We start from the raw sequence: 69,870 nt of genomic DNA, 5'->3' as shown, positions 1-69,870 counted from the left end.
AGATGAGGAGGAGGATGGGGGGGGGAGATTGAGGAGGGAGGATGGGGGGGGGAGATGAGGAGGAGGATGGGGGGGGAGATGAGGAGGAGGATGGGGGGGGAGATGAGGAGGAGGATGGGGAGGGGGGAGATGAGGAGGAGGATGGGGGGGGGGAGATGAGGAGGAGGATGGGGGGGGAGATGAGAGGAGGATGATGAGGAGGATGATGAGGATGAGGATGATGAGGATGATGAGGATGAGGATGATGAGGATGAGGATGATGAGGATGAGGAGGAGGATGAGGAGGATGAGGAGGAGGATGAGGAGGAGGAGGAGGAGGAGGATGAGGAGGAGGAGGAGGATGGAAGTTGGGAGATGAGGAGGGGGGATGGAAGTTGGGGAGATGAGGAGGATGAGGGGATGGAAGTTGGGGAGATGAGAAGGATGAGGAAAAGGAAGTGGGGAGGTGAGGAGGATGAGGGGGATGGAAGTTGGGGAGGTGAGGAGGATGAGGGGGATGGAAGTTGGGGGAGGTGAGGAGGATGAGGGGGATGGAAGTTGGGGAGGTGAGGAGGATGGGGGGGGATGGAAGTTGGGGGAGGTGAGGAGGAGGATGGGGGGGATGGAAGTTGGGGAGATGAGGAGGAGGATGGGGGGGATGGAAGTTGGGGAGTGAGGGAGGGAGGATGGGGGGGATGGAAGTTGGGGAGATGAGGAGGGGATGGGGGGGATGGAAGTTGGGGAGGTGAGGAGGAGGATGGGGGGGATGGAAGTTGGGGAGGTGAGGAGGAGGAGGGGGGGGAAGGAAGTTGGGGAGGTGAGGAGGAGGAGGGGGGGGAAGGAAGTTGGGGAGATGAGGAGGATGGGGGATGGAAGTTGGGGAGGAGGAGTAGGAGGATGGGGGGGTGGAAGTTGGGGAGGAGGAGGAGGAGGATGGGGGGGGTGGAAGTTGGGGAGATGAGGAGGAGGATGAGTTGGGGAGATGGAAGTTGGGGAGATGAGGAGGAGGATGGGGGGATGGAAGTTGGGAGGTGAGGAGGATGGGGGGGATGGAGTTGGGGGAGATGAGGAGGAGGATGGGGGGGATGAAGTTGGGGGAGATGAGGAGGAGGGGATGGAAGTTGGGGAGGTGAGGAGGATGGGGGGGATGGAAGTTGGGGAAATGAGGAAGAGGGGGGATGGAAGTTGGGGAGGTGAGGAGGATGGAAGTTGGGGAGATGAGGAAGGGGGGGTGAAGTTGGGGGAGATGAGGGGGGATGGAAGTTGGGGGAGATGAGGAGGATGGGGGGGATGGAAGTTGGGGGAGATGAAAGTTGGGGGAGATGAGGAGGATGGGGGGGATGGAAGTTGGGGGAGATGAGGAGGATGAGGATGGGGGGGATGGAAGTTGGGGAGATGAGGAGGAGGATGGGGGGGGGGTTGGAAGTTGGGGAGATGAGGAGGAGGGATGGGGGGGGGTTGGAAGTTGGGGGAGGTGAGGAGGAGGATGGGGGGGGGGGGGTGGAAATTGGGGAGATGAGGAGGAGGATGGGGGGGATGGAAGTTGGGGAGATGAGGAGGATGGGGGGGTGGAAGTTGGGTAGGTGAGGAGGAGGATGGGGGGGATGGAAGTCGGGGGGGTGAGGAGGAGGAGGATGGTGGGGATGGGAAGTTGGGGAGATGAGGAGGAGGATGGTGGGGATGGAAGTTGGGGAGATGAGGAGGAGGATGGGGGGGATGGAAGTTGGGGAGATGAGGAGGAGGATGGGGGGGATGGAAGTTGGGGAGGTGAGGAGGATGGGGAGATGGATGGAAGTTGGGGAGATGAGGAGGATGGGGGGATGGAAGATGGGGGAGATGATGAGGGATGGGGGGGATGGGAAGTTGGGGAGATGAGGAGAATGGGGGGGGAATGGAAGTTGGGGAGGTGAGGAGGATGGGCGGGATGGAAGTTGGGAGATGAGGAGGATGGGGGGGATGGAAAGTTGGGGGAGATGAGGAGGATGGGGGGGATGGAAGTTGGGGGAGATGAGGAGGATGGGGGGGGATGGAAGTTGGGGAGATGAGGAGGATGGGGGGGATGGAAGTTGGGGAGATTAGGAGGATGGGGGGAAGGGGAGAAGTTGGGGAGGTGAGGAGGATGGGGGGGGGATGGAAGTTGGGGGAGATGAGGAGGAGGAGGGGGGATGGAAGTTGGGGAGATAAGGGGGGGAGGGAAGTTGGGGGAGATGAGGAGGATGGGGGGGTGGAAGTTGGGGAGATGAAGGAGGAGGGGGGGATGGAAGTTGGGGGGATGGAAGTTAGGGGAGATGAGGAGGAGGAGGGGGGGGGGGGGAAGTTGAGGGAGGTGAGGAGGAGGGGGGGATGGAGTTGGGAGATGAGGAGGGAGGGGGTGGAAGTTGGGGGGGGATGGAAGTTGGGGAGATGAGGAAGAGGGGGGATGGAAGTTGGGGAGGTGAGGAGGATGAAAGTTGGGGAGATGAGGAAGGGGGGGTGAGGAGGATGGGGGGGTTGGGGAGGGGAGGAGGGGGGGATGGAAGTTGGGGGAGATGAGGAGGAAGAGGGGGATGGAAGTTGGGGGAGGTGAGGAAGGGGGGGTGAGGAGGATGGGGGGGGGGGGTTGGGGAAGGTGAGGAGGGGGGGATGGAAGTTGGGGGAGATGAGGAGGATGAGGGGGATGGAATTGGGGAGATGAGGAGGTATGGGGGGGGGTGGAAGTTGGGGAGATGAGGAGGAGGATGGGGGGGATGGAAGTTGGGGAGGTGAGGAGGATGATGGGGGGGATGGAAGTTGGGGAGGTGAGGAGGAGGATGGGGGGGATGGAAGTTGGGGAGGTGAGGAGGAGGATGGGGGGGGGATGGAAGTTGGGGAGATGAGGAGGAGGATGGGGGGATGGAAGTTGGGAGGTGAGGAGGAGGGGGGATGGAAGTTGGGGAGATGAGGGGGGATGGGGGGATGGAAGTTGGGGAGGAGGAGGAGGATGGGGGGATGGAAGTTGGGGAGGAGGAGGAGGATGGGGGGGTGGAAGTTGGGGAAGAGGAGGAGGAGGATGGGGGGGTGGAAGTTGGGGGAGATGAGGAGGATGGGGGGGATGGAAGTTGGGGAGGTGAGGATGGGGGGGATGGAAGTTGGGGAGGTGAGGAGGATGGGGGGGATGGAAGTTGGGGAGGTGAGGAGGATGGGGGGGGATGGAAGTTGGGGAGGTGAGGAGGAGGAGGGGGGGATGGAAGTTGGGGAGATGAGGAGGAGGATGGGGGGGATGGAAGTTGGGAGATGAGGAGAGGAATGGGGGGGATGGAAGTTGGGGAGGTGAGGAGGAGGATGGGGGGGATGGAAGTTGGGGAGATGAGGAGGAGGATGGGGGGGGATGGAAGTTGGGGGAGGTGAGGAGGAGGATGGGGGGGATGGAAGTTGGGGAGATGAGAAGGAGGATGGGGGGGATGGAAGTTGGGGAGGTGAGGAGGAGGATGGGGGGATGGAAGTTGGGGAGGTGAGGAGGAGGATGGGGGGGATGGAAGTTGGGGAGATGAGGAGGAGGATGGGGGGGATGGAAGTTGGGGAGGTGAGGAGGAGGATGGGTGGGGATGGAAGTTGGGGAGGTGAGGAGGAGGATGGGGGATGGAAGTTGGGGAGATGAGGAGGAGGATGGGGGGGGATGGAAGTTGGGGAGGTGAGGAGGATGGGGGGGATGGAAGTTGGGGAGGAGGAGGAGGAGGATGGGGGGGTGGAAGTTGGGAGGAGGAGGAGGATGGGGGGGTGGAAGTTGGGGAGATGAGGAGGATGGGGGGATGGAAGTTGGGAGGTGAGGAGGATGGGAGGGGATGGAAGTTGGGGAGGTGAGGAGGATGGGGAGGGGATGGAAGTTGGGGAGGTGAGGAGGAGGATGGGGGGGATGGAAGTTGGGGAGATGAGGAGGAGGATGGGGGGATGGAAGTTGGGGAGGTGAGGAGGAGGATGGGGGATGGGAAGTTGGGGAGGAGGAGGAGGAGGAGGAGGAGGAGGATGAGGGGGTGTGGAAGTTGGGGAGGAGGGAGGAGGAGGAGGATGGGGGGGTGGGAAGTTGGGGAGATGAGGATGGGGGGATGGAAGTTGGGGAGGTGAGGAGGATGGGGGATGGAAGTTGGGGAGGAGGAGGAGGAGGAGGAGGATGGGGGGGTGGAAGTTGGGGAGGAGGAGGAGGAGGAGGATGGAAGTTGGGAGGTGAGGAGGATGGGAGGGGATGGAAGTTGGGGAGGTGAGGAGGATGGGGGGGATGGAAGTTGGGAGGTGAGGAGGAGGATGGGGGGGATGGAAGTTGGGGAGATGAGGAGGAGGATGGGGGGGGGGGATGAAGTTGGGGAGATGAGGAGGAGAATGGGGGGGATGGAAGTTGGGGAGGTGAGGAGGAGGATGGGGGGGATGGAAGTTGGGGAGATGAGGAGGAGGATGGGGGGGATGGAAGTTGGGGAGGTGAGGAGGAGGATGGGGGGGGATGGAAGTTGGGGAGATGAGGAGGAAGGGGGAGGTGAGGAGGAGGATGGGGGGATGGAAGTTGGGGAGGTGAGGAGGAGGATGGGGGGGATGGAAGTTGGGGAGGTGAGGAGGAGGATGGGGGGGATGGAAGTTGGGGAGGTGAGGAGGAGGATGGGGGGATGGAAGTTGGGGAGGTGAGGAGGGAGGATGGGGGGATGGAAGTTGGGGAGGTGAGGAGGAGGATGGTGGGGGATGGAAGTTGGGGAGGTGAGGAGGAGGATGGGGGGATGGAAGTTGGGGAGGTGAGGAGGAGGATGGGGGGATGGAAGTTGGGGAGGTGAGGAGGATGGGGGGGATGGAAGTTGGGGAGATGAGGAGGAGGATGGGGGGGGGATGGAAGTTGGGGAGGTGAGGAGGAGGATGGGGGGATGGAAGTTGGGGAGGTGAGGAGGAGGAATGGGGGGATGGAGGTTGGGGAGGAGGAGGAGGGAGGAGGAGGAGGAGGATGGGGGGTGGAGTTGGGGAGGAGGAGGAGGAGGATGGGGGGGTGGAAGTTGGGGAGATTGGATGGGGGGGGATGGAAGTTGGGGAGGTGAGGAGGATGGGGGGATGGAAGTTGGGGAGGAGGAGGAGGAGGATGGGGGGGTGGAAGTTGGGGAGGAGGAGGAGGAGGAGGATGGGGGGTGGAAGTTGGGAGATGAGGAGGATGGGGGGGATGGAAGTTGGGGAGGTGAGGAGGATGGGAGGGGATGAAGTTGGGGAGATGAGGGAGGAGGATGGGGGGGTGGAAGTTGGGGAGGTGAGGAGGAGGATGGGGGATGGAAGTTGGGGGATGAGGAGGAGGATGGGGGGGATGGAAGTTGGGGAGATGAGGAGGATGGGGGGGATGAAGTTGGGGAGGTGAGGAGGAGGATGGGGGGATGGAAGTTGGGGAGATGAGGAGGATGGGGGGGATGGAAGTTGGGGAGGTGAGGAGGATTGGGGGGATGGAAGTTGGGGAGGAGGATGGGGGGGTGGAAGTTGGGAGGAGGAGGAGGAGGAGGAGGATGGGGGGTGGAAGTTGGGGAGATGAGGAGGATGGGGGGGATGGAAGTTGGGGAGGTGAGGAGGGATGGGAGGGGATGGAAGTTGGGGAGATGAGGAGGAGGATGGGGGGGTGGAAGTGGGGAGGTGAGGAGGAGGATGGGGGGATGGAAGTTGGGGAGATGAGGAGGAGGATGGGGGGATGGAAGTTGGGAGATGAGGAGGATGGGGGGGATGGAAGTTGGGGAGGTGAGGAGGAGGATGGGGGGGATGGAAGTTGGGGAGGTGAGGAGGAGGATGGGGGGGATGGAAGTTGGGGAGGTGAGGAGGAGGATTGGGGGGGATGGAAGTTGGGGAGGTGAGGAGGAGGATGGGGGGGATGGAAGTTGGGGAGGTGAGGAGGAGGATGGGGGGATGGAAGTTGGGGAGGTGAGGAGGATGGGGGGGATGGAAGTTGGGGAGGTGAGGAGGATGGGGGGTGGATGGAAGTTGGGAGGTGAGGAGGAGGATGGGGGGGTGGAAGTTGGGGAGGTGAGGAGGAGGATGGGGGGGTGGAGTTGGGGAGGTGAGGAGGAGGATGGGGGGGTGGAAGTTGGGAGCTGAGGAGGAGGATGGGGGGGTGGAAGTTGGGGAGATGAGGAGGATGGGGGGGATGGAAGTTGGGGAGGTGAGGAGGAGGATGGGGGGATGGAAGTTGGGGAGATGAGGAGGGATGGGGGGGATTGGAAGTTGGGGAGTGAGGAGGAGGATGGGGGGATGGAAGTTGGGGAGCTGAGGAGGAGGATGGGGGGATGGAAGTTGGGGAGATGAGGAGGAGGATGGGGGGGATGGAAGTTGGGGAGGTGAGGAGGAGGATGGGGGGATGGAAGTTGGGGAGGTGAGGAAGGAGGATGGGGGGATGGAAGTTGGGGAGGTGAGGAGGAGGATGGGGGATGGAAGTTGGGGAGATGAGGAGGATGGGGGGGATGGAAGTTGGGGAGGTGAGGAGGATGGGGGGGATGGAAGTTGGGGAGGTGAGGAGGATGGGGGGGATGGAAGTTGGGGAGGAGAGGAGGATGGGGGGGATGGAAGTTGGGGAGGTGAGGAGGAGGATGGGGGGGTGGAAGTTGGGGAGGTGAGGAGGAGGATGGGGGGTGGAAGTTGGGGAGGTGAGGAGGATGGGGAGGGATGGAAGTTGGGGAGGTGAGGAGGAGGATGGGGGGGTGGAAGTTGGGGAGGTGAGGAGGAGGATGGGGGGTGGAAGTTGGGAGATGAGGAGGAGGATGGGGGGGTGGAAGTTGGGGAGGTGAGGAGGATGGGGGGATGGAAGTTGGGGAGGTGAGGAGGATGGGGGGGATGGAAGTTGGGGGAGGTGAGGGAGGATGGGGGGGATGGAAGTTGGGGAGATGAGGAGGATGGGGGGGATGGAAGTTGGGGAGGTGAGGAGGATGGGGGGTGGAAGTTGGGGAGGTGAGGAGGATGGGGGGGATGAAGTTGGGGAGGTGAGGGAGGATGGGGGGGATGGAAGTTGGGGAGATGAGGAGGATGGGGGGGATGGAAGTTGGGGAGGTGAGGAGGATGGGGGGTGGAAGTTGGGGAGGTGAGGAGGAGGATGGGGGGGTGGAAGTTGGGGAGATGAGGAGGAGGATGGGGGGGTGGAAGTTGGGGAGGTGAGGAGGATGGGGGGGATGGAAGTTGGGGAGGTGAGGAGGAGGATGGGGGGATGGAAGTTGGGGAGATGAGGAGGAGGATGGGGGGATGGAAGTTGGGGAGATGAGGAGGATGGGGGGGATGGAAGTTGGGGAGGTGAGGAGGATGGGGGGGGATGGAAGTTGGGGAGATGAGGAGGATGGGGGGTGGAAGTTGGGGAGGTGAGGAGGAGGATGGGGGGGTGGAAGTTGGGGAGATGAGGAGGAGGATGGGGGGGTGGGAAGTTGGGGAGATGAGGAGGAGGATGGGGGGGTGGAAGTTGGGGAGGTGAGGAGGATGGGGGGGATGGAAGTTGGGGAGGTGAGGAGGAGGATGGGGGGATGGAAGTTGGGGAGGTGAGGAGGAGGATGGGGGGATGGAAGTTGGGGAGGTGAGGAGGATGGGGGGGATGGAAGTTGGGGAGGTGAGGAGGAGGATGGGGGGATGGAAGTTGGGGAGATGAGGAGGAGGATGGGGGGATGGAAGTTGGGGAGATGAGGAGGATGGGGGGGATGGAAGTTGGGGAGGTGAGGAGGAGGATGGGGGGGATGGAAGTTGGGGAGGTGAGGAGGATGGGGGGGATGGAAGTTGGGGAGGTGAGGGAGGATGGGGGGGATGGAAGTTGGGGAGGTGAGGAGGATGGGGGGGGGATGGAAGTTGGGGAGATGAGGAGGGATGGGGGGGATGAAGTTGGGGAGGTGAGGAGGATGGGGGGGTGGAAGTTGGGGAGGTGAGGAGGATGGGGGGGATGGAAGTTGGGGAGGTGAGGAGGATGGGGGGGGATGGAAGTTGGGGAGATGAGGAGGATGGGGGGGATGGAAGTTGGGGAGGTGAGGAGGATGGGGGGTGGAAGTTGGGGAGGTGAGGAGGGAGGATGGGGGGGTGGAAGTTGGGGAGATGAGGAGGAGGATGGGGGGGTGGAAGTTGGGAGGTGAGGAGGAGGATGGGGGGATGGAAGTTGGGGAGATGAGGAGGAGGGATGGGGGATGGAAGTTGGGGAGATGAGGAGGATGGGGGGGATGGAAGTTGGGGAGGTGAGGAGGATGGGGGGGGGATGGAAGTTGGGGGAGATGAGGAGGATGGGGGGGTGGAAGTTGGGGAGGTGAGGAGGAGGATGGGGGGTGGAAGTTGGGGGATGAGGAGGAGGATGGGGGGGGTGGAAGTTGGGGAGATGAGGAGGAGGATGGGGGGGTGGAAGTTGGGGAGGTGAGGAGGATGGGGGGGATGGAAGTTGGGGAGGTGAGGAGGAGGATGGGGGGATGGAAGTTGGGGAGGTGAGGAGGAGGATGGGGGGGATGGAAGTTGGGGAGGTGAGGAGGATGGGGGGGATGGAAGTTGGGGAGGTGAGGAGGAGGATGGGGGGATGGAAGTTGGGGAGATGAGGAGGAGGATGGGGGGATGGAAGTTGGGGAGATGAGGAGGATGGGGGGGATGGAAGTTGGGGAGGTGAGGAGGAGGATGGGGGGGATGGAAGTTGGGAGGTGAGGAGGAGGATGGGGGGATGGAAGTTGGGGAGGTGAGGAGGATGGGGGGGATGGAAGTTGGGGAGGTGAGGAGGATGGGGGGGATGGAAGTTGGGGAGGTGAGGAGGAGGATGGGGGGGATGGAAGTTGGGGAGGTGAGGAGGATGGAAGTTGGGGAGATGAGGAGGAGGATGGGGGGGTGGAGGTGAGGAGGATTGGTGGGGGGGGGGGGGGGATTGGGGGGGGGGGAAGGGGGTGAAAAGTAAGGACAATGTCATGTGATCAGGGTGCTGTGATTGGTGGGTGTAGTAATATTCGGGGTGAGGAGGGAGAAGAAGGGGAAATTAAATTACAGAATAGGACTGAGGCTGAAGAGCTGACACTCTATAATCAGGATACGAACCTCTCCTATGGATTTCGGAGCTCTTCGGTGACAACCAATCTTACTTCCGGGTTTCTGTCTTCTCTAATATCGCGAGATGTCAGCGAGGCTTATGTCAGCACAGTGCGCATGCGCTCCTCGGAAGGCAGAACGTCAGTAATACTGCGCATGCGTAAAATCAATATGTGTGGGCGAGTGATTACCGGGGAAGGGCAGCTTTCCCCGGACTCGGGATGTATATATCGCTCGGTGTATAGATCGCTCGGTGTATAGATCGCTCGGTGTATATCGGGGTGTATATTATATTGGGATCCCCTCTCTATATATGAATGTAATCTCTCCCGGGCGATCTCACTTCCCCTATCCGTCCCGGGGATCCGCCCACGTCCACGCCTTTTCTCTCTGATTGGCTATAGCGCCCTGGCTGTGTCCTGTGATTGGCGGTAGATATGAGAGCTGTCACCTGTATGATTGGCTGATGGAGGAAGGTGCGCTGTGATTGGAGGACGGGTCCGTACAGAGTTCCTGAGGCCGCCATCTTCCTGTCAGAGTGTACGGAAGCCGCTCCCTGATCGGACATGGCGGCTCGGCTCCCGGCCTGTGTGGTGGACTGCGGCACCGGGTGAGTGGGGGAGGGGAGGAATGTACATCGCTGTCTCCTCTGCTAATCATCTCATTCCTTTCAGAGGGCGGGGCTCTGTGTGAGCTGTGGGGGGAAGTTGCAGGTCAGCGGCTTCTTACCAATCCCTACCATAGAGGAGAATGAGAGAGGGAGGGGGGTGTCCCCATCTGATGATTCCCCTCCCTTCAGGTGTCTCCAGAGGGGAGATTTCCCCTCACTTCCTGTCCCAGAGAGGGAGCCCCTCCCCCCTTCCAGGTGTCCCCATCAGAGGATTTCCCCTCACTTCCTGTCCCAGAGAGGGAGCCCCTCCCCCCCTTCCAGGTGTCCCAATCAGAGGATTTCCCCTCACTTCCTGTCCCAGAGAGGGAGCCCCTCCCCCCCTTCCAGGTGTCCCCATCAGAGGATTTCCCCTCACTTCCTGTCCCAGAGAGGGAGCCCCTCCCCCCCTTCCAGGTGTCCCCATCAGAGGATTTCCCCTCACTTCCTGTCCCAGAGAGGGAGCCCCTCCCCCCCTTCCAGGTGTCCCCATCAGAGGATTTCCCCTCACTTCCTGTCCCAGAGAGGGAGCCCCTCCCCCCAGGTGTCCCCATCAGAGGATTTCCCCTCACTTCCTGTCCCAGGAAGGAGCCCCTCCCCCCTTCCAGGTGTCCCCATCAGAGGATTTCCCCTCACTTCCTGTCCCAGGATGGAGCCCCTCCCCTCAGGTGTCCCCATCAGAGGATTTCCCCTCACTTCCTGTCCCAGAGAGGGAGCCCCTCCCCCCCTTCCAGGTGTCCCCATCAGAGGATTTTCCTTCACTTCCTGTCCTCAGATTGGAGATTTCCATCACAGGGAAGTTGGAGGATCCCCAGTCACTTTCACAGGGGGAGGAGTTCCTGTGGCCATCCAATGATCTCCTCTGTGGGGGTGGGGTGTGATTGAGGAGGGGCGGGGTTGAGATGGTATCTGGGTAATGTGGGGGAGGTGCTTTGATTCCTCTATGTGGATTACAGGTAATAGACTCAGGGATTGGGGGGTTGGTATTGGTGGCTGGTATTGGTGGCTGGTATTGGTGGCTGGGGTTGGGGGGTTGGGAATGGTGGCCGGGGTTGGGAATGGTGGCTGGGATTGGGGGGTCGGTATTGGTGGCCGGGGTTGGGGGGTTGGGAATGGTGGCTGGGATTGGGGGGTCGGTATTGGTGGCCGGGGTTGGGGGGTTGGGAATGGTGGCTGGGATTGGGGGGTCGGTATTGGTGGCTGGGATTGGGGGGTTGGTATTGGTGGCTGGGATTGGGGGGTTGGTATTGGTGGCTGGGATTGGGGGGTCGGTATTGGTGGCCGGGGTTGGGGGGTCGGTATTGGTGGCCGGGGTTGGGGGGTCGGTATTGGTGGCTGGGATTGGGGGGTCGGTATTGGTGGCCGGGATTGGGGGGTCGGTATTGGTGGCCGGGGTTGGGGGGGTCGGTATTGGTGGCCGGGGATGGGGGGTTGGTATTGGTGGCCGGGGATGGGGGGGTCGGTATTGGTGGCCGGGATTGGGGGGTCGGTATTGGTGGCCGGGGTTGGGGGGTTGGTATTGGTGGCCGGGGTTGGGGGGTTGGTATTGGTGGCTGGGATTAGGGGGTTGGTACTGGTGGCCGGGGTTGGGGGGTCGGTATTGGTGGCCGGGGTTGGGGGGTCGGTATTGGTGGCCGGGGTTGGGGGGTCGGTATTGGTGGCCGGGGTTAGGGGGTTGGGAATGGTGGCTGGGATTGGGGGGTCGGTATTGGTGGCCGGGGTTGGGGGGTTGGGAATGGTGGCTGGGATTGGGGGGTTGGTATTGGTGGCCGGGGTTGGGGGGTCGGTATTGGTGGCCGGGGTTAGGGGGTTGGGAATGGTGGCTGGAATTGGGGGGTCGGTATTGGTGGCCGGGGTTGGGGGGTCGGTATTGGTGGCCGGGGTTGGGGGGTCGGTATTGGTGGCCGGGGTTGGGGGGTTGGTATTGGTGGCTGGGATTGGGGGGTCGGTATTGGTGGCCGGGATTGGGGGGTCGGTATTGGTGGCCGCGGTTGGGGGGTCGGTATTGGTGGCCGGGGATGGGGGGTCGGTATTGGTGGCCGGGATTGGGGGGTCGGTATTGGTGGCCGGGATTGGGGGGTCGGTATTGGTGGCCGGGATTGGGGGGTTGGTATTGGTGGCCGGGGTTGGGGGGTCGGTATTGGTGGCCGGGATTAGGGGGTCGGTATTGGTGGCCGGGATTGGGGGGTTGGTATTGGTGGCCGGGATTGGGGGGTTGGTATTGGTGGCCGGGGTTGGGGGGTTGGTATTGGTGGCTGGGATTAGGGGGTTGGTACTGGTGGCCGGGGTTGGGGGGTCGGTATTGGTGGCCGGGGTTGGGGGGTCGGTATTGGTGGCCGGGGTTGGGGGGTTGGGAATGGTGGCCGGGGTTGGGAATGGTGGCCGGGGTTGGGGGGTTGGGAATGGTGGCCGGGGTTGGGGGGGTTGGGAATGGTGGCAGGGATTGGGGGGTCGGTATTGGTGGCCGGGGTTGGGGGGTTGGTATTGGTGGCCGGGGTTGGGGGGTTGGTATTGGTGGCTGGGATTAGGGGGTTGGTATTGGTGGCAGGGATTGGGGGGTTGGTATTGGTGGCAGGGATTGGGGGGTTGGTATTGGTGGCTGGGATTGGGGGGTTGGTATTGGTGGCTGGGATTGGGGGGTTGGTATTGGTGGCTGGGATTGGGGGGTTGGTATTGGTGGCCGGGATTGGGGGGTTGGTATTGGTGGCAGGGATTGGGGGGTTGGTATTGGTGGCCGGGGATGGGGGGTTGGTATTGGTGGCAGGGATTGGGGGGTTGGTATTGGTGGCAGGGATTGGGGGGTTGGTATTGGTGGCAGGGATTGGGGGGTTGGTATTGGTGGCTGGGATTGGGGGGTTGGTATTGGTGGCTGGGATTGGGGGGTTGGGAATGGTGGCTGGGATTGGGGGGTTGGGAATGGTGGCTGGGATTGGGGGGTTGGGAATGGTGGCCAGGATTGGGGGGTTGGGAATGGTGGCTGGGATTGGGGGGTTGGTATTGGTGGCCGGGATTGGGGGGTCGGTATTGGTGGCCGGGGTTGGGGGGTTGGGAATGGTGGCTGGGATTGGGGGGTCGGTATTGGTGGCCGGGGTTGGGAATGGTGGCTGGGATTGGGGGGTTGGGAATGGTGGCTGGGATTGGGGGGTTGGGAATGGTGGCTGGGATTGGGGGGTTGGTATTGGTGGCTGGGATTGGGGGGTTGGTATTGGTGGCTGGGATTGGGGGGTTGGTATTGGTGGCCGGGGTTGGGGGGGTTGGTATTGGTGGCCGGGGTTGGGGGGTCGGTATTGGTGGCCGGGGATGGGGGGTCGGTATTGGTGGCTGGGATTGGGGGGTTGGTATTGGTGGCCGGGATTGAGGGGTTGGGAATGGTGGCTGGGATTGGGGGGTTGGTATTGGTGGCCGGGATTGGGGGGTCGGTATTGGTGGCCGGGATTAGGGGGCCGGTATTGGTGGCCGGGGTTGGGGGGTTGGGAATGGTGGCTGGGATTGGGGGGTCGGTATTGGTGGCCGGGGTTGGGAATGGTGGCTGGGATTGGGGGGTTGGTATTGGTGGCCGGGGTTGGGGGGTCAGTATTGGTGGCCGGGGATGGGGGGTTGGTATTTGTGGCCGGGGTTGGGGGGTTGGTATTGGTGGCAGGGATTGGGGGGTTGGTATTGGTGGCAGGGATTGGGGGGTTGGTATTGGTGGCAGGGATTGGGGGGTTGGTATTGGTGGCAGGGATTGGGGGGTTGGTATTGGTGGCTGGGATTGGGGGGTTGGTATTGGTGGCCGGGATTGGGGGGTTGGTATTGGTGGCCGGGATTGGGGGGTTGGTATTGGTGGCAGGGATTGGGGGGTTGGTATTGGTGGCCGGGGTTGGGGGGGTCGGTATTGGTGGCCGGGGTTGGGGGGGTCGGTATTGGTGGCCGGGGTTGGGGGGGTCGGTATTGGTGGCCGGGGTTGGGGGGTCGGTATTGGTGGCCGGGGATGGGGGGTCGGTATTGGTGGCCGGGATTGGGGGTCGGTATTGGTGGCTGGGATTGGGGGGTTGGTATTGGTGGCCGGGATTGGGGGGTTGGTATTGGTGGCCGGGATTGGGGGGTTGGTATTGGTGGCCGGGATTAGGGGGTTGGGATTGGAGGCTGGGATTGGGGGGGTTGGTATTGGTGGCCGGGATTGGGGGGGTCGGTATTGGTGGCTGGGATTAGGGGGTCGGTATTGGTGGCTGGGATTAGGGGGTCGGTATTGGTGGCTGGGGATGGGGGGTTGGTATTGGTGGCCGGGATTGGGGGGTTGGTATTGGTGGCCGGCGTTGGGGGGTCGGTATTGGTGGCTGGGGTTGGGGGGTCGGTGTTGGTGGCCGGGGTTGGGGGGTTGGTATTGGTGGCCGGGATTGGGGGGTTGGTATTGGTGGCCGGGATTAGGGGGTTGGGATTGGAGGCTGGGATTGGGGGGGTTGGTATTGGTGGCCGGGATTGGGGGGGTCGGTATTGGTGGCTGGGATTAGGGGGTCGGTATTGGTGGCTGGGATTAGGGGGTCGGTATTGGTGGCTGGGGATGGGGGGTTGGTATTGGTGGCCGGGATTGGGGGGTTGGTATTGGTGGCCGGCGTTGGGGGGTCGGTATTGGTGGCCGGGGTTGGGGGGTCGGTGTTGGTGGCCGGGGTTGGGGGGTCGGTATTGGTGGCCGGGGATGGGGGGTCGGTATTGGTGGCCGGGATTGGGGGGTTGGTATTGGTGGCCGGGGTTGGTACTGGTGGCCAGGGTTGGGGGGTTGGTATTGGTGGCTGGGATTAGGGGGTTGGTATTGGTGGATTGGTGGCCGGGGTTGGTATTGGTGGCCGGGGTTGGGGGGTTGGTATTGGTGGCTGGGATTGGGGGGTTGGTATTGGTGGCCGGGGTTGGTATTGGTGGCTGGGGTTGGGGGATTGGTATTGGTGGCTGGGATTGGGGGGTTGGTATTGGTGGCCGGGATTGGGGGGTTGGTATTGGTGGCCGGGATTGGGGGGTTGGTATTGGTGGCCGGGATTGGGGGGTTGGTATTGGTGGCCGGGGTTGGGGGGTCGGTATTGGTGGCCGGGGTTGGGGGGTCGGTATTGGTGGCCGGGGTTGGGGGGTTGGTATTGGTGGCTGGGATTAGGGGGTTGGTACTGGTGGCCGGGGTTGGGGGGTCGGTATTGGTGGCCGGGGATGGGGGGTTGGTATTGGTGGCCGGGGATGGGGGGTTGGTATTGGTGGCTGGGGTTGGGGGGTCGGTATTGGTGGCCGGGGTTGGGGGGTCGGTATTGGTGGCCGGGGATGGGGGGTTGGTATTGGTGGCCGGGGATGGGGGGTTGGTATTGGTGGCTGGGATTGGGGGGTTGGTATTGGTGGCCGGGGTTGGGGGGTCGGTATTGGTGGCCGGGGTTGGGGGGTCGGTATTGGTGGCCGGGGTTGGGGGGTTGGTATTGGTGGCTGGGATTAGGGGGTTGGTACTGGTGGCCGGGGTTGGGGGGTCGGTATTGGTGGCCGGGGATGGGGGGTTGGTATTGGTGGCCGGGGATGGGGGGTTGGTATTGGTGGCTGGGGTTGGGGGGTCGGTATTGGTGGCTGGGATTAGGGGGTTGGTATTGGTGGCTGGGATTAGGGGGTTGGTATTGGTGGCAGGGATTGGGGGGTTGGAATGGTTGCCGGGGTTGGGGGGTTGGTATTGGGGGTTGGGGGGGTTGATATCGGTGGCCAGGGTTGGGGGGTTGGGATCGGTGACTGGGATTGGGGGGTTGGGATCGGTGACTGGGATTGGGGGGGGGGTCGTTATTGTGATTTTTTTTTTTTTTTTTTTTTTTTGGAGGATTTTGTCCCAGTTGAACCTTCTGAGGAAATCAGTCAGGGACAAACATGGGCTGGGGCGGAGGTGAGGTGACGGGGGTGGGGCAGAGGTGGCTCATTGAGGTGGGAAGGGGAAGGTGGATGGAGTGGGGGAGGTTTATTGATGGGGGGGGGGGGGGGGAGGCTCATTGATTGATGGGTGGAGGGGGGGGCGGCTCATTGATGGATGGAGGTGGGGGGGGGGAGGCTCATTGATGGATGGAGGTGGGGGGGGAGGCTCATTGATGGGTGGAGGTGGGGGGGGGGCGGCTCATTGATGGATGGAGGTGGGGGGGGAGGCTCATTGATGGGTGGAGGTGGGGGGGGAGGCTCATTGATGGGTGGAGGTGGGGGGGGGGGGCGGCTCATTGATGGATGGAGGTGGGGGGGGAGGCTCATTGATGGGTGGAGGTGGGGGGGGGGCGGCTCATTGATGGATGGAGGTGGGGGGGGAGGCTCATTGATGGGTGGAGGTGGGGGGGGGGGGCGGCTCATTGATGGATGGAGGTGGGGGGGGGGGGAAGCTCATTGATGGATGGAGGTGGGGGGGGGGGGAAGCTCATTGATGGATGGAGGTGGGGGGGGGGCGGCTCATTGATGGATGGAGGTGGGGGGGGGAGGCTCATTGATGGATGGAGGTGGGGGGGGGAGGCTCATTGATGGATGGAGGTGGGGGGGGGAGGCTCATTGATGGATGGAGGTGGGGGGGGGAGGCTCATTGATGGATGGAGGTGGGGGGGGGGAGGCTCATTGATGGATGGAGGTGGGGGGGGGGAGGCTCATTGATGGATGGAGGTGGGGGGGGGGGAGGCTCATTGATGGATGGAGGTGGGGGGGGGAGGCTCATTGATGGATGGAGGTGGGGGGGGAGGCTCATTGATGGATGGAGGTGGGGGGGGAGGCTCATTGATGGATGGAGGTGGGGGGGGGAGGCTCATTGATGGATGGAGGTGGGGGGGGGGAGGCTCATTGATGGATGGAGGTGGGGGGGGAGGCTCATTGATGGATGGAGGTGGGGGGGGGAGGCTCATTGATGGATGGAGGTGGGGGGGGGAGGCTCATTGATGGATGGAGGTGGGGGGGGGGAGGCTCATTGATGGATGGAGGTGGGGGGGGGAGGCTCATTGATGGATGGAGGTGGGGGGGGGAGGCTCATTGATGGATGGAGGTGGGGGGGGGCTCATTGATGGATGGAGGTGGGGGGGAGGCTCATTGATGGATGGAGGTGGGGGGGGGGGAGGCTCATTGATGGATGGAGGTGGGGGGGGAGGCTCATTGATGGATGGAGGTGGGGGCTCATTGATGGATGGAGGTGGGGGGGAGGCTCATTGATGGATGGAGGTGGGGGGGAGGCTCATTGATGGATGGAGGTGGGGGGGGGGAGGGGCTCATTGATGGGGGCGGGGGAGGCTCACTGATGGAGGGGGTTCTGGCCCATGTAGTCTGATCCAATAGAGGGGGGTAGGGGTACCGGAGCTCTGGTTGGCTGATGAAGGTGTCGGAACACGCAGAGTATCACAGTTTGTTGTGTATGGGGGAGGGGCGGTGAAGCCGCGGAGTGGTCGGGGTGCCTACAACGGCCATGTGGAGCACAGGCCATGGAAGAAGGTGGCCTGGTCTGATGAATGATGTGGAGGAGAAGGCATCGGGATGTAGGATGGGAAGAAGGTGGTGGGGGAGGTGTGGTGAGGATTGTATAGTGGGGTCCAGGATGCCTCCACCAGTCTGGAGAAAAGGGGGACATAACTGAATATTGGGTGTATTGTGTGTGAATAGTACATTCACCCGGTGTGATGACTTTGTGTTCTCGGATCCCCTCCCCCACATTGTAATATATCCAATCTATGTATAGTCCTAATACCTCCTAAAGGTGACCGGCTGTATGGGGGAGGGGGGCAGAGCAGGATGGAGCTTGGTGAGGGTTATGAGCAGTTTCTGGCAGTCATTTGGTGGGGTTGGGGGGGGGGGGGGTCTCAGGAATGCAGTGATCAGGTATTTCTGCCCTCGGGGGTGTGGAGGGTCTCAGGAATGTAGAAGGTAATAGATAGAGATCAGGTATTCCTGCCCTCAGGGTGGATTGTTTGCACTGTGTATCTCCGGGAGGGGAACGTACGCTGGAGAGGTGTGAGGGAGGGGGGGGGGGCGTTGGAGGTGTGTGGAGAGTTATATCTCCGGGAGGGGAACGTTGGAGAGGTGAGAGGGGAGGGAGGGAACGTAGAATGGAGGTGTGTGGAGAGGTAGATCTCCGGGAGGGGAACGTAGGATGGAGGTGTGTGGAGAGTTATATCTCCGGGAGGGGAACATACGTTGGAGGGGTGAGAGGGGAGGGGGGGGGCGTTGGAGGTGTGTGGAGAGGTAGATCTCCGGGAGGGGAACGTAGGATGGAGGTGTGTGGAGAGTTATATCTCCGGGAGGGGAACATACGTTGGAGGGGTGAGAGGGGAGGGGGGGAACGTTGGAGGTGTGTGGAGAGGTAGATCTCCGGGAGGGAACGTAGAATGGAGGTGTGTGGAGAGGTAGATCTCCGGGAGGGGAACGTAGGATGGAGGTGTGTGGAGAGTTATATCTCCGGGAGGGGAACATACGTTGGAGGGGTGAGAGGGGAGGGGGGGGGCGTTGGAGGTGTGTGGAGAGGTAGATCTCCGGGAGGGGAACGTAGGATGGAGGTGTGTGGAGAGGTAGATCTCCGGGAGGGGAACGTAGGATGGAGGTGTGTGGAGAGGTAGATCTCCGGGAGGGGAACGTAGGATGGAGGTGTGTGGAGAGTTATATCTCCGGGAGGGGAACATACGTTGGAGGGGTGAGAGGGGAGGGGGGGAACGTTGGAGGTGTGTGGAGAGGTAGATCTCCGGGAGGGAACGTAGAATGGAGGTGTGTGGAGAGGTAGATCTCCGGGAGGGGAACGTAGGATGGAGGTGTGTGGAGAGGTAGATCTCCGGGAGGGGAACGTAGGATGGAGGTGTGTGTGGGGAGTTAGATCTTTGGAGGGGGGGGGGGACGATGTTGGAGGGGTGTGGAGAGGTGGAGATATGTGGTGATCACTTCTTTTTCTGACTTCTACATATAAGGAAGTCCTTTCTGCAGATTGTTGGAGGAAATGTGCCGACCACAACTTCTCCTCTGCAAGAACACGTCTGACACAACCACCTTCCCCCTCCCCCACAGTACAGCGGGGGCAGCACATGGCTACTGTGTCCTTCTACAGGCAGTGGGGGGGGGGGGGGTACAGATACTGTGTCCTTCTATAGGCAGTGGGGGGGGGTACAGATACTGTGTCCTTCTATAGGCAGTGGGGGGGGGGGGGTACAGATACTGTGTCCTTCTTCTATAGGCAATGGGGGGGGGGGTACGGATACTGTGTCCTTCTATAGGCAGTGAGGGGGGGGGGGTTACGGATACTGTGTCCTTCTATAGGCAATGAGGGGGGGGGGGGTACGGATACTGTGTCCTTCTATAGGCAATGAGGGGGGGGTACGGATACTGTGTCCTTCTATAGGCAATGAGGGGGGGGTACGGATACTGTGTCACTGTGTCCTTCTATAGGCAGTGAGGGGGGGGGTACGGATACTGTGTCCTTCTATAGGCAATGAGGGGGGGGGGTACGGATACTGTGTCCTTCTATAGGCAGTGAGGGGGGGGGGGGGTTATGGATACTGTGTCCTTCTATAGGCAATGAGGGGGGGGGATACGGATACTGTGTCCTTCTATAGGCAATGAGGGGGGGGTACGGATACTGTGTCCTTCTATAGGCAGTAAGGGGGGGTACGGATACTGTGTCCTTCTATAGGCAATGAGGGGGGGGGGGTACGGATACTGTGTCCTTCTATAGGCAGTGAGGGGGGGGGGGGTGTACGGATACTGTGTCCTTCTATAGGCAGTGAGGGGGGGGGGTGTACGGATACTGTGTCCTTCTATAGGCAATGAGGGGGGGGGTACGGATACTGTGTCCTTCTATAGGCAGTGAGGGGGGGGGGGTGTACGGATACTGTGTCCTTCTATAGGCAATGAGGGGGGGGGGGGTACGGATACTGTGTCCTTCTATAGGCAATGAGGGGGGGGGGGTACGGATACTGTGTCCTTCTATAGGCAGTGAGGGGGGGGGTGTACGGATACTGTGTCCTTCTATAGGCAATGAGGGGGGGGGGTACGGATACTGTGTCCTTCTATAGGCAATGAGGGGGGGGGTACGGATACTGTGTCCTATAGGCAATGAGGGGGGGGTACGGATACTGTGTCCTTCTATAGGCAGTGAGGGGGGGGGGTACGGATACTGTGTCCTTCTATAGGCAGTGAGGGGGGGGGGTTATGGATACTGTGTCCTTCTATAGGCAGTGAGGGGGGGGGGGTACGGATACTGTGTCCTTCTATAAGCAGTGAGGGGGGGGTACGGATACTGTGTCCTTCCATAGGCGGGGGGGGAGGGGTACGGATACTGTGTCCTATAGGCAATGAGGGGGGGTACGGATACTGTGTCCTTCTATAGGCAGTGAGGGGGGGGGGGTACGGATACTGTGTCCTTCTATAGGCAGTGAGGGGGGGTACGGATACTGTGTCCTTCCATAGGCAGTGAGGGGGGGTACGGATACTGTGTCCTTCTATAGGCAGTGAGGGGGGGTACGGATACTGTGTCCTTCCATAGGTGGGGGGGGGAGGGGTTTGTATACTGTGTCCTTCCATAGGCGGGGGGGGAGGGGTTTGTATACGGTGTGTAGAAATGTACTCTGCATCCAGGAAGTATTCACAACGCTTCACTTTTTCCACGTCTTATCTTCCAGCCTCATTCCATTACTTTTCAATGTATTATTTTCTCCCAAAATTCTACAAACATTAAAGGAAAAAATCCCATGTACATAAGTATTCACACCCTTTGCCATGACACTTAGAATTGGGCTCAGGTGCCTCCGGTTTCCACTGATCATCCTTGAGATGTTTCTACAGCTTGATTGGAGTCCACCTGTGGTAAATTCAGTTGATTGTAGATGATTTGGAAAGGCACACACCTGTCTATATAAGGACCCACAGCTAACAGTGCATGTCAGAGCACAAACCAAGCCATGAAGTCCAAGGAATTGTCTGTAGACCTCGGAGACAGGATTGTATGGAGGCACAGATCGGGGGAAGGGTACAGAAACATTTCTGCAGCATTGAAGGTCCCAATGAGCACAGTGGCCTCCATCATCTGTAAATGGAAGAAGTTTGGAACCACCAGGACTCTTCCTAGAGCGGCCGCCCGGCCAAACTGAGCGATCGGGGGAAGGGGGGCCTTAGTCAAGGAGGTGACCAAGAACCCGATGGTCACTCTGACAGAGCTCCAGGAGAACCTTCCAGAATAACAACCATCTCTGCAGCACTCCACCAATCAGGCCTGTATGGGTGTGGCCAGATGGAAGCCACTCCTCAGTAAAAGTCACATGACAGCCCGCCTGGAGTTTACCAAAAGTCCCCTGAAGGACTCTCAGACCATGAGAAACAAAATTCTCTGTTCTGATGAAACAAAGATTGAACTCTTTGTCCTGAATGGCGAGCGTCATGTCTGGAGGAAACCAGGCACCGCCCATCACCTGGCCAATACCATCCCTACTGTGAAGCATGGTGGTGGCAGCGTCATGGTGTGGAGATATTTTTCAGTGGCAGGAACTGGGAGACTAGTCAGGATGGAGGGAAAGATGAATGCAGCAATGTACAGAGACATCCTTGATGAAAACCTTCTCCAGAGCGCTCTGCACCTCAGACTGGGGCGAAGGTTCATCTTCCAACAGGACAACGACCCTAAGCACACAGCCAAGATAACAAAGGAGTGGCTGAGGGACAACTCTGTGAATGTTCTTGAGTGGCCCAGACAGAGCCCAGACTTGAACCCGATTGGACATCTCTGGAGAGATCTGAAAATGGCTGTGCACCGACCCTCCCCCATCCAACCTGATGGAGCTTGAGAGGTCCTGCAAAGAAGAATGGGAGAAACTGCCCAAACATAGGAGAGCCAAGCTTGTAGCATCATACTCAGAAATACTGGAGGCTGGGATTGGTGCCAAAGGGGGTGAATACTTATGTACATGGCAAAGGGGGTGAATACTTATGTACATGGGATTGTTTGTTTTTATTTTTTATTAAATTTGCAAAAATCTCTAACAATCTTCTCTCACGTTGTCATTATGGGGGAGGGGTTTGTAGAATTTTGAGGACAATAATGAATGGAATGTTGGAATGCGGCTGTAACATAAAATGTGGTCGGTGTGTTGGGCATTTCTTCCGGTTTTGTTTCTGCTGACTAAAGAATTCTATGGGAGTAACTCAGCAATTTCTACCTTTACAGCCCACATCCTGTCACTTGTATAAGTGGGGAGTATGAGGGTGGGGGGGTTGAAGGGCAGTATTGGAGTTGGGGCTGGGGGGGGTTGAGGGGAGGGTTGGGAGGTATTGGAATTGGGGGTATGCGGGGACGGGTGAAGGTATAGGATTTGGGGTGGATGGGTGTCGGGATTGAGGGGTATTGGAGTTGGGGGGGGGGGGGGTTGAGGAGAGGGGTGGGAGGTATTGGGGGTACAAGGGGAGGGGTGGAGGTATTGGAGTTGGAGGTAAAAGGGGAGGGTTGGGAGATATTGGAATTGGGGGTGGGAGGGGTGGAGGTGTGGGTGGGAGGGGGAGGGGTATTGGAGTTGGGTGGATTGCTAGTCCCACAGAGGGAGATATGGAGTGGTGGGATGGGCACTAACCTCACACATATGGGGGACAGGGGCCTGGACAGTGTCACTAAAATTGGGGGTGCTGGGCGATGTAGTTCAGCACCTTCCCTGCTCAGCCTTTCTGGGTAGGGATAGGCTGACCATTTTCTACCAGGGTCAGCCTAAGGTGTGTAATAAATGTGGTGATAAAGGCCACTTTGCATCGTCCTGCACCCACAAGAAGTGCTCACTGTGCCAGGATTTAGGCCATTTGGCCAGAGAATGCACCCAGATTCGGTGCAATTTGTGCCAGCAGCTGGGTCATCCATATAGCCAGTGCCCAGAGGCACTGCATAACTTGCCAGGATTGCACTGCTCGGTCCAGGGCAGAAGTACCTTTTTAGCAGTTTTAGCTGTCCGGGAGGCTTTGGAGTGATGCAGGGCTGCTGGATGGAGAAAGTACTTGCTGGCATTGGATCAGGCGAAGGCTTTTGATCGAGTCAATCATGAGTACCTGTATTTGCTACTTGATGGATACGGCCTGCAGGGGAGGTTTATAGATTGGCTGAAAACATTATCTAAAGGGGCTGAGAGCTTCCCATTTGTTAATGGTTTGGTTGGACGGCCTTTTGAGGTTGGCTCTGGTGTGCGCCAGGGGTGTCCTTTGAGCCACCTGCTATATGTGTTCGCAATTGACCCCCCTCCCTTTCATAAGAAGGTTAGAGGGTGGATCACTGTACGGGGTGCCTTTGGGCATTGCTGGTGTGCCACCTTTGACACATCATCGGCATAGGCCATGACCTTCAGTTATTATCTCTGGGATGGAGGAGGCGCAGAAGGTGGTCCCTGTGATAGAGCCAGAAGCCTCCGTGTACTGCTCTAAGGTCGACCATGAAAAGAGTGATATTTTCTGGATGGGTGAGGAGGGTAAAAGCTTTGAACTTCCGGATGCCTTCCCAGAGCCCCAGCAGGAAGCCTCCGTGTACTGCTTTAAGGTCGACCATGAAAAGAGTGACATTTTCTGGATGGATGAGGAGGGTGAAAGCTTCGAACTTCCGGTTGCCTTCCCAGAGCCCCATCAGGAAATTAAAGTGTTGGGCATCAAATTTGGTCCTGGTGACTATAGTCATCGAAATTGGGAAAGCAGGTTGTTGAATGCCAAAGTAGCAAGCTGGAAGAAATGGAAACTTTCCTTGAGGGAAAGGGTTGACTTGATTAAAACTTACCTGATCCCAATCTTTTTATATGTCAGCTTTGTCTGTATCTTGCCAGAATCTCTCTATGCAAGGGTGTACAGCTGCTTTTTCCAACTGTTATGGGGAAATAGGCTGAACCTGATCAAACGCAATGTCACTTACCTGTCCAGGCGGGAGGGTGGTCTAGGAATGGTCAACCCTATAGTTTTCTTTTCTTTGCTCTTTTTAAAGTACAATCTTAGTAATATGTTAGCAGAGACCCCGCCGGGATGGGTGGGAATTTTCAATCTTGGTTTAGGCCTTTTCTGCGATGCTGGGAAGATGGCGGGCCAGTGAAAAGTCTGAGAGTCCTACATGGCAAGCTTCCGGCTTATGTTGCTCTGTGTCTGAAAATACTTCGGCAGTGGCAGGTGACAGTGGGGGATATCAAGTCCCTCCCCAGGAAGCTTCTGAAGAATAGGATTTTGGGCTCTGCTTTCAGTGGGTCACTGACCTTAAGGGATTGCCCAGGCCCCGTAATGAGCGAGGGGTTGCGTTTAATCAATTTGGGAAGAATCCCTTTGAAGTTTAGGGATCAAGCCTGGCTCGCTTTCCATGGAAAAGGCTCTATGTGAGAGGGAACCTGAAGCATCGCCCTGTGGGTGATCGGGATTGTCCTAGAGCGGAGTGTGTTGGTAAAGTGGAGTCTGTGGACCACTTTTTGCTCCAGTGTCTCTTTAACATAGAGGTGTATAAAAGGGTGGGGAGGGCTCTAGGCATCCCCTTTCTCTATATCGCATGAGTTATGCGGAGTGGGTGTATGGGGCATTACTGACTCGCTGGGATTTTGATTTGGATACACTTTTTCTAGTTAGTATAGTTGTCCGTTACTTCACGTGGAATGCACGGTGCCAGATTACCCTGCGGAAGAAAGTCCTCCCTGTCGAGGTGGTGGTGGTGTACGATATTCTGGGTGAGGTTGGGAAGATTCGGGGTCTTGAGAAGGGCATGGAGCCTCGAGCGGTCTGGATAAGGGCGTGGAGGAATATCAGACCTGCTTTTGGTGAACTGTCCATCTCTGGGTGAGGAATTTTTTTTCCTATGCTATTTCTTTCACGCCCTTAGCTTTTGTTGGTTAATATCTTCTTTTTGAAGAAGGGCTGCATGCATAATGGGAGTGGTTTTGTTTCTTGACCTCGCAGGTTGGATGTCTGGTGTGGTGGTGTGAGTCTTACTAAGATTATTTTCCCCGGTAATGACAGTTTCATGATGTGAGTTTTGTTTTTGCTGTAAAGCCATTCTTTGTGAGCAGAATTTGCTATGTATTTTTTTTTTCTTTTCCCCTTTTCATGTAAATATTTATATATTTATGTATATTGATTTTATGCTTATTGATTGCAAGACTTTTAATAAACAAAAATTGGAGTTGGGGGTATCAGGGTTGAAGGGTGTTGGAGTTGGGGGTTGAGGGGGGTATTGGAGTTGGGTGGTATCAGGGTGGATGGAGGGGTATTTTGGGTTGAGGGGTATTTGAGTTGGGGGTTGAGGGGTATTGGAGTTGGGATTATTGGGTTTAATCACAAAGCTATGGGTGGATTGCTAGTCCCACAGAGGTTGATATGGAGTGGTGGGAGGGTACTAACCTCACACATGGGGGAGGGGGTATAGAGTGGCTGGATGGGTACCTTGTGCTGGGGAGGGGAGGTGATTTACCCCCTCAGAATGGAGGGGGCAGAGTATTGTAGGACAGGCAGTGTTTCTCAGACTGGGTACCATCCAATGTTGTTTCCAATAGTGTAACCATACTGATATTCTGCACACGTTGATACCCGATGCCTTCTCTGTAGTTCTGGCTCCTGTGATCTCGGAGGGAGGTACCAGGAGTAGTGCAGAGAGCGGGAGCTGAAGGGGGAGGTGAGATAAGTCTTAGCTTAATGTACAGTTCTGGACATAACATTATCTCACTACCCTCTGCATCCAGCTATGTCCAGAACTGTACATTAAGCTAAGACTTATCTCACCTCCCCCTTCAGCTCCCGCTCTCTGCACTCCTCCCGGCGCCTCCCTCTGAGTTCACAGAAACCAAAACTACAGAGGAGGCATCGGGTATTGATGCATGCTGTGGGTGTGTAATGAAGACATTGGACAGACCTGCATCTGCCATAATGATTTGCGGTCGAACCCCATTTGGGAAACCCTGTGTTGTGGTCGAACCCCATTTGGGAAACCCTGTGTTGTGGATTTGCAGAGCGGTGCAGGGAAGCATACTGATATTTACTGCACGGTTCCCCACAGGTCCTCCTGTCTGTCCCTGGTTCTTATATGTGATATCCCTGGGGGATGGAGGAGAGGAGGGTAGTGGGGATCTGTGATATCCCTGGGGATGGAGGAGAGGCGGGTAGTGGGGATCAAGGAGAAAAGGCGTGTTATAACAGCAGCTTCCCTGCGCTGCTCTGCATTTGTTTAATTCTTCATCTCACTGATCACATCCAATGTTCTGTGATCTGTGGATCTGAAAACAATTTACGGGGTTTCCTGAGACCTCACACTTTTTGCCAAGGGTTCCTCCACAGTAAACAGGTTGAGAAACACTGTCTTCCCCACCCCACCCCCCAGGAGATGGTATTGAATGGGGAGGGGGGAGAATAATGGTTCCAGTAAGGAGAAGTGGATGGGAAGGCAATGAGTCCTTGTCCTTCATAAAGTAGTAAGTGGAGGATGCTTGGTATCCCTGGCTGGGAGGGGGGTGGGGATAGTGCCAGCCCACACTACAGGGAGGGGGATTGTGCTTCCTTGATGATTATCGTGTTCCCTTGCTGCTCAGGTGACTGCCTACATCAATGCTGGGGAGGGTTCACCTCGCTTCCTGTATTGGTAGTGATAAAGACCTTACAGGGGTTCGATCTTCCCCATGTCTGACCAGCGCTGTCCTTTTTGATATTTCAGATACACGAAGCTTGGATATGCTGGGAACACAGAGCCACAGTTCATCATTCCATCATGTGAGTATGTCTGGTACGAAGTCCACTGAAATCTTCAGCAGGTTCCTCCATTGAGTTCCTGAGCTCCCCAAGGCGGTCTGTGCTCCCCCGGGGAGGGCGGTGGCAGTCGGTCTGGGCTTCGTGTGTGGCAGGCGGTCTGGGCTCCGTCTGGCAGTCGGTCTGGGCTCTGTCTGTGGCAGTCGGTGGCAGGCGCTCTGGCCTCCGCCTGTGGCAGGCGCTCTGGGCTCCCCCGGGGGGGTCGGTGGCAGGCGCTCTGGGCTTCCCCAGAATGTACAGCCAGTTAGGGCTCCATAGATGATGGGTTGGGGGTGTAGTATCACCTGACATCGGTTCCCCAGAATATACAGCCTGTGAGGGGTCCAGGGAGGATTTGGTTTTCTGATGACACCCCGTTCTGGTTGTCCCCAAGTCTCTGAATACACATTTTCTTCTTAGGTATCGCCATCAAGGAGTCGGCAAAAGTTGGAGATCAGGCCCAGAGACGTCTGATGAAGGGAGTGGATGACTTGGACTTCTTCATTGGTGATGAAGCCATAGACAAGCCGACGTACGCCACCAAGGTATCTCCTGCTGGCAGGGTTATAGTGAGAGGACTTCTCATGTCCTGATCAGTCCTGACCTTTCCATTATTTCTCATTACAGTGGCCGATCCGTCACGGCATTGTAGAAGATTGGGATCTGATGGAGCGCTTCATGGAGCAAGTCATATTCAAGTACCTCCGAGCCGAGCCTGAAGATCATTACTTCCTCTTGGTGAGTCCTCGGTTACTGTGACCCATCGTGTCCCACTTGTAGGTGGACAACTTCTATACAAGTGTGCCACTATGTGGACACTTTAACACTCTTGGAATTGGTTGCTGTGGCACCGCGTGACCTAATGACAGGGGCTCCCCCCCCCTCCCCCAACAGCTTGTATACACCCGACTTAGAAAGGGGGAGAAAGCCTGCTTACAGGATGATGAATTGGTCTCAGTGAAGTGGAAGGACAAACGGGATGCTGTCTTCCATTCACACACACGACGGTCCAATTTAACACGGCATCCGGGGGTGAGAAGCCTCTCTGTGTCCATAACTACAACCATAATATGGGAGTGGTGGACTTCAATGACCAGATGATGGCGCTGTACTTCATTTCCCGCAGAGTCAGATGCTGGAACTAAAAGGTGTATATTTATTTATTTATCTCAGATAGCCGTATAAAACGCTTTTGTGATTTACAAAGCAACTAGAAGAATTGGATCCTTCCGAAAATTTCAGGGAGAGATCTTCACGGCCATTTTGTATCCAGAAGGCTCTGTGGCCCGAATTCTCAATCCAGATGCAGTGAGCCGGCTGCATGAGAGCCCTTTTCCGGATGCCCTCCCTGTTACCCCGACCCAAAAGTTACCCCAAAAGAGAGGTTATGTCTGTAGTAGACGTGGAATAAGAGACCCATTTTTTTTTTTTTTTTTTTTTCCAGCCTGGTCTCTGCATAAAGGAAGGCTTCTGTCACTGACACACTAGTGGAATATTTGTGCAGGACACGGCAGTCTAGGCCACACAATTCACACAGGGTCAGGGAACTGGTATCACATTGAGAGACCCCAAAATCCAAGCCTGGAAAGTTTTGCAGTTACAGTTTTGATAAGTTTACAAAAAAAAAGTTGTTGCTTTTATTGAATTAATGTTCTGTGGTTACTTTGTTTTATTTCTTAACCGTCACCATTTTTCAGGAACACCATTCAGCTGCAGCACTGATCTGTGTGTATTATGAGAGCACACCCTGCTACTGTCAGTTAGGTCCATCTATATTTGGACACAGGCACCATTTTATTTTTCCCAGGTAGCTACTAAACCATATTCAAGTTTTAGTTCTATAATGGGAATGGGCTGAAAGTGCGCATTCTCAGGTTTATTTTGAGGGCTTGTACATCCAAATCAGAGGAAGGGTTTAGGAATTACAGCTCTTAAGAATAGCGCCCCCCCTCCTCTTTTTCAAGGGACCAAAAGTAATTGGACAATTGAATGAAAAGCTGTTTCATGGCCAGGTGTGGGCTTCTCCTTCCTTATTTCTTCATCCATTAAGCAGGTAAAAAGTCTGGAGGTAGTGCTAAGTGTGGAATTTGGAATCCATTGCTATGAACCTCCATAATGGGTTCCAAGGAGCTGTCCATGTAAGTGAAACAGGACATTGTAAGAATGAAATGAATGAAAAATGAAACCAATCCATCAGAGATCGCAGCAACATTAGGAGTGGCCAAATCAACAGCTTGGTACATTGTGAGGAAAGAAGAACGCACTGGTGAGCTCAGCAACATAAACAGGCCTGGACATCCACGGAAGACAACAGTGATGGATGATGGCAGGATCCTCTCTATGGTACTCCCTGTAGGGGGCAGTATAACCCAATGGTCAAGAAGATTCTGGAGCTCCATCTGTCAATAAGCGTGAGAGAAAGCGCTGTCACTTTGAATGACAATTGCGCGGTCATGCAGCAATGTACCCATATGACATGGTTATCTTCTTCTTTTTTTTTTTTTTTTTTTTTTTTCTCACCAAATATGCAGCAAGCTCATGCCACAATGGAAGTGCAGCAGACCCGTGCGATATAGAATTTAACGGGATGCATGTGTGTGTTTATATATATATATATATATATATATATATATATATATATATATATATATATATATATATATATATATATATATATATATATAATGTATATATGAGAGAGAATATTTTTATATCTGGTGATCGATCAATCCTGACCTACTGAATGGCCAATCTCCTCCTTTCTTCAGGTCTGATCTCCATTGTGAGTAGATCAGACAAATTTGGGTGTCATGTTGTGTGACCACCCCCCGTAAGTGGATCGGATGGGGGGGGGGGTGTCATTGATGGGTGACCTCCCCCCCCATTGTATGTTCTGGGTGTCCTCTATGGCGACCTCCCCTCATTGTATGTTCTGGGTGTCCTCTCTATATGGTTCAAGTTATCGCTGTATTTCTCCTCATACAGACTGAACCTCCTCTCAACACTCCGGAGAACAGAGAATACACGGCAGAGATCATGTTTGAGTCCTTCAACGTCCCCGGACTGTACATCGCTGTACAGGTAGGAGATGACAGAGGTGGTAGTAGTGGGATATGGGGAAGGTGACAGTTGTAGTGGTGGGGTATGGAGGAGAGGACAGAGGTAGTAGTGGTGGCGGGGTATGGGGGGAGAGGACAGAGGTAGTAGTGGTGACGGGGTATAGGGGGAGAGGACAGAGGTAGTAGTAGTAGTAGTAGCGGGGTATGGGGGGGGGGGACAGAGGTAGTAGTGGTAGCGGGGTATGGGGGGAGAGGACAGAGGTAGTAGTGGTGGCGGGGTATGGGGGGAGAGGACAGAGGTAGTAGTGGTGGCGGGGTATGGGGGGAGAGGACAGAGGTAGTAGTGGTAGCGGGGTATGGGGGGAGAGGACAGAGGTAGTAGTGGTAGCGGGGTATGGGGGGAGAGGACAGAGGTAGTAGTGGTAGCGGGGTATGGGGGGAGAGGACAGAGGTAGTAGTGGTAGCGGGGTATGGGGGGAGAGGACAGAGGTAGTAGTGGTAGCGGGGTATGGGGGGAGAGGACAGAGGTAGTAGTGGTAGCGGGGTATGGAGGGAGAGGACAGAGGTAGTAGTAGCGGGGTATGGGGGGGGGAGAGGACAGAGGTAGTAGTGGTAGCGGGGTATGGGGGAGAGGACAGAGGTAGTAGTGGTAGCGGGGTATGGGGGGAGAGGACAGAGGTAGTAGTAGTAGTGGGGTATGGGGGGAGAGGACAGAGATAGTAGTAATAGTAGTAGTGGGGTATGGGGGAGAGGACAGAGGTAGTAGTAGTAGTAGTAGTGGGGTATGGGGGGAGAGGACAGAGGTAGTAGTGGTGGCGGGGTATGGGGGGAGTCTACAGAGGTAGTAGTGGTGGCGGGGGTATGGGGGGAGAGGACAGAGGTAGTAGTAGTGGTGGCGGGGTATGGGGGGAGAGGACAGAGGTGGTAACTGGGTATGGGGGGGAGAGGACAGAGGTAGTAGTGGTAGCGGGGTATGGGGGGGAGAGGACAGAGGTAGTAGTGGTAGCGGGGTATGGGGGGGGGAGAGGACAGAGGTAGTAGTGGTAGCGGGGTATGGGGGGAGAGGACAGAGTTAGTAGTGGTAGCGGGGTATGGGGGGAGAGGACAGAGGTAGTAGTGGTGGGGTATGGGGGGAGAGGACAGAGGTAGTAGTGGTAGCGGGGTATGGGGGGAGAGGACAGAGGTAGTAGTGGTAGCGGGGTATGGGGGGAGAGGACAGAGGTAGTAGTGGTGGCGGGGTATGGGGGAGAGGACAGAGGTAGTACTGGCGGGGTATGGGGGGAGAGGACAGAGGTAGTAGTAGTAGTAGCAGGGTATGGGGGGGGGAGAGGACAGAGGTAGTAGTGGTAGCGGGGTATGGGGGAGAGGACAGAGGTAGTAGTGGTAGCGGAGTATGGGGGGGGAGAGGACAGAGGTAGTAGTAGCGGGGTATGGGGGGGGAGAGGACAGAGGTAGTAGTGGTAGCGGGGTATGGGGGGAGAGGACAGAGGTAGTAGTGGTAGCAGGGTATGGGGGAGAGGACAGAGGTAGTAGTGGTGGCGGGGTATGGGGGAGAGGACAGAGGTAGTAGTAGCGGGGTATGGGGGGGAGAGGACAGAGGTAGTAGTGGTAGCGGGGTATGGGGGGAGAGGACAGAGGTAGTAGTGGTGGCGGGGTATGGGGGGAGAGGACAGAGGTAGTAGTAGTGGGGTATGGGGGGGAGAGGACAGAGGTAGTAGTGGTAGCGGGGTATGGGGGGAGAGGACACAGGTAGTAGTAGTAGCGGGGTATGGGGGGAGAGGACAGAGGTAGTAGTGGTAGCGGGGTATGGGGGGGGGGAGAGGATAGAGGTAGTAGTGGTAGCGGGGTATGGGGGGAGAGGACAGAGGTAGTAGTGGTAGCGGGGTATGGGGGGGAGAGGATAGAGGTAGTAGTGGTAGCGGGGTATGGGGGGAGATGACAGAGGTAGTAGTGGTAGCGGGGTATGGGGGGAGAGGACAGAGGTAGTAGTGGTGGCGGGGTATGGGGGGAGAGGACAGAGGTAGTAGTGGTAGCGGGGTATGGGGGGAGATGACAGAGGTAGTAGTGGTAGCGGGGTATGGGAGAGAGGACAGAGGTAGTAGTGGTAGCGGGGTATGGGGGGAGAGGACAGAGGTAGTAGTGGTAGCGGGGTATGGGGAGAGAGGACAGAGGTAGTAGTGGTAGCGGGGTATGGGGGAAGAGGACAGAGGTAGTAGTGGTAGCGGGGTATGGGGAGAGAGGACAGAGGTAGTAGTGGTAGCGGGGTATGGGAGGAGAGGACAGAGGTAGTAGTGGTAGCGGGGTATGGGAGGAGAGGACAGAGGTAGTAGTGGTAGCGGGGTATGGGGGGAGATGACAGAGGTAGTAGTAGTAGTGGGGTATGGGGGGAGAGGACAGAGGTAGTAGTGGTAGCGGGGTATGGGAGGAGAGGACAGAGGTAGTAGTGGTAGCGGGGTATGGGGGGAGATGACAGAGGTAGTAGTAGTAGTGGGGTATGGGGGGAGAGGACAGAGGTAGTAGTGGTAGCGGGGTATGGGGGGAGAGGACAGAGATAGTAGTGGTAGCGGGGTATGGGGGTAGATGACAGAGGTAGTAGTAGTAGTGGGGTATGGGGGGAGAGGACAGAGGTAGTAGTAGTAGCGGGGTATGGGAGGAGAGGACAGAGGTAGTAGTGGTAGCGGGGTATGGGGGGAGATGACAGAGGTAGTAGTAGTAGTAGTGGGGTATGGGGGGAGAGGACAGAGGTAGTAGTGGTAGCGGGGTATGGGGGGAGAGGACAGAGGTAGTAGTGGTAGCGGGGTATGGGGGGAGAGGACAGAGGTAGCGGGGTATGGGGGGAGAGGACAGAGGTAGTAGTAGTAGCGGGGTATGGGGGGAGAGGACAGAGGTAGTAGTGGTAGCGGGGTATGGGGGGAGATGACAGAGGTAGTAGTGGTAGCGGGGTATGGGGGGAGAGGACAGAGGTAGTAGTGGTAGCGGGGTATGGGGGGAGAGGACAGAGGTAGTAGTGGTAGCGGGGTATGGGGGGAGAGGACAGAGGTAGTAGTGGTAGCGGGGTATGGGGGGAGAGGACAGAGGTAGTAGTGGTAGCGGGGTATGGGGGGAGAGGACAGAGGTAGTAGTAGTAGTGGGGTATGGGGGAGAGGACAGAGGTAGTAGTAGTAGTAGTGGGGTATGGGGGGAGAAGACAGAGGTAGAAGTGGTAGCGGGGTATGGGGGGAGAGGACAGAAGTAGTAGTGGTAGCGGGGTATGGGGGGAGAGGACAGAGGTAGAAGTGGTAGCGGGGTATGGGGGGAGAGGACAGAGGTAGTAGTGGTGGCGGGGTATGGGGGGAGAGGACAGAGGTAGTAGTGGTAGCGGGGTATGGGGGGAGAGGACAGAGGTAGTAGTGGTAGCGGGGTATGGGGGGAGAGGACAGAGGTAGTAGTGGTAGCGGGGTATGGGGGGAGAGGACAGACGTAGTAGTAGTGGGGTATGGGGGGAGAGGACAGAGGTAGTAGTGGTAGCGGGGTATGGGGGAGAGGACAGAGGTAGTAGTGGTAGCGGGGTATGGGGGGAGAGGACAGAGGTAGTAGTGGTAGCGGGGTATGGGGGGAGAGGACAGAGGTAGTAGTGGTAGCGGGGTATGGGGGGAGAGGACAGAGGTAGTAGTGGGGTATGGGAGAGAGGACAGAGGTGGTGGCGGAGTATGGGGGAGAGGACAGAGGTAGTAGTGGTAGCGGGGTATGGGGGGAGAGGACAGAGGTAGTAGTGGTAGCGGGGTATGGGGGGAGAGGACAGAGGTAGTAGTAGTAGTGGGGTATGGGGGGAGAGGACAGAGATAGTAGTAGTGGGGTATGGGGGAGAGGACAGAGGTAGTAGTAGTGGGGTATGGGGGAGAGGACAGAGGTAGTAGTAGTAGTAGTGGGGTATGGGGGGAGAGGACAGAGGTTGTAGTGGTAGCGGGGTATGGGGGGGAGAGGACAGAGGTAGTAGTGGTAGCGGGGTATGGGGGAGAGGACAGAGGTAGAAGTGGTAGCGGGGTATGGGGGGAGAGGACAGAGGTAGTAGTGGTAGCGGGGTATGGGGGGAGATGACAGAGGTAGTAGTGGTAGCGGGGTATGGGGGGAGAGGACAGAGGTAGTAGTGGTAGCGGGGTATGGGGGAGAGGACAGAGGTAGTAGTGGTAGCGGGGTATGGGGGGAGAGGACAGAGGTAGTAGTGGTAGCGGGGTATGGGGGAGAGGACAGAGGTAGTAGTGGTAGCGGGGTATGGGGGGAGAGGACAGAGGTAGTAGTAGTAGTGGGGTATGGGGGGAGAGGACAGAGATAGTAGTAGTGGGGTATGGGGGAGAGGACAGAGGTAGTAGTAGTAGTAGTGGGGTATGGGGGAGAGGACAGAGGTAGTAGTAGTAGTAGTGGGGTATGGGGGGAGAGGACAGAGGTAGTAGTGGTAGCGGGGTATGGGGGGAGAGGACAGAGGTAGTAGTGGTAGCGGGGTATGGGGGGAGAGGACAGAGGTAGTAGTGGTAGCGGGGTATGGGGGGAGAGGACAGAGGTAGTAGTGGTAGCGGGGTATGGGGGAGAGGACAGAGGTAGTAGTGGTAGCGGGGTATGGGGGAGAGGACAGAGGTAGTAGTGGTAGCGGGGTATGGGGGGAGAGGACAGAGGTAGTAGTGGTAGCGGGGTATGGGGGGAGAGGACAGAGGTAGTAGTGGGGTATGGGAGAGAGGACAGAGGTGGTGGCGGAGTATGGGGGAGATGAGAGAGGTGGTAGTGGTAGCGGGGTATGGGGGGAGAGGACAGAGGTAGTAGTGGTAGCGGGGTATGGGGGGAGAGGACAGAGGTAGTAGTGGTAGCGGGGTATGGGGGGAGAGGACAGAGGTAGTAGTGGTAGCGGGGTATGGGGGGAGAGGACAGAGGTAGTAGTGGTAGCGGGGTATGGGGGAGAGGACAGAGGTAGTAGTGGTAGCGGGGTATGGGGGGAGAGGACAGAGGTAGTAGCGGGGTATGGGGGGAGAGGACAGAGGTAGTAGTGGTAGCGGGGTATGGGGGAGAGGACAGAGGTAGTAGTGGTAGTGGGGTATGGGGGGAGAGGACAGAGGTAGTAGTAGTAGTGGGGTATGGGGGGAGAGGACAGAGGTAGTAGTGGTAGCGGGGTATGGGGGAGAGGACAGAGGTAGTAGTGGTAGCGGGGTATGGGGGGAGAGGACAGAGGTAGTAGCGGGGTATGGGGGGAGAGGACAGAGGTAGTAGTGGTAGCGGGGTATGGGGGAGAGGACAGAGGTAGTAGTGGTAGCGGGGTATGGGGGGAGAGGACAGAGGTAGTAGTAGTAGCGGGGTATGGGGGGAGAGGACCGAGGTAGTAGTGGTAGCGGGGTATGGGGGGAGAGGACAGAGGTAGTAGTGGTAGCGAGGTATGGGGGGAGAGGACAGAGGTAGTAGCGGGGTATGGGGGGAGAGGACAGAGGTAGTAGTGGTAGCGGGGTATGGGGGAGAGGACAGAGGTAGTAGTGGTAGCGGGGTATGGGGGGAGAGGACAGAGGTAGTAGTAGTAGCGGGGTATGGGGGGAGAGGACCGAGGTAGTAGTGGTAGCGGGGTATGGGGGGAGAGGACAGAGGTAGTAGTGGTAGCGAGGTATGGGGGGAGAGGACAGAGGTAGTAGTGGTAGCGGGGTATGGGGGGAGAGGACAGAGGTAGTAGTAGTAGTGGGGTATGGGGGGAGAGGACAGAGGTAGTAGTGGTAGCGGGGTATGGGGGAGAGGACAGAGGTAGTAGTGGTAGCGGGGTATGGGGGGAGAGGACAGAGGTAGTAGCGGGGTATGGGGGGAGAGGACAGAGGTAGTAGTGGTAGCGGGGTATGGGGGAGAGGACAGAGGTAGTAGTGGTAGCGGGGTATGGGGGGAGAGGACAGAGGTAGTAGTAGTAGTGGGGTATGGGGGGAGAGGACAGAGGTAGTAGTGGTAGCGGGGTATGGGGGAGAGGACAGAGGTAGTAGTGGTAGCGGGGTATGGGGGGAGAGGACAGAGGTAGTAGCGGGGTATGGGGGGAGAGGACAGAGGTAGTAGTGGTAGCGGGGTATGGGGGAGAGGACAGAGGTAGTAGTGGTAGCGGGGTATGGGGGGAGAGGACAGAGGTAGTAGTAGTAGCGGGGTATGGGGGGAGAGGACCGAGGTAGTAGTGGTAGCGGGGTATGGGGGGAGAGGACAGAGGTAGTAGTGGTAGCGAGGTATGGGGGGAGAGGACAGAGGTAGTAGCGGGGTATGGGGGGAGAGGACAGAGGTAGTAGTGGTAGCGGGGTATGGGGGAGAGGACAGAGGTAGTAGTGGTAGCGGGGTATGGGGGGAGAGGACAGAGGTAGTAGTAGTAGCGGGGTATGGGGGGAGAGGACCGAGGTAGTAGTGGTAGCGGGGTATGGGGGGAGAGGACAGAGGTAGTAGTGGTAGCGAGGTATGGGGGGAGAGGACAGAGGTAGTAGTGGTAGCGGGGTATGGGGGGAGAGGACAGAGGTAGTAGTAGTAGTGGGGTATGGGGGGAGAGGACAGAGGTAGTAGTGGTAGCGGGGTATGGGGGAGAGGACAGAGGTAGTAGTGGTAGCGGGGTATGGGGGGAGAGGACAGAGGTAGTAGCGGGGTATGGGGGGAGAGGACAGAGGTAGTAGTGGTAGCGGGGTATGGGGGAGAGGACAGAGGTAGTAGTGGTAGCGGGGTATGGGGGGAGAGGACAGAGGTAGTAGTAGTAGCGGGGTATGGGGGGAGAGGACCGAGGTAGTAGTGGTAGCGGGGTATGGGGGAGAGGACAGAGGTAGTAGTGGTAGCGGGGTATGGGGGGAGAGGACAGAGGTAGTAGCGGGGTATGGGGGGAGAGGACAGAGGTAGTAGTGGTAGCGGGGTATGGGGGAGAGGACAGAGGTAGTAGTGGTAGCGGGGTATGGGGGGAGAGGACAGAGGTAGTAGTGGTAGCGGGGTATGGGGGGAGAGGACAGAGGTAGTAGTGGTAGCGGGGTATGGGGGGAGAGGACAGAGGTAGTAGTGGTAGCGGGGTATGGGGGGAGAGGACAGAGGTAGTAGTGGTAGCGGGGTATGGGGGAGAGGACAGAGGTAGTAGTGGTAGCGGGGTATGGGGGGAGAGGACAGAGGTAGTAGTGGGGTATGGGGGAGATGAGAGAGGTGGTAGTGGTAGCGGGGTATGGGGGGAGAGGACAGAGGTAGTAGTGGTAGCGGGGTATGGGGGGAGAGGACAGAGGTAGTAGTGGTAGCGGGGTATGGGGGGAGAGGACAGAGGTAGTAGTGGTAGCGGGGTATGGGGGAGAGGACAGAGGTAGTAGTGGTAGCGGGGTATGGGGGAGAGGACAGAGGTAGTAGTGGTAGCGAGGTATGGGGGGAGAGGACAGAGGTAGTAGTGGTAGCGGGGTATGGGGGGAGAGGACAGAGGTAGTAGTAGTAGTGGGGTATGGGGGGAGAGGACAGAGATAGTAGTAATAGTAGTAGTGGGGTATGGGGGAGAGGACAGAGGTAGTAGTAGTGGGGTATGGGGGGAGAGGACAGAGGTAGTAGTGGTAGCGGGGTATGGGGGGAGAGGACAGAGGTAGTAGTGGTAGCGGGGTATGGGGGGAGAGGACAGAGGTAGTAGTGGTAGCGGGGTATGGGGGAGAGGACAGAGGTAGTAGTGGTAGCGGGGTATGGGGGGAGAGGACAGAGGTAGTAGTGGTAGCGGGGTATGGGGGGAGAGGACAGAGGTAGTAGTGGTAGCGGGGTATGGGGGGAGAGGACAGAGGTAGTAGTGGTAGCGGGGTATGGGGGGAGAGGACAGAGGTAGTAGTGGGGTATGGGAGAGAGGACAGAGGTGGTGGCGGAGTATGGGGGAGATGAGAGAGGTGGTGGGGTATGGAGGGGGAGGGGGGATCATATCTGGGTACAGATTGATGAACCTCGTTTCCTCCTCAGGCTGTCTTGGCTTTGGCTGCATCTTGGACATCCAGACAAGTGGGTGAGCGCACTCTGACCGGTACGGTGATAGACAGCGGCGATGGTGTCACTCACGTCATTCCGGTGGTAAGTGGCCTTGGCTGGTGGCCCTTTGAGCAGGCCTGGTGTAGGGATATACTGGGTGTAGGGATATACTGGGTGTAGGGATATACTCTGTGTAGCATGTTGGAAGTCTATAGGGGGGGGGGGGAAAGTATCTATAGAGGAATCACTTTGGGCGCAGGCAGAAAAGCTGCACCCTACGCCCCTCCCCCTATATGTGATAAAATGTGTGGAGGATGGGTTAGCTGTCATGGGTCATGTGACTATCAAACCTCTGAGTCATCCCCGTGACATCACCTTCATATATTTGTACCTCTTTGTGTGGCTATAGAGAAAAGCGACCCTAATACAGAGTGGGGGGGGGGGGGTTGCGTTTTCTGTGGGTTTAGTATTCCCGGATCTGATCTGGAATCCGAAGGCTTTCAAAATTCTTGGGTGGGATGGAACCTTCAATCCTGTGTCCAGGTCTTACTGGAGTCCTGCAGGCTGTGTGTGTGTGTGTGTGTACACCATCTGTATAAGCCAGGCTTGGTCATAGCTCAGTCCTCCAGCCAGGAGGGAGGTGTGCCCCCATTGGAGGGTGGCCATAGCTCAGCCTTCCAGATAAGAGTGAGGTGTGCCCCCATTGGAGGGTGGCCATAGCTCAGCCTTCCAGATAAGAGTGAGTTGTGCTCCCATCCGAGGCCTGGCCATAGAGCAGTCCTCTGGCCACCCTCCAATGGGAGCACACCTCACTCTTGGCTATAGTTTAGGGCTCAAGCCAGGAGGGAGGTGTTTCCATAGGAGGCCTGGTCATAGCTCAGTCCTCCAGCCAAAAGTGAGGTGTGCTCCCATTGGAGGGTGGCCATAGCTTGGGGCTCCAGCCAGGAAGTAGGTGTGCTCCCATCTGAAGACAGGTGTATTCTCCTGTTAGGAACGGGTGATCTACTCAGACAGCTCTCCTCCAGAAGAAGGTGGAGAGACTGAGGAAGCAGTGATGGGAGAGATGCTGCAGAGAGAGAGCCAGGTGGTTGGGTATTTTGCTGTGACACCGAATCCCCTGCGTGGTCAATGAGAAGAATTTCTGCAGTATTTGGCCAATGATTGAAGCTGGGAGTGGTGGCGGTGAAGCTGGGAGTGGTGGCAGTGAAGCTGGGAGAGTGGTGGCGGTGCAGCTGGGAGAGTGGTGGCGGTGCAGCTGGGAGAGTGGTGGCGGTGCAGCTGAGAGAGTGGTGGCGGTGCAGCTGAGAGAGTGGTGGCGGTGCAGCTGGGAGAGTGGTGGCGGTGCAGCTGGGGAGAGTGGTGGCGGTGCAGCTGGGAGAGTGGTGGCGGTGCAGCTGGGAGAGTGGTGGCGGTGCAGCTGGGAGAGTGGTGGCGGTGCAGCTGGGAGAGTGGTGGCGGTGCAGCTGGGAGAGTGGTGGCGGTGCAGCTGGGAGAGTGGTGGCGGTGCAGCTGGGAATGGCGGCGGTGAAGCTGGGAATAGTGGCGGCGGTGAAGCTGGGAATAGTGGCGGAGGTGAAGCTGGGAGAGTGGCGGCGGTGAAGCTGGGAGAGTGGCGGCGGTGAAGCTGGGAGAGTGGCGGCGGTGAAGCTGGGAATAGTGGCGGTGAAGCTGGGAGTGGCGGCGGTGAAGCTGGGAGTGGCGGCGGTGAAGCTGGGAGTGGCGGCGGTGAAGCTGGGAGTGGCGGCGGTGAAGCTGGGAGTGGCGGCGGTGAAGCTGGGAGTGGCGGCGGTGAAGCTGGGAGTGGCGGCGGTGAAGCTGGGAGTGGCGGCGGTGAAGCTGGGAGTGGCGGCGGTGAAGCTGGGGTAGTGGCGGCGGTGAAGCTGGGGTAGTGGCGGCGGTGCAGCTGAGAGAGTGGTGGCGGTGCAGCTGAGAGAGTGGTGGCGGTGCAGCTGAGAGAGTGGTGGCGGTGCAGCTGAGAGAGTGGTGGCGGTGCAGCTGAGAGAGTGGTGGCGGTGCAGCTGAGAGAGTGGTGGCGGTGCAGCTGGGAGAGTGGTGGCGGTGCAGCTGGGAGAGTGGTGGCGGTGCAGCTGGGAGAGTGGTGGCGGTGCAGCTGGGAGAGTGGTGGCGGTGCAGCTGGGAGAGTGGTGGCGGTGCAGCTGGGAGAGTGGTGGCGGTGCAGCTGGGAGAGTGGTGGCGGTGCAGCTGGGAGAGTGGTGGCGGTGCAGCTGAGAGAGTGGTGGCGGTGCAGCTGAGAGAGTGGTGGCGGTGCAGCTGAGAGAGTGGTGGCGGTGCAGCTGAGAGAGTGGTGGCGGTGCAGCTGAGAGAGTGGTGGCGGTGCAGCTGGGAGAGTGGTGGCGGTGCAGCTGGGAGAGTGGTGGCGGTGCAGCTGGGAGAGTGGTGGCGGTGCAGCTGGGAGAGTGGTGGCGGTGCAGCTGGGAGAGTGGTGGCGGTGCAGCTGGGAGAGTGGTGGCGGTGCAGCTGGGAGAGTGGTGGCGGTGCAGCTGGGAGAGTGGTGGCGGTGCAGCTGGGAGAGTGGTGGCGGTGCAGCTGGGAGAGTGGTGGCGGTGCAGCTGGGAGAGTGGTGGCGGTGCAGCTGGGAGAGTGGTGGCGGTGCAGCTGGGAATAGTGGCGGCGGTGAAGCTGGGAATAGTGGCGGCGGTGAAGCTGGGAGAGTGGTGGCGGTGCAGCTGGGAGAGTGGTGGCGGTGCAGCTGGGAGAGTGGTGGCGGTGCAGCTGGGAGAGTGGTGGCGGTGCAGCTGGGAGAGTGGTGGCGGTGCAGCTGGGAATAGTGGCGGCGGTGAAGCTGGGAATAGTGGCGGCGGTGAAGCTGGGAGAGTGGCGGCGGTGAAGCTGGGAGAGTGGCGGCGGTGAAGCTGGGAGAGTGGCGGCGGTGAAGCTGGGAGAGTGGCGGCGGTGAAGCTGGGAGAGTGGCGGCGGTGAAGCTGGGAGAGTGGCGGCGGTGAAGCTGGGAGAGTGGCGGCGGTGAAGCTGGGAGTGGTGGCGGTGAAGCTGGGAGAGTGGCGGCGGTGAAGCTGGGAGAGTGGCGGCGGTGAAGCTGGGAGAGTGGCGGCGGTGAAGCTGGGAGAGTGGCGGCGGTGAAGCTGGGAGAGTGGCGGCGGTGAAGCTGGGAGTGGTGGCGGTGAAGCTGGGAGAGTGGCGGCGGTGAAGCTGGGAATGGTGGCGGTGAAGCTGGGAATGGTGGCGGTGAAGCTGGGAATGGCGCCGGTGAAGCTGGGAGTGGCGCCGGTGAAGCTGGGAGTGGCGCCGGTGAAGCTGGGAGTGGCGCCGGTGAAGCTGGGAGTGGCGGCGGTGAAGCTGGGAGTGGCGGCGGTGAAGCTGGGAGTGGCGGCGGTGAAGCTGGGAGTGGCGGCGGTGAAGCTGGGAATGGCGGCGGTGAAGCTGGGAGTGGCGTTGGTGAAGCTGGGTGAGTGGTGGCGGTGAAGCTGGGTGAGTGGTGGCGGTGAAGCTGGGTGAGTGGTGGCGGTGAAGCTGGGTGAGTGGTGGCGGTGAAGCTGGGTGAGTGGTGGCGGTGAAGCTGGGTGAGTGGTGGCGGTGAAGCTGGGTGAGTGGTGGCGGTGAAGCTGGGAGTGGCGGCGGTGAAGCTGGGAGTGGCGGCGGTGAAGCTGGGAGTGGCGGCGGTGAAGCTGGGAGTGGCGGCGGTGAAGCTGGGAGTGGCGGCGGTGAAGCTGGGTGAGTGGCGGCGGTGAAGCTGGGTGAGTGGCGGCGGTGAAGCTGGGTGAGTGGCGGCGGTGAAGCTGGGTGAGTGGCGGCGGTGAAGCTGGGTGAGTGGCGGCGGTGAAGCTGGGTGAGTGGCGGCGGTGAAGCTGGGTGAGTGGCGGCGGTGAAGCTGGGAATAGTGGCGGTGAAGCTGGGAGTGGCGGCGGTGAAGCCGGGAATAGTGGCGGTGAAGCTGGGTGAGTGGCGGCGGTGAAGCTGGGAGTGGCGGCGGTGAAGCTGGGAGTGGTGGCGGTGAAGCTGGGAGTGGTGGCGGTGAAGCTGGGAATGGTGGCGGTGAAGCTGGGAGTGGTGGCGGTGAAGCCGGGAATAGTGGTGCGCTTTGTTGGTACAATTTGGCACTTTAGGAAGCTTTGAAGGTGCTGCTATTTTGCCACCAAATTGGCAGTCAGTCTACCAATGAGGGGGGGGGGGCGGAGCCTTACATTACAATACAGACGACTGTTTTATGAATGTTTTTGTGTACGTATATCCAGTGTCACCTCCATCAGGCTCCTCCCATTCTCCTGTTTGACACACCAATGAGGTTCACCATGTTGACAATTTAACATTTTATTTCATTTTCAAACTTATGATTTTTCTTTTTGTTCTTTGTTTTTCCTCCTTAATCCCCCCCCCCCCGTATCCTCTGCATCTCATCTCTCCCCCCCCCCCCCCCCCCCCGGTCTCTATTCCTCCCAGGCTGAAGGTTATGTGATTGGAAGCTGTATTAAGCACATCCCCATAGCAGGAAGAGACATCACCTACTTCATCCAACAGTTACTCCGAGACAGAGAAGTCGGCATTCCTCCTGAACAGTCCCTGGAGACCGCAAAGGCTGTAAAGGTACAAAATAACGAGTCTTACCCAAATCTGATTGGATGAGAGGCCACCTTCCCCCCATGGATGAGAGGCCACCTTCCCCCCATGGATGAGAGGCGACCTTCCCCCCATGGATGAGAGGCGACCTTCCCCCCCATGGATGAGAGGCGACCTTCCCCCCATGGATGAGAGGCGACCTTCCCCCCCATGGATGAGAGGCGACCTTCCCCCCATGGATGAGAGGCGACCTTCCCCCCATGGATGAGAGGCGACCTTCCCCCCATGGATGAGAGGCGACCTTCCCCCCCATGGATGAGAGGCGACCTTCCCCCCATGGATGAGAGGCGACCTTCCCCATGTAGTGATCAGTGCAGATCTCAGAATCCTCTTTGAGGTGACCTCCTCCATGGTCTCATAGTTGGGATCTGCTCCTCCATTATGTGTTGTGTCCTATGCTTCTGTCAAGGTGGTCTTCATGTGGTCAGCCCCTCCTCCATGGTGTGTGGTCCTCCTCATGTGGTCAGCCCCTCCTCCATGGTGTGTGGTCCTCCTCATGTGATCAGCCCCTCCTCCATGGTGTGTGGTCCTCCTCATGTGATCAGCCCCTCCTCCATGGTGTGTGGTCCTCCTCATGTGGTCAGCCCCTCCTCCATGGTGTGTGGTCCTCCTCATGTGGTCAGCCCCTCCTCCATGGTGTGTGGTCCTCCTCATGTGGTCAGCCCCTCCTCCATGGTGTGTGGTGGTCCTCATGTGGTCAGCCCCTCCTTGTCCTGTGTTGATGATTTCATGTTGTCTCTTCCTCTCCTCCAGGAACGGTTCAGTTACGTCTGCCCGGATCTGGTGAAGGAGTTCAGTAAGTACGACACGGATGGCAGTAAGTGGATCAAGCAGTACACGGGTGTGAATGCCATCAGCAAGAAGGAGTTCAGCATTGATGTCGGTTATGAGAGATTCCTCGGTCCCGAAATATTCTTTCATCCTGAGGTGAGACATGTCCGCCCTCCCCATCCACAGTGCGGGGTGTGGGGGGATGGGGGGTTCTGCCGTTGCAGGGGATGCGTTGCCGGGGTCACTTTGCGGATCTGGGACATTTATCGGCCTCTGATTGTTTTTCATATTTTTTTACTTTAGTTTGCCAACCCAGACTTCACTCAGCCCATTTCGGAGGTGGTCGATGAGGTCATCCAGAACTGTCCCATTGACGTGCGGCGCCCTCTCTATAAGGTAGGGGTGTCTCTGTGTATAATGGGGGGGACTCCCACCCCCCTGTAGAGAGTATGGAGATGTTGGTGCCACTTCTATCTTCTCCCCCTAGAACATTGTCCTCTCCGGAGGTTCCACCATGTTCCGGGACTTCGGCCGCCGCCTGCAGAGAGATTTGAAGAGGACGGTTGATGCCAGATTGAAGCTGAGCGAGGAGCTGAGCGGAGGCCGCCTTAAGGTGAGAAATCTCTCTCTCCCAGCCAATCACAGAAGTCCTGGATCTATCAGGGTTCCACCACTTGTGATTGCTCGATGGGCAGAATTGTTCCCTGTGTTATGTAAAGGGGGAGGGGCTGGTCGCACATATTACCCATAATGCTCCATTGCTGACATGGATTTCTGGTCTTTTCATTCAGCCGAAACCCATTGACGTTCAGGTGATCACTCATCACATGCAGAGATACGCCGTCTGGTTCGGAGGATCCATGTTGGCTTCCACGGTAAGTGTATGACGCCCCCAGAGAAGGGTCATGGGGTCCTCTGTCTGGTTTCTTTTACTGGAGATCTCACCCCAATTATAAGGGTCCCAGAATACAACTCCTAATCCCACCGCCGTCCCAGAATACAACTCCTAATCCCACCGCCATGCCAGAATACAACTCCTAATCCCACCGCCATGCCAGAATACAACTCCTAATCCCACCGCCATCCTAGAAGGGGGAAGATCCAACAACCGGAATACCCGAGCAACAGCAGTGTAATACAGTACAGCTGACCAGCAGGGGGCAGGAGTGTGGTGTGATAGCTGTGTAATACACCACACTCCTGCCCTCTGCTGGTCACCTGTACTGCTAGCAGTTTGAACAATGATAGCAATGTAATACCAGCCCAAATGCCGGTCAGTCACAGGTGGAGCAGTCCATTTCTGTGTTGCTGCTTCCTGGGTCTCGGCATTGTTGCTCGGTCACGGGTGCGGCGGTCCTGGGTCTCGGCATTGTTGCTCGGTCACGGGTGCGGCGGTCCTGGGTCTCGGCATTGTTGCTCGGTCACGGGTGCGGCGGTCCTGGGTCTCGGCATTGTTGCTCGGTCACGGGTTCGGCGGTCCTGGGTCTCGGCATTGTTGCTCGGTCACGGGTGCGGCGGTCCTGGGTCTCGGCGGTGTTGCTTGGCTTCCAGTGCGTTCTCTACAGAATGGGGGGAGGGAGGAAAAGTTGGGTTTAGGAAATGTTACGGAGGATGAAACCAAAACACAGACTGACCAGCTGCCTATTTCTTTTCTTCCAGCCGGAGTTTTACCAAGTGTGCCACACCAAGAAAGACTACGAGGAGATCGGCCCGAGTATCTGCCGTCACAATCCTGTCTTCGGGGTCATGTCCTAATCAATCCGGTGACTTCCTGCCATAGTTTGGTGTCCAAGGATCCGGTGTGCAGTCAGCTGCCCTGCGTGCTGCCCCTCTGTCTCCTCTGACACCCGTCATTCCGGTTTAATAAAAGAGAAGCACTGGGTTTTATTGGTGTGCAGTCCTGGTATTCTGTCTGTATGTGAGTGGGGGGAGGGGGTATCAGGACATCCATGTGTCTACAATTCTTTCTGCAGCGTCCTGTGACGGGTCATAGGAACCTCTCGCTGGCTTTTCTATGTTTATATTGAGAGCAGTCCTTAGGATTCGGTCCTATGAGCCGGTTCTGGGAACCCGACAGCTTCTTGTGCTGTATTCTGCCTGCTTCCTCTTCTCTGCTTGCGCACACTGGGGGCCACATTGGCAGTTGTATGGATGGTTTGATTAAAATAATTAATTACTGAACTAAAGTTGGTTTGTCAAGCCGAAACTTAATCCAATAAAGTCCACCATATCTTTTTTTACACGGTGCTTGTCTGCTCTTCTGTCCATATCGCTTCCTGCCACCTTCTCATTGGTGGATGTCAGGTGATCAGTGTCATTCCTGCTCGCTCCTCATTGGTGGATGTCAGGTGATCAGTGTCAGCCCTGCCTGGATTGGATGCTCGCCATATACTACAATTAACCCATTCTGTGTCTAAATGGAGTGACCGCAGTAAGCAGGTTTGTCCTATTTGTTGCCCTGTACCAGTGGAATAACTTCCTTACAGGATGTCTCCAACTTCCAAGCTGACCTCAATGCATTGTTTCATTGAGTTTTCAAAGTTTCATTGAGCAACTATGTGGAAAATGAGGTTTAATGTTAATAAATGTAAAGTTATGCACTTTGGGGGCTAAGAATATTCATGCATCATACATACTAGCGGAGAAGGATCTGGGGGAATCAATGGTGGACAAGGATATGACAGTGAGCGGTATGTACAGAAGAGGAGTGTGGAGGGTATGACAGTGAGCGGTATGTACAGGAGAGGAGTGTGGAGGGTATGACAGTGAGCGGTATGTACAGGAGAGGAGTGTGGAGGGTATGACAGTGAGCGGTATGTACAGGAGAGGAGTGTGGAGGGTATGACAGTGAGCGGTATGTACAGGAGAGGAGTGTGGAGGATATGACAGTGAGCGGTATGTACAGGAGAGGAGTGTGGAGGGTATGACAGTGAGCAGTATGTACAGGAGAGGAGTGTGGAGGAAATGACATTGAGCGGTATGTACAGGAGAGGAGTGTGGAGGATATGACAGTGAGCGGTATGTACAGGAGAGGAGTGTGGAGGGTATGACAGTGAGCGGTATGTACAGGAGAGGAGTGTGTGGGGTGGGGGTTATGTACAGGAGAGGAGGGTGTGATGGTGAGCGGTATGTACAGGAGAGGAGGGTGTGACTGTGGGCGGTATGTACAGGAGAGGAGGGTGTGACTGTGAGCGCTATGTATAGGAGAGGGGGGTGACAGTGGGCGGTATTTACAGGAGAGGGAGATAACTGGCCGGTATGTACAATAGATGAGGGTGTGACGGTGAGCAGTATGTACAGGAGGGGGGGGGGGGTGACGGTGAGCGGTATGTACAGGAGAGGGGAGGTGACGGTGGGTGGTATGTTCAGGAGAGGGGGGTGAGGTGGGCGGTATGTACAGGAGAGGGGGGTGAGGTGGGCGGTATGTACAGCAGAGGGGGGTGAGGTGGGCGGTATGTACAGGAGAGAGGGGTGACGGTGGGCGGTATGTACAGGAGAGGAGTGTGACGGTGGGTAGTATGTACAGGAGAGTGGAGATATGATGGTGGGCGATATGTACAGGAGAGGGGGGTGAGGTGGGCGGTATGTACAGGAGAGGGGGGTGAGGTGGGCGGTATGTACAGGAGAGGGGGGTGACGGTGGGCGGTATGTACAGGAGAGGGGGGTGAGGTGGGCGGTATGTACAGGAGAGGGGGGTGAGGTGGGCGGTATGTACAGGAGAGGGGGGTGAGGTGGGCGGTATGTTCACGAGAGGGGGGAGACGGTGGGCGGTATGTACAGGAGAGGAGTGTGACGGTGGGTGGTATGTACAGGAGAGTGGAGATATGATGGTGGGCGATATGTACAGGAGAGGGGGGTGTGATGGTGGGCGGTTTGTACAGGAGAGGGAGGTGTTGGTGGGCGGTATGTACATGTGGAGGGTGTGACGGTGGGCGGTATGTGGAGGGTAAAATCTGATCTATTTAGAGGTATGACCTCAAGTTGTAAAGTAGATGGGATTACAGGTAACATTGTGAGGGAGAGTCAGTGAGGGCTCAGGGGCAAAGGAGAAGAGTGAAGGGGGGAGGCTAGTAAAACTATATTGACTTGTATGCCTCATGTTTGTTTTGATCCCAAAACAATCTGGTTTTCAATCTATCAGATTCCTTACTCTAAGGCCCACCTGCAGATAGAGGGGGAGGGGGCGGGTGTGGAACTCTTCAACGGCTGCGTTCATCAAATGTTGGAGAATGGATCTCATGTACACATTGTGGGTATGCAGAATGAATTTCTGATACAGCTTGGTGGGTATAGAGGGTAGAGAATCTTCATTCTCCATACCCATTAAGGTGTATCGGAGATCGATTGTTCATTCTCCACAACCAAGGTGTATCAGAGATCCATCCACCATACCCATCAGGGCCTTCTGGAAATCCTTTCTCCATATTTCATACCATCTCAGGTGTATCGGAGATCCATTCTCAAACATTTGCTGAACGCAGCCGTTACATAGTTACTCAGGTTGAAAAAAGACAAGCCTATCTGGCTCAACCAATAAAAAATAAAAAGACCCAACCATACAATCCCATATACACAATCCTATACCCACCCCAACCACACAATCCCATATACACAATCCTATACCCACCCCAACCATACAATCCTATACCCACCCCAACCATACAATCCCATATACACAATCCTATACCCACCCCAACCATACAATCCCCATATACACCATCCTATACCAGCCCCAACCATACAATCCCATATACACAATCCTATACCCACCCCAACCATACAATCCCCATATACACAATCCTATACCCACCCCAACCATACAATTTCCATATACACAATCCTATACCCACCCCAACCATACAATCCCCATATACACCATCCTATACCTGCCCCAACCATACAATCCCATATACACAATCCTATACCCACCCCAACCATACAATCCCATATATACACAATCCTATACCCTCCCCAACCGTACAATCCCATACCCGCCCCAACTGTACAATCCAATATACACAATCCTATACCCGCCGTTGATATGAAGGAAGGCGAAAACCCAGCAAAGCATGATCCAATTTACTACCTGATTCCTTCCTGATCTCCCCCCCCCCCCCCCCCGGGAGACAATCAGATATTCCCTGGGTCAACTTTACCTATAAATATCAGTAGCCAGTTATATTATGTACACCTAGGAAAGAATCCAGACCTCTTCTTTTTTTATAGCAATCTACTGAGCTGGCCGGAACTGCCTGGCTAACCTGTATGTTGAAAACTAAAATAAAAAATGTAATTTAACCACCTGCCGACGCCTCATGTATAAGTACAGCAGCAGAGTGGTTCTTCTGTGCCAGATCATGTATCTAGTACATGATCCGGTACTTGCAGGCAGGGGGCGCGTGTGAGCGGCACTGCGGCTGTGCTGTGATTAGACACGGTACAAGCTGATCAGCGGGTGCTGGCCGATGGATGACCGCCGGCACCCGCTGATTGACGAGGAGGAAGACAGGACAGAGCTCTGCCTATGTAAACAAAGCAGAGCTCTGAACTGTCAGCGGGGGATGGGATTGTAATGGATGCACCGGCACCCCTACAGGGCACCTCCGTTGAGGGATGCTTCTAGTGCTTCCTGAGGGCTCCAAGCACTCCACCAGACACCGTAATCACTTCAGACCCCACGAACCGCCGCAGCTTGGCTGGGGTCTCGCCGTTTCCTACCCACCCTGGACCTATGACAAGGCTGCAGGTTCCCGTGGGTGACCCTCTCTTTCCCCAGAGAGTGAAGAAGGAACAAGAACAAGCTCTTACAAGAGCTGAGTGATTATCCAAGGGAGTATGAAGGGCATAGCAATCCCTTGTAGCATATTCCTCCAATAGGAGACAGAACTCTAGATTGAGGGTGAACTAGAACAACTTTATTGAACAAGAAACAGATTTTTATACAGTTTTCCCCCACAAGGTTACTGCCCCGTGGACCTTGTGGAGAACTGGTCATGACATTCACAATCCAATAGAAACAGGGTTTTACACTGTCATTCCCATACAGTGTACAGAATCCCTCCCCCTACCCTAAACTAATTATCTAGCCATCTGGACAGAACAATGTGAGGTCATTAACAGACAATGGGATGGCACAATCCACATTCCCTCCCAATACACAAACAATAGGACAAGGCTGCCAGTGACAGTCTGTGTGTCTCTCTCACATTGAAGGTGGAATACACATTATCCCAATCCACAAACAATAGGGAAAACCTGTCTGACATTGAGGGATATATAATACACACATTATTTAGGAATTACAGATTTCATGGCAATGGGATTAAATCTTTATATTTCTATATGTAGATATTGCTGACAAATATGACCGTCCCATCTGAAGCAATTCAAACCATTAATTATCTGTTTTTCACTCATAGTGACGGTGAGTACCGTGACAGGGTTGGATTTTGTTTCCCTGCAAAGCACTTCCCTTAGTAAAAGCAGCACACAGTATTCCTAAACACTGGCTAGGCACACATTTAACCCTTTGATCTCCCTACATGTTTAACCCCTTCCCAGCCAGTGTCATTAGTACAGCTACCGTGTATATTAGTATCACTTATCACTGTATTAGTGTCACTGATTTACACTGATTGTCGCCGCACCGCTATAAGTCGCCGATTGCCACTGTTACTAGTATAAAAATACATTTTAAAAATCCAGTATATATTATATAGTTTGTAGGCACTATAACTTTTGCGCAAACCAATCAATTTACGCTTTTTGGGATTTCCCCAGGCATCTTCCTGGATGGCTTATTAAGAGATAGGCTCCTCCCACCCTGCACAGGAAACACAATCCACATTCGTTTAAACCGGTGAGAGCCAGAGACCCTCAGTATTTTGTGTTTCCTCAGCAAGACAGGGTTACTTTAAGAAAAACGTCACGCTGTCAGGCCTTCATGCTAGGTGACGGGAGTCTCCCGACCCTGGCCTATCCTTATCTGGGGCAGAACATTCACCATACATGCTGCATTGAAAGATACTATACTGCAGGAATGGAGGGAGCCGGAAAAGAAAGTCTTTCTCCCCAGAAATATGAAAAGAAGGTTTCCTTTTAAGGAGAAGGATGCGGCGTTATGGGAGAAATGTCCAAAGCTGGATGCAACTCTTTCTAAAGTGTCCAGAAAATCAGACCTATCCTTGAAGGACGCAGGGGCGCATTAAGATGCCATGGATAGAAAGGCAGAAGGTTATTAAAGAGAGGCTTGGGGTGCAGGTGCTGCTAACTTTCAATCGGCCATTGCATCCACCTGTGTAGCCAGGACATTGGATCTCTGGTTGAAGCAGTTGAAGATCCTCGACCTAGAGCAAGACACCCCTAATAAGGAGATTTTGGATTCGCTCCATAGCTTATTTTGCAGATGCCTCCGCAGAGGCCATCAGGTTTTTATCTAGATGTACAGCGCTCATAAAAGAGGCCAGACGAGAAATCTGGCTTAAAGCCGGGGTAGGAGAGGTGGCTTCTAAAGCAAAGTTATCAAAGTTATGCTCAACACCGTTCAATGGTGGCTTAAAGCGGAGTTCCGGGCACAAAATCGATCTTTTTTTTTTGTGCCCGTCCGCTTGTAGACCTTCACCTGAAAAGGAATTGGATAGTTAGGCATTTTTTTTTTTTACACTCACCTTGTAATTGAAGATCGAAAATACTCACCTCAGTGTACTTCCTCCCTCTGAGCCGCGGCTCCACCGTCACTTCCTCCTTCGCGATGATTCCTGGGAGCTGAACGTCATCGCTCCCAGGAATCAATGCGACGGCACCTGCCCCGCTCGTCACTTCCGGGGCGACGCCGCATTCCCCGCTAAACAGCTTCTGGGCATGCCCAGAAGCTGTGGAGGAATGCGGCGCTGCGCCGGAAGTGACGAGAGGGGCCGGTGCAGGCGCATTCTGGGAGAAGAAGACGCAGAAAAGGATCGCGCCGGCTTCAGCTGCCCAAAAGAGAGATGGCAACGCTGTGGAAGAAATTTTATAAGTGACTATTTCTTCTTGCAGGTAAGTGCGAACCGGGACAGATCAGAGGCTAGCCATTGTGGAATGTACCAACCCTGACTGTCCCGGGGGTATGTTGGGTGAAAAATGTTTTCTGTGCCCGGAACTTCGCTTTAATATTTGGCGAGGACCTGAATTCGGTTTTAGAGAGGTCTGCTGATAAAAAAAAGGCTTTCAGAATCCAAAGACAACAGTCTAGAAAGCCTTTTTGTCCTTTTAGGAAATTCAGTCAGAAAGATGCAGATAAGAAGGACCAAAATAGACCATGGCAACAGAGGAAGGGTGAGGGTGAAGGCGGAGGGGGATACCGTTTAATCCCTCCCAAACCAAAGACAAAAGCCAATGATTCCACTTGCAGTGTAGGAGGGAGGTTGGGGGCCTTCCTACCCTCCTGGAAAAGGGTTACGGCCAACGAGTTCTTCCTGGATCTAAACGGCAATAGTTACAGGATAGAATTCAATCATACACCCCCAAGCTGTTTTGGTGATTCCACTGCCAAAATACTCAGACATGGGAGCTGCCATGACAAATCTAATCCAGGAGCTTCTTGATCAGGGAGTCATTTCCCCCATCCCTTGAGAGCAAGGGTACGGGGGGGGTTCTATTCCCATATGTTCATCAGAAGAAAACCTTTGGGGAAATACAGGTTGAGTCTGAATTTAAAGGAAGACAACAAAAGTGGGGTGTACAAAAAAATCAAGATGACCCCAATAGAGAGCTATTCTTCAGAGACGCTTTCATGGTGATTATCGATCTGAAAGATGCATACCTGCTTATTCCGTTTAGAGGCTGCTCCAAACCCTTCCTCAGGTTTGCAGTGAAAGGACCAGGCCAGACAATCTTTTTCCAGTTCAACGCCCTTCCGTTGGGGTTGTTATCTGCTCCCAGGATCTTCACGAAGGTCCTGAAAGAAGCCTCACATGGGTTGAGGACCTCCGGTATCCAGATAATACCCTACATGGACGATCTGCTGGTTTTTTCAGAGTCATCCACAGAGCTAATAAACCATCTGCAATCGCTGGGGTGGATTGTGAACTATCGCAGAAAGGTTACATACTGGACTCGGTGAAAGCGAAAATATGTTTGCCAGAAGAGAAGAAAGATCTATTAAAGATAGAAACCTCTGACGGATAGAGTCGAGCAATATGATAGAATCTGACAACCTTGGGTTGACAATTTTCTTCCCCCCAATTTTGATAGCTCCCTATTGCTGCCCTGAACCATACCTGGGGACCCAACACCTCCACTCCTTATGTACTGGCCCCCCCGGCGATCCTTCCCCTTCCTCTTCCCCCTCTCTCTTCCCCTCTTCCCTTTTATTCTTGTCCCCTCTTGTTACCCCCTTCTCCCTGTTTCCCCCCCCCCCCCCGCCTTACTTCCCTTTGCATACATCTGTTGTAGCACCTACAACGTCTGAGTTTGGTTCTACCGTGTCGTTTTAACTACAGTTTACTGGTTACCTGCTCGATTTATTCCCTCATTTTGGCTGCCTGTAGCCCATGTTACTCCTGTTTGATTGATACCCGTAATGTTCCTCTCATCCCCCTGCCTCTTCCCACACGGTACGATAGACTTGGGTACTGTTCCCTTTTAGAATAACAATTGGTTGGTTTTGCCTCCCCACCTGGGCACAATCACTACACTCTCATGACCGCCCATTTTGCTGCCCCTTGTCTTCTAACCCTCACGATTTGCTGTAGTTACAGTTATTGGTCATGCTTTGTTACCGAGCTTTGTTTACACTACTTCGCATTATTCTGAGTGTCACACGTTGTTACTTACTTGCATTATTCAATAAAATACTTAAAACAGAAAGATAGAAACCTCCAATAACCTCCTGAGACAGACAGCATCCATCAGGGAAATGATGAGGCTTTTGGGCCTGATGACAGCTTAGGCACGCATGAAAATACTGCAGAATTTCTCCCGGTCAGTGTGGAACGGGCAACAGAGTACCTTGAACGACCGAGTAACCCTGCCTGGTGCAGGTACAAGAGTCTTTGCATTGGTGGCTGCAGGAAGACAACTTGTCAAAAGGGAGATCCTGGACGCAGGAAAATCCAGTCCGGATAACAACGGACGCAAGTGTGTGGGGTTGGGGAGCCCACATGGAACTTCTGGCTACACAGGGAAAATGGGAGAGATCAGAAGCCGCCTGCTCTTTCAATGTAAGGGAACTAAAGGCAGTATGGAAAGCTCTTCTCTCCTTCATAGTTACATAGTTAGTGAGGTTGAAAAAAGACATCAGTCCATCCAGTTCAACCTATGATGTGTGTGTTTGCTTTTAACCGTACATTGTATACCCCTGTATGTTGTACATTGTATACCCCTGTATGTTGTACATTGTATACCCCTGTATGTTGTGGTCTTTAAGGTGTCCATCTAATAGTTTTTTGAAACTATCAATGCTCCCTGCTGATACGACTGCTTGTGGAAGAGAATTCCACATCCTTACCGCTCTTACAGTGAAGAACCCCTTACGCACTTTAAGGTTAAACCGCCTTTCCTCAAGTTTTAGTGAGTGGCCACGTGTCTTATTGTATTCCCTTTCTCTGAATAGTTTGTTCCTTATGCTCGGGTCACCAGTACAGTATTTGTACATTGATATCATATCCCCCCTCAATCGTCTCTTCTCCAGAGAGAATAAGTTCAGTGCTTGTAGTCTTTCCTCATAGCTGATGTCCTCCATTCCCCTAATTATTTTTATTGCCCTTCTCTGGACTCTCTCCAGTTCCAGTACATCCTTCCTGAGGACCGGTGCCCAGAACTGGACAGAATACTCCAGATGTGGCCGGACCAGAGTCTTGTAGAGCGGGAGAATAATCTCTTTATTTCTGGAGTGAATCCCCTTTTTTATACATCCCAGTATTCTGTTGGCTTTGCTTGTTGTCTACCAGTACCCCCAAGTCCTTTTCCATCCTAAACTCACCCAGAGGTTCCCCCCCTAGTGAGTAACTTGCTTTCTGGTTTCTGGCCCCCAAGTGCATTACTTTACATTTTTCAGCATTAAACCTCATCTGCCATGTAGTTGCCCCCCCCCCCCCCATTATTTTGTTCAGGTCCGCTTGCAAGGTTTCCACATCCTGCATAGAAGATATTGGCATGCCTAATTTAGTATCATCTGCAAATACTGAGATTGTACTCGATATCCCCTCCTCAAGATCGTTTATGAATAAATTAAACAGGATTGGTCCCAGGACAGAACCTGGGGGGACCCCACTTTCCACACCCGCCCAATCCGAGTACTCCCCATTAATCACCACCCTCTGGACTCTCCCCTGGAGCCAGTTCTCTATCCAGGTACTCACCTTATGGTCCATACCTACCTTCCTTAGTTTGTATAGTAAGCGTTTGTGGGGAACGGTGTCAAAGGCCTTTGCAAAGTCCAGATACACCACATCCACAGGCTTTCCTTTATCCAGATACACCACATCCACAGACCTTCCTTTATCCAGATACACCACATCCACAGGCCTTCCTTTATCCAGATACACCACATCCACAGACCTTCCTTTATCCAGATACACCACATCCACAGGCTTTCCCTTATCTAGGTGGCAGCTCACTTCATCGTAGAAGGTTAATAGATTGGTTTGGCATGAACGATTTTTCATGAATCCATGCTGATTACTACTTATAATACCGTTTTCATCACTAAAGTCTTGTATGTGGTTCCTTAACATCCCCTCCAAAATCTTGCAGACTACAGATGTTAGGCTGACCGGCCTATAGTTACCCGGGATATATCTCGGCCCCTTTTTAAATATTGGTACCACATTGGCTTTTTTCCAATCAGCTGGCACCATACCCGTCTGTAAACTATCTTTAAAGATCAAGAATAATGGTCTGGCAATCACCTGGCTGAGCTCATTAAGAACCCTTGGGTGCAAGCCATCCGGTCCCGGGGATTTATTTATTTAAATAAATAAACCCAACATAAAATGAAGACATGTTTTAGTTCTTTCAGACAATGTGGCGGTGGTATCCTACATAAACAAGGGGGTACACGGGCTCTCTTCCTCATGGAGGTGGCAAAACTGATCCTTGCATGGGCAGAAGAAAACACCCTCTCGCTGGTAGCCATTCACCTCAAAGGGGAGCTGAGTTTTCTGCAGATTTCTTGAGCAGAGAAAAGATTTCTCACATGGAATGGGGCTTGAATCAGGAAGTGTTTGAGTCAATCTTGGAGATGTGGGGTCGTCCTTTAATACACCGGTTCGCTTCATCTAAAAATGCAAAAGTAGAACGATTTTTCTTGATTCACAGGGACCCTTGCAGTCTGGGTCTGGATGCTTTTGCATTTCCATGGTCAGAGGATCTCCTGTATGCTTTCCCTCTGTTCAGGCTCATACCAAAGGTGATTCTAAAAAGTCAATCCTCAAGAGCGAAAGTAATTCTGGAAGCTCAGGCTTGGCCAAAAAGGTCATGGTTTGCCGCTCTACAGAAACTGTTGAAGGCAACACCCTGGGCTGCCAGAGAGGATTGATTTACTGGTCCAGGGAGATTTATGCCACCCGCAGGTGAGCCGTTTTTCTCTGATGGCCAGGCTCCTGAGCGGCACCTGTTAAAAAACAAGGGATTATCAGAAAAAGTAATCGACACAATCTTAACCACTTTACGTCTGCTCACAGTAATACTACTGCGGCAGAGTGGCTCGTTATCGTCTGACGACGTAGTATTAACGTCGTCAGACACTCCCCCTTCTGGGCGGCGCTTGCGCGCCGCTGGAGGCTCGCTCCCGCTGTTTTCATTCACAGCGGGAGTCGGGCCAGGGGAGGAGCAGCGGCGATCACCGCTGCTCTGCCCCGATCGCTGGGGATCTAGTGTGGAGATCCGCCCGCCTGTGTTAACACAAGCGGACGGATCTCCATAGTGACAGGGAGTGACAGATCGGACTGTTCAGCATAGCTGGACATCCGATCTGTCCATGACTCACTCAGTTACCTCCCCCCTACACGTCAGTAAGCACCAGGCATACATTAACCCCTCCCTCTCCAATAAAATTAACCCCTTCCCTGCCAGTGTCATTTTTACAGTAACAGTGCATATATATAGCACTGATTACTGCAGTAATGTCACTGGTACCCCCAAAAGTGTCAAAAATGTCAGTCAAGGGTCCGATCTGTCCGCCACAATGTCGCAGTCCCACAAAAAAAAAAGCAGATCGCCGCCATTACGCGTTAAAAAAAACCCACCAAAAATGACAGAAATCTTTCCCTTTGTTAGTAAACGCAATAACTTTTGCGCAAACCAATCAAAATACGCTTATTGCGATTTTTTTTACCAAACATAGGTAGCAGAAAACAAATTGGCCAAAAAATTTTTAAAAAATTGGTTTTTACATCTTTTTTGGGGGGAATTTCATATAAAAAAATGTTAAAAATATTGTTATTTTTTCAAAATAAACGCTCTTTTTTTGTTTATAGCGCAAAAAGTAAAAATCGCACAGGTGATCAAATACCACCAAAAGAAAGCTCTGTTTGTGGGAAAAAAAGGACGTAAATTTCGTTTGGGTACGGCGTCGCACGACCGCGCAATTGTCAGTTGAAGTCGCACAGCGCCGAATCGCAAAAAGTGGCCTGGACGGAAGACAGCAAAATCCTCCGGTGGTAAAGTGGTTAAACAGTAGGAAAAAAAATCGACAAATTCAATCTATAATAAAGTTTGGAAGAAGTTCTGCTTTTGGCGAAAGGACCGTGACAGGATTTCTGGACCGATTTATTCTGGCAGCATTGGATTTCCTAAAAAATGGATCTGACCAATACTTTGAGAGTACAGGTGGCAGCATTGTCCAATTTTTTAGATATCAGATTGGCAGAACATATTCTAATAATAAGATTCATCAAGGCCGTCTCAAGGAGTAGAGTGCCGAGGTTCAATAAGTTTCCTCCATGGGATTTGTCTGTGGTCCTTTAGAGTTTCTCAAAACAGCCTTTTGTGCCGTTAGAAGAAAATACATTGAAAGTCTTAACCTACAAGACCGTGCCCTTAGTGGAGCTGGTCACGACTAGAAGAATCGATGAACTACAAGCAATGTCCATAGCAGATCCATACTGCTCCATTCTTCCCGATAGAGTAATTATATCGCTTCTTCTCAAAGTGTCGATGGACTTTCATCGAACACAGGAAATCATTATCCCATCGTTTTGTGGGCAAGCTAGCAACCCTAGGGAAGAAGATTTCCGTAAAATGGATGTAAGGCGGTGCTTATTATGTTACATCGAGCGCACCAAAGAATGGAGGAAAGTCCCCAATCTATTCCTTCTATACTCTGGGCACAAAAAAAGGTTCTAAAACTACCATGCTAGATGAATGAAGGCTGCAATAACTGAGGCTTATGCAACTGCTGGGCTTCAAACCCCCCAAAATCTTAGAGCCCATTCCATCCTGGCTACATCCTGGGCTGAAAGGGGAGGAGCTACACCAATCCAAATCTGAAGGGCAGCCACCTGGTTGAGTTTCCAGACATTTGTCAAGCATTACCGTTTGGATCTCTTATCTGCTAGCGACCAGGCTTTTGGGAGAAAAGCGCAACAACACCCCAGGTATGAAAGGGGTTACAGTCGTTTAGGACATTTCATTCCCGAACACAAAGGCAGCTACCGGACACTCCACTCAGCCGAACAAGAAACCCATACGAATAATCCCCCCCCAAGTACGAGACGAGGCTCTGTATTGAGGGTCAAGCATGAATCAGACTCTTTATTGAAAAGGAATACACGCTTTATATACATGTTAGAAGTAATGCAGTCATCACAGGATAATGACCCAAATCCACCCCCCAACATCACACAATGGTTCCATAACGAGCCCCCAATACACATTACAATACATCCCTTAGCAGACAACAGGTGAGTTCATTAGCACACTTAACAATAGGTGAATGGAAAGCCACCTCAGTCAAGAATATCACAATTTACTTATCCAGACAAAAGCAACATCGTTAGACAGTCGGTCTCCACATTAAACTTCCTGGAATTACCATATTAGGAGTTGTACTTCCTGGTCAGTGACCTCCCAATGTACAGGGAATAAAATCTTCATATTTCAAGAGAGAGACATCATTCCTGAATATCACTGTCCCATTTGGAGCCATCCAAACCATATCCCCAGTGCCCCCCAGTTTCCTGGTCACCCCGCGCCCAAAGTGACTCCCGTCACAAGAAGTGCTTCAGGCTGTGGTCCCTCCCTAACAGGTGTTGTTTCTATGATGTCACTCTCAATACGCCGTCCCGGAAGATGACTGGAGAAAAACGAAGTTATTACCTTAAACTTGATTTCCAGGAATCCTACAGGACGGCGCTGCTTCCCGCCCTATGAGACATGATGTAGTATGGGTGGGAGGTATGAAATTAGCTGTGCCTTTGGTTATTTCTTATTTCTGAGGGTTTCTGGCTCTCACCGGTATTTAAACCAATGTGGATTGTGTTTCCTCTGCTAGGTGGGAGGAGCCTATATCTCAATAAACCGTCCTGGATGATTCCGGGAAATCAAGTTAACCGGTAATAACTTTGTTTTTCTTTTAACCAAAGACATGTAGCTGAATACATATTGGCCTAAATTTATGAAGAAATTTGATTTTAATTTTTTTTTTATTGAATGTTTTATAGCAAAAAGTAAAAAAAATGTTTTTAAAAGTTGTCGGTTGTTTTTTGTTTATAACGCAAAAAAAAAAAAAAAAACACAGAAGTGATCAAATACTACCAAAAGAAAGCTCTATTGATGGTAAAAAATGAGATTTTATTTGGGTACAGCGTCACACAACCGCTTCATATAACAGAAACATCCTTAGCAGTTTTGAGAATCGCCACAAGAGGGCGCCGCATATCAATAATAATTGTCACCTGTATAGATATTTGATCTTCGCTCACCAAGAGCAGCCAAATTCTGGATTTGTCACTAAATTGAGATTCTTCTACGATCTCCTTCAGATCTCAGACACCAATCTCTCCATTCCAAGAGGAAATGACTGCACGGCCAACTCACCCCAAATCTAGAGAGACACCCAAAAATCAACAGTACCCCCAAATCCAAGGAGTCAACTCAAAATCCAGAAAGTCATTCAATCCTGGGAGCCCCTAAAATATAGGAGGTCCAAAATCCAAAGTAATTTTAAAACTAAGGAGTCAGCAAAAGTCCATCCCCTCACCCTAATATTCGGGGCCAAAAAAAGACTCCCCATTGGGGGAAGGATTCCGGTATAAAGCATGACCCAGGCCATTGGTATGAGCGGAGTGAGACTTTATATAACCTGAAAAACACAAATGTACCCAAATCACTTGGGGATGCCCTTGCTGATAGGGTGACCAGAAGCCCCCCGTTTCCAGGAACTGTCCCTGGACCAAGGACCAGAGACCGGGAGAGCTCTGTGTATTATGTAGTCCTGTGCCCAGTGCTCTGTGTATTATGCAGTCCTGTGCCCAGCGCTCTGTGTATTATGTAGTCCTGTGCCCAGCGCTCTGTGTATTATGCAGTCCTGTGCTCAGCGCTCTGTGTATTATGCAGTCCTGTGCCCAGCACTCTGTGTATTATGCAGTCCTGTGCTCAGCGCTCTGTGTATTATGCAGTCCTGTACCCGGCGCTCTGTGTATTATACAGTCCTGTGCCCAGCGCCCTGTCTATTATGCAGTCCTGTGCCCAGCGCTCTGTGCATTATGCAGTCCTGTGCCCAGCGCTCTGTGCATTATGAAGTCCTGTGCCCAGCGCTCTGTGCATTATGAAGTCCTGTGCCCAGTGCTCTGTGTATTATGCAGTCCTGTGCCCAGCGCTCTGTGCATTATGAAGTCCTGTGCCCAGCGCTCTGTGCATTATGAAGTCCTGTGCCCAGTGCTCTGTGTATTATGCAGTCCTGTGCCCAGCGCTCTGTGCATTATGCAGTCCTGTGCCAGCGTTCTGTGCATTATGCAGTCCTGTGCCCAGCGCTCTGTGCATTATGAAGTCCTGTGCCCAGCGCTCTGTGCATTATGAAGTCCTGTGCCCAGTGCTCTGTGTATTATGCAGTCCTGTGCCCAGCGCTCTGTGCATTATGCAGTTCTGTGCCCAGCACTCTGTGTATTATGCAGTCCTGTGCCCAGCGCTCTGTGTATTATGCAGTCCTGTGCCAGCGTTCTGTGCATTATGCAGTCCTGTGCCCAGCGCTCTGTGCATTATGAAGTCCTGTGCCCAGCGCTCTGTGCATTATGAAGTCCTGTGCCCAGTGCTCTGTGTATTATGCAGTCCTGTGCCCAGCGCTCTGTGCATTATGCAGTTCTGTGCCCAGCACTCTGTGTATTATGCAGTCCTGTGCTCAGCGCTCTGTGTATTATGCAGTCCTGTGCCCAGCACTCTGTGTATTATGCAGTCCTGTGCTCAGCGCTCTGTGTATTATGCAGTCCTGTGCCCAGCACTCTGTGTATTATGCAGTCCTGTGCTCAGCGCTCTGTGTATTATGCAGTCCTGTGCCCAGTGCTCTGTGTATTATACAGTCCTGTGCCCAGCGCCCTGTCTATTATGCAGTCCTGTGCCCAGCGCTCTGTGTATTATGCAGTCCTGTGCCCAGCGCTTTGTGCATTATGCAGTCCTGTGCCCAGCGCTCTGTGCATTATGCAGTCCTGTGCCCAGCACTCTGTGTATTATGTAGTCCTGTTCCCAGTGCTCTGTGTATTATGCAGTCCTGTGCCCAGCGCTCTGTGTATTATGCAGTCCTGTGCCCAGCGCTCTGTGTATTATGCAGTCCTGTGCCCAGCACTCTGTGGATTATGAAGTCCTGTGCCTAGCGCTCTGTGTATTATGCAGTCCTGTGCCCAGAGCTCTGTGTATTATGAAGTCCTGTGCCCAGCGCTCTGTGCATTATGAAGTCCTGTGCCCAGCGCTCTGTGTATTATACAGTCCTGTGCCCAGCGCTCTGTGCATTATGCAGTCCTGTGCCCAGAGCTCTGTGCATTATGCAGTCCTGTGCCCAGCACTCTGTGTATTATGCAGTCCTGTGCCCAGCGCTCTGTGCATTATGCAGTCCTGTGCCCAGAGCTCTGTGTATTATGAAGTCCTGTGCCCAGTGCTCTGTGCATTATGAAGTCCTGTGCCCAGCGCTCTGTGCATTATGCAGTCCTGTGCCCAGCGCTCTGTGTATTATGCAGTCCTGTGCCCAGCACTCTGTGTATTATGTAGTCCTGTGCCCAGCCATCTGTGTATTATGAAGTCCTGTGCCCAGCGCTCTGTGTATTATGCAGTCCTGTGCCCAGCGCTCTGTGTATTATGCAGTCCTGTGCCCAGAGCTCTGTGTATTATGAAGTCCTGTGCCCAGCGCTCTGTGCATTATGAAGTCCTGTGCCCAGCGCTCTGTGTATTATGCAGTCCTGTGCCCAGCGCTCTGTGTATTATGCAGTCCTGTGCCCAGTGCTCTGTGTATTATGCAGTCCTGTGCCCAGCACTCTGTGTATTATGTAGTCCTGTGCCCAGCCATCTGTGTATTATGAAGTCCTGTGCCCAGCGCTCTGTGTATTATGCAGTCCTGTGCCCAGCGCTCTGTGTATTATGCAGTCCTGTGCCCAGAGCTCTGTGTATTATGAAGTCCTGTGCCCAGCGCTCTGTGCATTATGAAGTCCTGTGCCCAGCGCTCTGTGTATTATGCAGTCCTGTGCCCAGCGCTCTGTGTATTATGCAGTCCTGTGCCCAGCGCTCTGTGTATTATGAAGTCCTGTGCCCAGCGCTCTGTGCATTATGAAGTCCTGTGCCCAGCGCTCTGTGTATTATGCAGTCCTGTGCCCAGCGCTCTGTGTATTATGAAGTCCTGTGCCCAGCGCTCTGTGCATTATGCAGTCCTGTGCCCAGCGCTCTGTGCATTATGCAGTCCTGTGCCCAGCACTCTGTGTATTATGCAGTCCTGTGCCCAGCACTCTGTGTATTATGCTGTCCTGTGCCCAGCCATCTGTGAAAGCTGAGGGGGCGGCGGGCACCATTTGTGGACAGGCACAAGAGCCGGTAACAAGTGGGGCCGGCATTATCCGTTCCAGAGAGGGAAGATGGGGAACCTGTAGTGGACACGGGAACATGGAGGACCGGGAGTGAGCGACTCACTATGGAGTGGTGTCTAAAGGGCCAAACACACCATAAGAAAATCGGAAGAAAAATTTCATCCGAACAATCTGCCGATTTTCCGATCGTTAGAATGGGGCTTTCAACAGCCGATTCGGAATCTTTGGACGACAAAAACTGAATAATAAGGCTATAAAAATGTTATTGTATGTGAATGCAACGTCCGATTTTCATTTCATTAGTACAATTTTCATCTGAAAAGATGGTAAGAGCCAGACTGCGCATGCAAGGAAACGAAAGAATACGCACAAAACAATCCAACACGACATCACATACAAAACAATCCAACACACGACATCACATACAAGACAATCCAACACACGACATCACATACAAAACAATCCAACACACGACATCACATACAAAACAATCCAACACACGACATCACATACAAAACAATCCAACACACGACATCACATACAAAACAATCCAACACACGACATCACATACTAAACAATCCAACACACGACATCACCTACAAGACAATCCAACACACGACATCACATACTAAACAATCCAACACACGACATCACATACAAAACAATCCAACACACGACATCACCTACAAGACAATCCAACACACGACATCACATACAAAACAATCCAACACGACATCACATACAAGACAATCCAACACACGACATCACATACAAAACAATACAACACACGACATCACATACAAAACAATCCAACACATGACATCACATACAAAACAATCCAACACATGACATCACATACAAGACAATCCAACACACGACATCACATACAAAACAATCCAACACACGACATCACCTACAAGACAATCCAACACACGACATCACATACAAAACAATCCAACACGACATCACATACAAGACAATCCAACACACGACATCACATACAAAACAATACAACACACGACATCACATACAAAACAATCCAACACATGACATCACATACAAAACAATCCAACACATGACATCACATACAAGACAATCCAACACACGACATCACATACTAAACAATCCAACACACGACATCACATACAAAACAATACAACACACGACATCACATACAAAACAATACAACACACGACATCACATACAAAACAATCCAACACACGACATCACATACTAAACAATCCAACACACGACATCACATACAAAACAATACAACACACGACATCACATACAAAACAATCCAACACATGACATCACATACAAAACAATCCAACACATGACATCACATACAAGACAATCCAACACACGACATCACCTACAAGACAATCCAACACACGACATCACCTACAAAACAATCCAACACACGACATCACATACAAAACAATCCAACACACGACATCACATACAAAACAATCCAACACACGACATCACATACTAAACAATCCAACACACGACATCACATACAAAACAATACAACACACGACATCACATACAAAACAATCCAACACATGACATCACATACAAAACAATCCAACACATGACATCACATACAAGACAATCCAACACACGACATCACCTACAAAACAATCCAACACACGACATCACATACTAAACAATCCAACACACGACATCACATACAAAACAATACAACACACGACATCACATACAAAACAATCCAACACATGACATCACATACAAAACAATCCAACACATGACATCACATACAAGACAATCCAACACACGACATCACATACAAAACAATCCAACACACGACATCACCTACAAAACAATCCAACACACGACATCACATACAAAACAATCCAACACACGACATCACATACAAAACAATTCAACACACGACATCACCTACAAAACAATTCCACACACGACATCACATACAAAACAATCCAACACACGACATCACATACAAGACAATCCAACACACGACATCACATACAAAACAATCCAACACACGACATCACATACAAGACAATCCAACACACGACATCACATACAAAACAATCCAACACACGACATCACATACAAAACAATCCAACACACGACATCACATACAAAACAATCCAACACACGACATCACATACAAAACAATCCAACACACAACATCACCTACAAAACAATCCAACACATGACATCACATACAAAACAATCCAACACACGACATCACATACTAAACAATCCAACACACGACATCACATACAAAACAATACAACACACGACATCACATACAAAACAATCCAACACATGACATCACATACAAAACAATCCAACACACGACATCACCTACAAGACAATCCAACACACGACATCACCTACAAAACAATCCAACACACGACATCACATACAAAACAATCCAACACACGACATCACATACAAAACAATCCAACACACGACATCACATACAAAACAATCCAACACACGACATCACATACAAAACAATCCAACACACGACATCACATACAAAACAATCCAACACACAACATCACCTACAAAACAATCCAACACATGACATCACATACAAAACAATCCAACACACGACATCACATACTAAACAATCCAACACACGACATCACATACAAAACAATACAACACACGACATCACATACAAAACAATCCAACACATGACATCACATACAAGACAATCCAACACACGACATCACCTACAAGACAATCCAACACACGACATCACCTACAAAACAATCCAACACACGACATCACATACAAAACAATCCAACACACGACATCACATACAAAACAATTCAACACACGACATCACCTACAAAACAATTCCACACACGACATCACATACAAAACAATCCAACACACGACATCACATACAAGACAATCCAACACACGACATCACATACAAAACAATCCAACACACGACATCACATACAAAACAATCCAACACACGACATCACATACTAAACAATCCAATACATGACATCACATACAAAACAATCCAACACATGACATCACATACAAAACAATTCCACACACGACATCACATACAAAACAATTCCACACACGACATCACATACAAAACAATTCCACACACGACATCACATACTAAACAATCCAACACATGACATCACATACAAAACAATCCAACACACGACATCACATACAAGACAATCTAACACACGACATCACATACAAAACAATTCCACACACGACATCACATACAAAACAATCCAACACATGACATCACATACAAGACAATCCAACACATGACATCACATACAAGACAATCCAACACATGACATCACATACAAGACATTCGAACACACGACATCACATACAAAACAATCCAACACACGACATCACATACAAAACAATCCAACACATGACATCACATACAAAACAATCCAACACACGACATCACCTACAAAACAATCCAACACATGACATCACATACAAAACAATCCAACACATGACATCACATACAAAACAATCCAACACATGACATCACATACAAGACAATCCAACACACGACATCACCTACAAAACAATCCAACACACGACATCACATACAAAACAATCCAACACACGACATCACATACAAAACAATCCAACACACGACATCACATACAAAACAATCCAACACACGACATCACATACAAAACAATCCAACACACGACATCACATACAAAACAATTCCACACACGACATCACATACAAAACAATCCAACACACGACATCACATACAAAACAATCCAACACACGACATCACATACAAAACAATCCAACACACGACATCACATACTAAACAATCCAACACACGACATCACATACAAAACAATCCAACACACGACATCACCTACAAAACAATACAACACACGACATCACATACAAAACAATACAACACACGACATCACATACAAAACAATCCAACACATGACATCACATACAAAACAATCCAACACACGACATCACATACAAGACAATCCAACACACGACATCACATACAAAACAATCCAACACACAACATCACCTACAAAACAATCCAACACACGACATCACCTACAAGACAATCCAACACACGACATCACATACAAGACAATCTAACACACGACATCACATACAAAACAATTCCACACACGACATCACCTACAAAACAATCCAACACACGACATCACATACAAAACAATCCAACACACGACATCACATACAAGACAATCCAACACACGACATCACATACAAGACAATCCAACACACGACATCACATACAAAACAATCCAACACACAACATCACCTACAAAACAATCCAACACACGACATCACATACAAGACAATCCAACACACGACATCACATACAAAACAATCCAACACACGACATCACCTACAAGACAATCCAACACACGACATCACATACAAAACAATCCAACACACGACATCACATACAAAACAATCCAACACACGACATCACCTACAAAACAATTCCACACACGACATCACATACAAAACAATCCAACACACGACATCACATACAAAACAATCCAACACACGACATCACATACAAAACAATCCAACACACGACATCACCTACAAAACAATCCAACACACGACATCACATACAAAACAATCCAACACACGACATCACATACAAAACAATCCAACACACGACATCACCTACAAAACAATTCCACACACGACATCACATACAAAACAATCCAACACACGACATCACATACAAAACAATCCAACACACGACATCACATACAAAACAATCCAACACACGACATCACCTACAAAACAATCCAACACACGACATCACCTACAAGACAATCCAACACACGACATCACATACAAAACAATCCAACACACGACATCACATACAAAACAATCCAACACACGACATCACCTACAAAACAATTCCACACACGACATCACATACAAAACAATCCAACACACGACATCACATACAAAACAATCCAACACACGACATCACATACAAAACAATCCAACACACGACATCACCTACAAAACAATCCAACACACGACATCACATACAAAACAATCCAACACACGACATCACATACAAGACAATCCAACACACGACATCACATACAAAACAATCCAACACACGACATCACATACAAAACAATCCAACACACGACATCACCTACAAAACAATTCCACACACGACATCACATACAAAACAATCCAACACACGACATCACATACAAAACAATCCAACACACGACATCACATACAAAACAATCCAACACACGACATCACATACAAAACAATCCAACACACGACATCACCTACAAAACAATTCCACACACGACATCACATACAAAACAATCCAACACACGACATCACATACAAAACAATCCAACACACGACATCACCTACAAAACAATCCAACACACGACATCACCTACAAAACAATTCCACACACGACATCACATACAAAACAATCCAACACACGACATCACATACAAGACAATCCAACACACGACATCACATACAAAACAATCCAACACACGACATCACATACAAAACAATCCAACACACGACATCACATACTAAACAATCCAATACATGACATCACATACAAAACAATCCAACACATGACATCACATACAAAACAATCCAACACATGACATCACATACAAAACAATTCCACACACGACATCACATACAAAACAATTCCACACACGACATCACATACTAAACAATCCAACACATGACATCACATACAAAACAATCCAACACACGACATCACATACAAGACAATCTAACACACGACATCACATACAAAACAATTCCACACACGACATCACCTACAAAACAATCCAACACACGACATCACATACAAAACAATCCAACACATGACATCACATACAAGACAATCCAACACATGACATCACATACAAAACAATCCAACACACGACATCACATACAAGACAATCCAACACATGACATCACATACAAGACAATCCAACACACGACATCACATACAAAACAATCCAACACACGACATCACATACAAGACAATCCAACACATGACATCACATACAAGACAATCCAACACATGACATCACATACAAGACATTCGAACACACGACATCACCTACAAAACAATCCAACACACGACATCACCTACAAAACAATCCAACACACGACATCACATACAAAACAATCCAACACATGACATCACATACAAAACAATCCAACACACGACATCACATACAAAACAATCCAACACATGACATCACATACAAAACAATCCAACACATGACATCACATACAAAACAATCCAACACATGACATCACATACAAGACAATCCAACACACGACATCACCTACAAAACAATCCAACACACGACATCACATACAAAACAATCCAACACACGACATCACATACAAAACAATCCAACACACGACATCACCTACAAAACAATTCCACACACGACATCACATACAAAACAATCCAACACACGACATCACATACAAAACAATCCAACACACGACATCACATACAAAACAATCCAACACACGACATCACCTACAAAACAATTCCACACACGACATCACATACAAAACAATCCAACACACGACATCACATACAAAACAATCCAACACACGACATCACATACAAGACAATCCAACACACGACATCACCTACAAAACAATCCAACACACGACATCACATACAAAACAATCCAACACACGACATCACATACAAAACAATTCCACACACGACATCACATACTAAACAATCCAACACACGACATCACATACAAAACAATCCAACACACGACATCACATACAAAACAATCCAACACATGACATCACATACAAGACAATCCAACACATGACATCACATACAAGACAATCCAACACACGACATCACCTACAAAACAATCCAACACACGACATCACCTACAAAACAATCCAACACATGACATCACATACAAAACAATCCAACACATGACATCACATACAAAACAATCCAACACATGACATCACATACAAGACAATCCAACACATGACATCACATACAAGACATTCGAACACACGACATCACCTACAAAACAATCCAACACACGACATCACCTACAAAACAATTCCACACACGACATCACATACAAAACAATCCAACACACGACATCACATACAAGACAATCCAACACATGACATCACCTACAAAACAATCCAACACACGACATCACCTACAAAACAATTCCACAAACGACATCACATACAAAACAATCCAACACACGACATCACATACAAAACAATACAACACACGACATCACATGCAAAACAATCCAACACACGACATCACATACAAAACAATTCAACACACGACATCACATACAAAACAATCCAACACACGACATCACATACAAAACAATCCAACACACGACATCACATACAAGACAATCCAACACATGACATCACATACAAGACAATCCAACACACGACATCACCTACAAAACAATTCAACACACGACATCACCTACAAAACAATCCAACACACGACATCACATACAAAACAATCCAACACACGACATCACATACAAGACAATCCAACACACGACATCACATACAAAACAATCCAACACACGACATCACATACAAGACAATCCAACACACGACATCCCCTACAAAATAATCCAACACACGACATCACACACAAAACAATCCAACACACGACATCACCTACAAAACAATCCAACACACGACATCACATACAAAACAATCCAACACACGACATCACATACAAGACAATCCAACACACGACATCACATACAAAACAATCCAACACACGACATCACATACAAGACAATCCAACACACGACATCCCCTACAAAATAATCCAACACACGACATCACATACTAAACAATCCAACACACGACATCACATACAAAACAATCCAACATGACATCACATACAAAACAATCCAACACATGACATCACATACAAAACAATCCAACACACGACATCACATACTAAACAATCCAACACACGACATCACCTACAAAACAATCCAACACACGACATCACATACTAAACAATCCAACACACGACATCACATACAAAACAATCCAACATGACATCACATACAAAACAATCCAACACACGACATCACATACAAAACAATCCAACACATGACATCACCTACTAAACAATCCAACACACAACATCACA

At 53.2% G+C, this 69,870-nt stretch overlaps 1 protein-coding gene across 1 annotated transcript; it reads left to right on the top strand.

Moving 5' to 3' along the window:
• The first annotated feature begins 9,467 nt into the window (after window positions 1–9,467).
• ACTR3 (actin related protein 3) lies at window positions 9,468–44,882 on the top strand. The gene is made up of 12 exons (XM_082260989.1): window positions 9,468–9,568; window positions 26,217–26,272; window positions 26,708–26,832; window positions 26,915–27,025; window positions 29,273–29,368; window positions 37,273–37,380; window positions 41,695–41,838; window positions 42,625–42,798; window positions 42,946–43,038; window positions 43,130–43,255; window positions 43,434–43,517; window positions 44,302–44,882. The coding sequence occupies exons 1-12, from the start codon at window positions 9,525–9,527 to the stop codon at window positions 44,395–44,397; spliced, it is 1,257 nt and encodes a 418-aa protein (XP_082117115.1). The 5' UTR covers window positions 9,468–9,524; the 3' UTR covers window positions 44,398–44,882.
• The last annotated feature ends 24,988 nt before the right edge of the window (window positions 44,883–69,870 follow it).

This window comes from Pelophylax lessonae (genome assembly GCF_965119305.1).
Source record: "Pelophylax lessonae genome assembly, chromosome: 6".
In the NCBI taxonomy this organism is placed as follows: Eukaryota; Metazoa; Chordata; class Amphibia; order Anura; family Ranidae; genus Pelophylax; species Pelophylax lessonae.
The sequence above is the reverse complement of the archived record's forward strand: the minus strand, read 5'-3'. Positions and strand labels throughout refer to the sequence as shown.

Excerpts from the sequence above, each read along its gene's own strand:
- ACTR3 (XM_082260989.1), top strand. The coding sequence starts at position 9,525 with ATGGCGGCTCGGCTCCCGGCCTGTGTGGTGGACTGCGGCACCGG. Across the intron at positions 26,273-26,707 it reads ACAGTTCATCATTCCATCAT|GTATCGCCATCAAGGAGTCG; the intron begins GTGAGTATGTCT and ends TTTTCTTCTTAG. Across the intron at positions 43,039-43,129 it reads TGCGGCGCCCTCTCTATAAG|AACATTGTCCTCTCCGGAGG; the intron begins GTAGGGGTGTCT and ends TTCTCCCCCTAG.